This window comes from Cylas formicarius, unplaced genomic scaffold, assembly GCF_029955315.1.
Source record: "Cylas formicarius isolate icCylForm1 unplaced genomic scaffold, icCylForm1.1 PGA_scaffold_7__23_contigs__length_41026272, whole genome shotgun sequence".
NCBI classification, from domain to species: domain Eukaryota; kingdom Metazoa; phylum Arthropoda; class Insecta; order Coleoptera; family Brentidae; genus Cylas; species Cylas formicarius.
Window position 1 is genome coordinate 34863415 of NW_026844352.1, and position 72089 is coordinate 34935503.

Here is a 72089-nt window from a genome sequence, read left to right on the forward strand (position 1 = left end):
CAAATATATTAGAAATATTTATATTATGTGATGGCAAGTTACACTAGAGTGTAACAATAGGCCATATTTTATTTTCCAATTATTTGAAAAAATTCCAGCTTATACAGGGTGGCCAAAAATGTTTTCTAATCTAATAACAACTTTGAGTGTCTATAACAAAGAATTTAACCCCATATTTTTTTAGCTTACAAGGGAGTATGCTGAATATCTATTGGGCTAAGTGTGTTAATTACTATTTAGTGTTTTCTAAAGTGCAAAAAATGTCAAATAATTCTACAGACTGTCAGTTCTATTATTATTTTATTGTTTGTTATTATTTATCATTTGTCAAGTTTCATAATATATTTTTAAATTTCTCCATGCTGTTCATAGTACCTATTTGGTTGTTGCACTCGTTAGTGTGCTCTAAATACCATATGCAACGATATGTAATGTTAGTACATTATGCAATAAGTGTAGTAAACGACCAATAAGGTTACTAAATGTGTTGCATACTATACTTTTTCTACGATCATTAGTTTTTGGAAAACAACAAGAATACATTCATTGATGTCACGGTCAGGCCGAGGATAATATTTCCGAAAATATCCTATTGCTGCCAAACCCGGTAATATTCCGGAAATGTCCGTAGGAAATCCAAAACGACGTCGCAACTAGATGGGTGTGCAATTGGGTATTTTACAGAAGGGAGTAAAATAAATAATTATTTAGATAACACAAAAAACATAATTAATAATTAATTCTGGGAAAACTCGAAGATTCAGCTAGCAGACACCTTAAACCATTCAATTCAATTCATTATTTAAAATTGTAATTCGATTAAAATAAATTTTGCCTACCTTGTATAACGTGGAAAGCTTTTCAATTTTTTTTAATTATTCAGAAATATGTATATTTCGTTTACATACCTCAAATACTTCTACTATATTTAACAAACCAAAATTAGGTTACATTAAAAAAAAAAAATTATTTAAAAAACTTCTAGGTTTAGATACCATAAACGTTATTGAAACCTAACACTTATTTTGGTTAATAATATACAGAGAGCTCCACTTTAAAAAATACAAATTTGATACTTTTAACACAGCTGGGACAACCGGTATAGTACGAAAGTAATTTTTAAAAACCACCACAGCACTACAAACCTTACGCATCAAAAAAGTAATGCTGTATACTTCACGCACTAAACAAGGATTTGTGCCATTTTATTTATTTATTTATTTATCAACGCATGAAGTCCGATTATATATGCGTTAAACTCTTGCTTCACAACAAAAACAAAAGAGAATTATTAAGAATAATAACTGAAGTTCATAGCAATTAACAAAATAAAATAAAAAATGATGACCAGTAACAAGTAAACTCCAGTTTAAAGAGACTAAAAAGAGAATAAATACTACTAAAAATTTTTTCTCGCTGAAATTATTCCAGAAGTGATGCAAGAAAATTTGAAAAAATGTAAAAAAGTCATTCAAAGTGTTAGTGGGCTTGTACGGTGCATTATATTGTGAAAACTAGAAGATGCTCTAGTTGTTCTGGAAATTCTAGAAGCAGCAGTTTTTACATCGATAATAAATGATATAAGGTCTCTGCTCCCGGACAGATATCGATACCATAGTCATCATAGAAAGTACTTCGGCATCATATTTGTGTGAACAATGTGTGTGAACTAGCTGAAGAGTTCACATTTCAAGAGATACCCGATACAAGAGCCGTATTCGACATAAGGACGCATAACAGCTTTATTGACGGTATTATCACTACTAGAAAGTGAAGATTTGTCTTCAAACCCTAGTAACCCTAGATTTTTGATACTGATACATTCTGTAGGAGCTCTTGATCTGAAAAAGGAAATGAATTTTTTTTTCACCCAGCGTTCTTCACGCAATAGTGCGCCAAAAAATGACATACCCAAACTAAAAAGAAATTTGAAATAGCTAGTATACTAGTCGACAGCGGGGCAAATAAATGTGTCAGCGCCATCTGTTGAGCTTTATAGAAAATAGTTTTTACCATCTTTTAGCGGACACAGCAGGAGTTCGCTTATAAGGCGCTGTATGATTATTTATTTTCCTTGTCAATTTTCCAATTCAATTTTCCAAAAAACTTTTTTTTTAATTGCTTTAATATAATGATATAGTATGCAATAATTTTGATCCACACGCCATATTAATCACGAATTTTTCAATAAGGAAACGGGAGTTCTCTTTTTTCGCGCTACAATGAGTGAAACTTGCAAAGCATCGTTATGGTACAAATCGTAATCTTACCACCGATAAGTGATTCACCCCAATTCAAACAGCTAAGATGCTCCATGATGACATTTCACAACTTTATTAGGACGATGAAAAAATAAAGCTTAAATTTCAGAATCCAAGTAAAAGGTAAGAACAAAAATGTGTCCATTTTTGTTTACAGTGATTATTTCACACTGTTTTCATATTAAACCCCAAATTTAAAACACAAGAAATTGTTCTTCTAGTATTCACGATGCATCCCAAAAGAGATAAATCTAATTCTACACGATACGTTCCACTAGCTGGCGCATATATTTACTCTTAGAAAATCAAGACTTTTAGACATTGCTGGAATTAATTCCAATATTCTACGTAAAGGTTCCAATGCCCCAGAAAAGGAAACTGAAACGGATCATTTCTAAAAGAATTAAGTATATAGCTTATTGTTCCTTTAATGAAAGAATGCCTCAAAATACGAAATTTATAAAACTGAACTGCGACTTGTCATTGAGGCAATTCTAAATATAAAGCTAGAACACCGAAATATAGAGCAAATATTGGCAGGCGCACATCTTGCGAAAGTAAAGAACAAAGGAAATCAAGCGTCAAGGACAGACAGTGCAACAAATAAGTTAAGATGGTCGTTATAGTGTTCAAATACCTGTGCTTAAAATTGTGTTTTATGTTAAACTTGTTTTTACTTTTAATATATTTCTTGTTTAGAGAAACGTACTGTTTCTTTTGGGGTACACCAGTACCTCGGGTAAGAAACGAAATTATTTTTGATGAGAAGTAATCTAGCGCTAATAAACGAGTCACTGAGGAAGTGTATCAATGTGTTGTATGCTATAGGTTTTCAACGAATATTAGTTTTCAGGTACATTTTTGCAAAACAAGATAAATACATTCACTGACACATGGGATGTGACTGTCAGAATTGAGAAATGTGAAAATAACATCAGTGTTTGAGCCACATTCTCGGTAACACCCCGTATATCTTACCGACGCCCCTGGAATATCTCCTTGCCGAAATACACACACACACACACACACACACACACACACACACACACACACACACACACACACACAAACAATGCATACATGGCACATAAATATATACGATCCGCGGTCTCGCAACCGCCACCGCCGCCGCCGCCGGCGGCAACCCGGGGGCCGATCATAAATATGAAGCGACATATCGGGCCACAGTTTTCCCGTCGGCGGCTCGCTCAGGAAACGCGCTAACAAATGGCTTTGTGACATCATATTTACACCCTCCGCTACAAAAATAATATATGTCCGTTCGAATCATTGAACACGGGATTCGAAGGCGTCCTGTCCCTGGGTCGTGCTATGAGAAGCGGGATATCACCACAAAAACACATTAATACACGGTCTATACGAGGAGTTTTTTTTTTGTTACGGAAAACTCATAACGAAAATACGATTAAAATCTAGAAACGGGGCAAATGAAAATATCAATTTATTCGGCCAATGAATATTAATCCACGTGCGTCGAAGCGATAATATATAATAATATTTGTCGATAACACAATTGATGTCGTGCAAAATTGAATTTTCATCGCCGTCGAAAATAAAATGTTTAAATATCTACAACTATGATATTTGACGCATTTTGCGTTTTTATCAGTTCATGATAAAATGGTGGAAGCACACCAAGTTATAATCCAACCGAAAATGGTTAATATTTTATAAGTTTGGAATAAATAGAAAACTGTTTAGGCTCGATTCGAAATCGATATTGCGTTCAAAAATTCAGTTATATCTATTTTATAATCCATACAGTAACAAACAATTCCGCTAACGTTAAACCGAGTCTTAGTAATTTTATAAAGTATACGTTTTACACGAAGCGCACTTTTTTGTATTTTTGTGGATTTTTATAAATTGCCTTTTTTTCTAATGAAATGTATTTTTATTAACTGTTTTAACCATTAAATATTTATATCAGAGATCTGTTTTTGATTACTGTTCCATATTTCCTTATCATGACTTATAATAATCAAATATAACTATTTTGTCAGCTGGCGGTTTTGGGTGATTGGTGGTAGCAATTTTGCCTGGTTGCGTACTGGAAAAATGGACCCTTGTTCTGCGGGTTTGTTAACAATCCGTGGTTATGTTTGTATTGGCGAAAACTTTCTGAATAGTTTATGTTTCTAACATTAGTTTGCCCTTTAGGCTAAACTTGTAATGGTTTAATGGTAATTTTATTAACCTACAATATATTGTAAAATTTTTATTTCCAGCAATTTTAACCTCTTCTTTTTTAGGTATGACTACCATCGGGAATATCGGAATAGGTCTTTTCATTTTAATTGTCGTTTGGATTATCGCCATTATAATTTTCGTCGTCGGGATCAAAATTCAAAGCAATATCGCCTGGATAGCATTAGGAACCGCAACCTCGTTAACAGTTATCTTGCTGATAATACCCACAGCAAAACATAATATTGAAGATACTGATCTAATAGTGGGTACATTTATTGACTCCGTTATTCATGGTTAAGAATATTCACAATTGTTGTTTTTTCTTTTAGGGAAAGGATTACGACATCATTTACAAGAATATAGTCCTATCATTACTTGGGATAAGTTGTTTTGCAGCATTTTGTCTAGTTTTTCTGTATCACTGCATTGCACCAGTACACCCAAAACCTATCCAATCGTTTATTGATAGATAAATATGGCCGTAGCTCCACTTCTAAGAAGCAGCCGCCCTTTATCAATAAAGTCAAGAAATTTGTTTACTAGTGGACTGTTAAAAAGACTAATCGACATAAAAGGTAATGACGAATTTCTATCGAAAGTCATGAACTCCCACAACCCAGTGATAGTAAATTTTCACGCTGAGTGGTGTGAACCATGCCACATTTTGACCCCTAAAATGAAGGAGCTTATCGAGCCAATGACCAACATAGATCTAGCGATAGTAGATGTAGAAAATCATGCCGAACTAGTGCATACTTTTGAAGTAAAAGCAGTTCCTGCAGTAATTGCAGTCAGGGATGGTTTAGTAGTTGATAAATTCATTGGTTTGGTAGACGCCACCATGATAGAAAATTTGATAAGTAAATTAGGTAAAAAGTTGTGAGGCTAAAATTTGTTAATTGTTTATTCCATGCCTGTTAGAGCCAAAGGATTTTATTTATCTTTTGTTAAAAGTTTTTGCTATAGTTTATTCCAGAATTCGCTTTGGTCTGGCAAAAATAGGGACCAAAATCGGAAGTTTGTTTAGTTTCAATTTCCCTTATGGCAATAGCAATTTCCAGCAATATTAGTCTCGCGTAAATGTATCCTTACCATGCCAGATCTGTTTGGTCTATGGTTTGCAATATGATAAAATACAATATTCTTTCAATTTTTATAAATTAATTGATTCCACTGGGCTTGATTTTGCGGCAGTCCTTCGTTTTCCAATCACTTTACCACTATAGGCGCCAACTTTTAATGGGATTGAAGCGAAATTAATAATAATTGATACAAATAATTTTCATTTAAATCATATCAGTTCACTAAATTCATTCAAAAGGAAATAACGGCAATATTGAAATTGTCAATTTATAAATTTGACTGAGCGAAAAGTCACAGACCTTTAAACGAAAACACCAACTTATGTAGAACAGTGTAGGCTTCACTGTGGGTAATAGCTGTTAATTGTTTTAAAAATATACATGTGAACTTCTATTTGGTGTACATAAAAGTGTATATAATAAAACGAAACTTTATTTGTCTTTATTCCTTAATGTAACACTATCTGTTGAGCAGGGAACTATTCAAAAGTCAACGTCAACAAATTTAGTTTCAGGTATGTGTAAAATTTCTTCTGTGGGGTTTAACTTTGGGTCTTCAGCTGAAACATTAATTTAACTATGAGTGAGTTAATGCGGTTGGGTTGCGCATAAGGTGACGACTGTCGAAGCACAAACGCAACTAGAACAATATTTTATGTACGAAAAACTGCTTTTAAACTTACATTGCCCGATGCCCAATACTCTTTGTGTTTCCTTAAATTGTGCATAAATGTCGACGTATTTCTCAGTAAGTTCATAATTGTTGAACGCCATTAAGTTCAGCATTTTCTCTATCAATCCGTGTTTAAGAAGTTTATCATACTCTCCTAGAACACAGAAGTCTGTAATTGTTCGATAGCATCATGAGTCCCAAAATACCGTTTACCCTTTGCTTCTCTTTAAGACCTTTAACATACTTGTCTATGATGATGTAAATAACCTCAATTTGAATTTTGTAATGTTGAGAAAGACAAGCACACCTAAAAATTGAAAGTAAATCATTTACAGGATTTGAACTAGGAGTGTTAAACTAACCAAATTCCAATTACATATGGATTTGGCTTATTGTCAAATAAAAAAGAGAAGAAAATTATCTAGGGACTTCACCAGGGAAAGCAGAATGGAAATTTAATCCTGATATAAAGAATTACTTACACATTTACGCTTTGATCAGTCCAAAGCCCCGTATAATTTAATATATTGTATGTAAATGTCATTATGTTAGAACAGACATTCACAGGAATGTTTTCTAACTGAAGTATAGTGTTTTGGAAGAGAATATTGAAGACGCAAAATGGGCAAGCACCTGCAAACGCCTAGGATTATGGTTCTTTTTGTTTTGTTATTTTCTGTACCACTACCGCCCTACCTTCAGTAAAATCCAAAACCCCTTTGGTATCCCTTCTGAGTGGCGTTTTATCATTTTTCAAAAACAGAAATTTTATAAAATGAGGAAACTTTGACGACATTTTAATCCAAAACGTCAGGCTGTAAACCACTTCGACCCCGGGCCTTGAAAACACGATCTCAGCAAATATCTGACAACACAGGTCCTGTCTAAAACATGACATTGAATGGAAAGCTTTGAGAAGCTGTAGATTGACTTACACAACCTCAAAATTGCCAGATTTGCATATGCTCCTTAGGAGATTTGTTACAGAACACAAAAAACCCTTCATTACATCTGCCTTTCTCTAAAAGCCACTAAATAATTTAAAAGACTTTTCCTGCTGGCATGACTTACATATTTTCCGATTATTTTAATTATGTTCAGGATCACATTGAGAAGAGGAAAACTATCTCGCTTGTACTTATTTGAAATAGGGGCTGAATATTCTGTACTGTCTTGGCATTTCAATCGTTTTTGTTGACTTACACAATTGGCCAAGTGATTGTTGAATGGTAAAATTTCTGAGAGAAAAAAAAGCATTTTTCCACACTTTATGCCTGCTTGGTCCTTATGGTAACTAAAAGACATTAATAATATACATCAATAATATATCCAGAAATGTACTATATTTTTTGGACATTTACTAACATATTTATACTTACTCCTGGGTAGAAAACTGGCCTACTGTACTGCTAGTTTTATCTTTAAGATAATTGGTATCAATTTGATGTATATCTTCACCCTTTAATGTTAATCCCAACTGGATCAAATAATCTTCTAAGTCCTGCAGCAGTATCAAAGTAATACACAGCACTTTATCTACAGCTTCATCACTTTCATTATTATTCAACTGGTCTGAACTTGTGTTGGTCAGTTTTACCAGATCACTATAAAAGTGATTTAACTCCAGTGCTTTGGTCTTGAAACTCACACACTTGTGTTCAAAATTCCATTCCTTATAAAGCAGTTGGTTTTGTGAGTACCACAATGTGTTTTGGCTCAACTTAGCCATGTCAGATGTTCTAATATGTTTTTCCTTTGAAAAGTCTTGGAAAATTTGCTCCAAATGCTCTACTTTTATAGGATACACTACAAAAATGATTAATAATGAATACTCACTTTACAAATGCACAAACTGTACTTGCTTCTAGAATAACTTCATTTTTAACAGTATCCTCTTGGCCTTTATTCTTGCTTAAATATCTGAAAACAAATGCTTTATCCACAAACATGCAAATTGAGCAAAACATACTTTTCTGAGCACTGAGGCTTCTCTCTTGGAACTGCTACTGACTGTGTAAAAGTCTGAGTCATTTCTAAATTACAGTGCCTTTTTAAATTTGATAATTGCTCTTTAAGATTGGCAATAGTTAAATTCTGAAATACAACAGAAAAATTTCCTATTTACAATAAATGAAATCATTAATTACCTTGAATTCTAAATCGCTCTTCAAAATGTTCACTTCCTTTTGCTTGACAACTACCTTTTCACGCCACTCTTTCATAGATTTCTGATGTTCAGTATCGAGTGATGTTTTCATTTCTTTGATTTTGTCACGAAGGATTGAAATTTCGCCATCTTTTTCTTTAGTTTCTAGGGTAAGTCGGTCCAATTCTTCTTTTAATTCAGAATATTCTGCTGTGTTGCTTCTGGGATTATGAAAGTTATTTAACTGAGTAGATGTTGCAAACGAACTTGGTTTTTGGAAAAAACTGTACCCGGGTAAATCATCGATGTGGACACCTGCAACCTCACTCTAAAACAAATATTCGCAAGGACTGACGTACAAAAAAGATTAGTATAAAGTTGAACCTTTTCCACACAAATTTGGGAAGCCAATTCAAAACATTTCTCTATTGCATCTTCGTCCAAGTCATCGTCAAATTCATCTTCGTCTAATTTAGGTTTTTTGCCGCGGCTTATGTTAAAATCTCCTAATCTTTTGGACATCTTAGGAATGCAAAAACGATTTATAACCTAAAGCTTAACCTTCTTCTTGGCAAAACTAACAAATCTTAAATTTTGTATTATTTTTAATTTCGCTTTATTTGACGAATGCTTCACAAAGCAATTCGGTCAGCTGAAAACCAGGTTTTAAACTTTTTAAATAAGTTTATAAAGAGCACAGACCCGGTGGGAATCGAACCCACATTCTCCGACAAATTTATGTTGTGGTTATCGTCTCTTCATCTTTTGACAGCGAATCGTCTTCCTTTTGTTCCTTGTGGGCAACGTGACAATGGTCGCATACAGCGGACGTAGCAAAGCGCTCCTGATAAGTAACGTTTGTGAGTGGGAACGTGTATGTAGAGGTTATGGTGTCTTATTTTTGTTTAGGTGTTGATTTTAAGATTCAGATTTGTTGGAAGGTATATCTTATTCAGTGTTTGTGTGTAGTGCTGCTGATTTAACATGTGTTAATAAAGTGGAAACATCTTTGTACTCTAGAAACGGACGTTATGGACACGTTATTTCAAAGCGAAATGAGGGAGGTCAAATGGCTTTGGAATTACCAGAACCAATTTGAATATTTTAGGGTGATGAAGATGATGATGTCCAATATCAAAAAATCGGAAGTATTATGAAGACTGTAAGGAGTTATGAAGGGAACTTATTCTTAGAATATTTTCAAGGCCTACATTTGTAAACTTTTTGAAAGAGGTCTATTTTAGAATTTACCACATCCAGCACTGTTTCGGAGCAGCGAGACATTTGATATGTTTAGAAGAGGTAATAGAAGAGGAGCTACCACACTTTTGACGCTATTGCAGATCATTGTGGCATAAGGGAGAACCAAATAGGAAATACGCTTTTATAACAATTAAAAATATCTTTTCGAATTGTTGCTCATTTTTTTTTGTAATTGACATAATAAATGCATAATTTTATTTCTTTCATCCTGAATTTTCTTGCTTCTTTTAATGGCGCTTCGTAGGAAGTTAATTTCTTGTACTCTAGCTTCTTCGTAGATAAAACATTGAGGGGTTTTTTCCTTATAACAGGAACGGCTGTCGAGGTTATCAGGTTAGGGAGATTATATTATATAATATATGTAATTAATTTTTTTAATAAACCATTTTATAGAATTTTCTTGATTGGCTTTTTGGTTTTTTATAAACATGACCCAAAAACCACATCCGAATCGATTTGCTGATCCCACAATTAGTTGCTTTTTGAACACTTAGATTTTTCCTGCACGATGTTTAATATCCCATAGTTATGGAAAGTGAAATTAAATTGTTTTAGTTGCAGAAGTATTTAATACTAAATGAATATATTTGCACTTTGACAGAGCTTAGACCTATGCGCAAATATGGAAAAAAAGTTTGTAATTTTATCTGAAAAATTTCTTGCAGTGTGGTAATATATAAGTTGTAATATTTATAAGAAAAAATACGTGTAGAAATTGCATGGTGTTTAATGGGCTTTAGGTGTAAAAAAATACAATTTAAAAAACGAAGCGGCAAACGATATATTTAGAAATGTAATATTTACCCTTTAGCAGTATGGGGAATTTGAAATGTTTGTTGGATAAAAAATAAAAAAGATTTTGACGCAAAACGTTGCAAGGGAAACAAAACAGCATGTTTGCGTAAAGAATACCAATTGTAATAAAAATATTTGTTTATTTTCCAAGGGAAAAAAATCAACAATTCTTCATAAATACATAACACATATCACACGTGGAAATCACAAACTAACCAATTTCAAGATCGTCGATATTACCCGTTCGCCTTTGTCGTTGTGCGTAATGTTCAGCAGAGGATCCTTAATTTTTTCCTCCAGCAAGTTATACAACTCGATCCTGATCATTTTCAACATTTCCGCCACCTGGAACAGCTATGATCAGCGAACCTCGCAGGCCTCAAATTGTGTTTGCCCACCTTGTGCTCCTCGACCTGAAACAAAATCCAACCCTCCTCGAGGGTCAAAAACGTATCGCCTTTTTGCACTGCGATGTCCAAGTCGCCAGAAAATAACACCAACGGTACGATCGGAACCATGGTACAGTCTCTGAAGAAAATTTTGCTAGTTTTCACTTTTTCTTGATACACCAGATAGGGACTAGGAAAACTCTTCACGACGTAATTCACAGAACTCGGATGCATGAACACCTACAACATAATTTCCAATACCCAATCCATGCCTCAACAATGGAGACCATAAACATTGTATCCAAAGAGGACCAGATAAATCAATAAATTCATAAAGAGGTGTAGCAAAAATAAACAACCTTTTCCGCGATATCATGTGCTTTGCAATGTGGAGTGGCTGAACACTAGACAACTGCCCGGAAAACGTGATTTACGTAACCAAAGTTCAAAAATAAAAAAAAACTTTTCTTGCTTAAACTTTAACTGTTGTCTTTTTTTTTTATATTTTATAGTTTTATCATATGCATCTAATATTTGTTATTAGTTTATTTGTTTCTAAAAAATGCCCAGTGGGTTAATAACTTATTATTATTATAAAAGTGGTTTCAGTCAGTGTATTGGGTTATTATTTGACGTTCCATATTATCGTCGGTCTCCGTTGCGTGAGGTGCCTAAAAATGTCTGCCAATGACATAGAATTTATTATTATTCACGATATTTTTGAATTTTAAAATGAATGATGAATGTTGGAAAGTTTACGCTTTATAACCCAAATTGTTTTTCTTTAAATTCAAGTTCTAATTGTGAAACTCTAGCACTGAAAATCTTGGAACATTGTGACATAGGTTACGCTTAATGTACAACAAAATATGTCATCTGTATTGAGATATCAAGGGTTTAGATTTTTTTTCGCGATTCTCGCGCCCAAGAGACGGAGGACATTAGGATTAGGAGAAAATATTAAATCAATATTGTCAAACTACATCAGTGGTTTCCAACCTTTTTGTACCTGGGCTACAAAATAATATACAATATCATGTAAAAATGAAAATACTTATTTATTAAAAGAAATAATAATTTTAAATGTAATAAAAAAAAAATCTTGCAAAAATTCAAAAACAAAACGATATTTTGAAGACAGATGCATACCCCCTTGCAACAGTCTCCCTAGGGGGGCGCGTCCGACAGGTTGGAAACCAATGAACTACATGGTCTGGCGATGTTGAGGTAAAGGAAATAGCACCCCATTTTATCGCTTATAGTAATGTAAGTAGACGGTTACCGTTTCCTGCGCCGTCGCGTACTTTAAATCCTTCGCGTTGTTTTCTTTCACAACGGCGCCGACTGCACTTTGGATAAAGGTTTTCGACGGCGTTAGCACCTTGACTATATTCGGATACAAAGCGGCGCACAAGATCGAAGACAACAACCTAATATTGTCCCCGTTGTTGTTGAACTAGAATCAAACGGATGGTAACGACTATCGGGGTTAGCTCCGCCCCTTACTTCCGCGGACGTAAGCTCGTAAACGTTGTCCTGCCCCGTCCTTCGTCGCGACTCTTTTAAATTGACAGAAACGAACCCAATGTCGATCAGCAACTCCAAAAACTGATACTTTATGTCGGCGATCGTCGTCAACGTTCTGTACGACAGGAAATTTTCGTTGGCGAAGTTCCTCGCGCCCGCCGAACTCTTTCTATTGACCGTTAAAAATTTCTAAAATTTCAAGTGGTTTAAACTGGATGACGATTGGCTTTGTCCTTACTCTGTATGCCATTAGGACTGTGATTTGGTCGCTGTATCCAGCGGAAAATTGCATTTTCTTTTTGTTTGCCTCCTCTTTTTTACCGAACGGCGTCACGAACGGGTTCTTGTAACTCAGGCAAGCGGCCATTGTTAGGGCAGCGTCCACGCAACCGAATATGGCGCCATAAAGCATCAGCTTACCTAAAGTAAACGTTGGTGACGAGGTGTAGTCCTGTCCACCCATATGGGTGATTTAGAATGCACGGAAGGTTAGACGTTTATGGACAAAGATTTACGACCGTTCTGAAAATTTGGTGTCATGTGACATCATCGAGGCCGAATTAGAGGAAAAGACGAATGAGTTTGCACAGAAGTGTTTTGAACTACAGTTGAGGTGTACTATCTTGGAGAACAAACTTCGAGAGAATAACATAATTATATTGGCTTAGAGGCCCCGAAGGAAAATCTGCAACTAATTGCCATTAATATCTTAAACAAATAACTAGAAGTTAAGATATTAATAACGTCTATACTATTGGATTTAGGGTGCATGGCTTTATGGAAAAAGACTTTCGGCCCTTCTGAAAATTTGGTAGTTTTTTTTCGGCTAAATGCGAGATCTCATGTGACATAATAAGACAGTAAATAAATATCAAAGCTTTCGCTGGCATGAAAAAACTACGTTTTGCCGATTTCACCCCGATTTCCTGTAAAACATAACCAGCTGTTTGGAAGAAATCAACCCTCCTTGGTCCGCTTCTTCAATTGCGAAATTGATCCACTCGATACCCAAAACCGCGTACCTATTCTCACATCGACGGGCAGCGCTGCCAAATGGTGCCCCAATGGAGTTAGGTTCTCCTGCTTGTCAAACGCCCCGACGCTCTGTAGGCGTTTGATCGCTGACGTCACGTTCTCCATAGACGGAGGCTCGATCAAAGAGTCTGTAAACAAGAATAGGTTCCCAACGTCGATCTTCCGCCGCGCCAACAAAATACCTATGACGTCAGTTACATCTCGTTCATAGAAGTTTGGCAACACCCTGATGTTCAAAATCAGCTGCTCCAACGGGATTCTCTGAATTTCCGGGACGGGTTGCGGCAAGAAATGGTACTTGAATCTGTGCCTCGTGTACAAGTGGAAGCAGACGCCTGACATGACGCGCCCCGCCCTACCTTTCCTTTGAGTGGCGTTAGCTTGCGTCACCCACACCGTCTCCAGGCTTTCCATGTTGCGGTTCGGGTCGAAGTGCTTCTCTTTCATCTTGCCCGCGTCCACCACGAACACGCAATCGTCTATCGTTACCGACGTTTCGGCCAAGTTCGTCGATATTACAATTTTTCTCTGACCTTCTTTCGGTTTCCTACGGTAAATCCGGGGAATTTTTGCTTCAAGCCGTATTATATTCATTCACATATTAAACCTTGGAGCGCATCAATTGCTTGCAGGTGTAATGCTCGGAGTAGGTCTATATAATTAATGTTTTTTATAAGAAAGTTATAAAAGTTTAGACGATGATACGGAGTTACTTGCCTTCAAAAGCGCATCCAGTCGGTAACCTTACGAGGATCATTTTGAAGAACAAGTGGTTGTAATAATTTTAAAAAATTGATTATAAATATTGGCGGAAAATTAATCACATTTCTTTTCCTCGTCAGAAAACGTGGATTTGAAATTGTTAAATATAATTCCTTTACATAGATATATTATGGGAAAAGTGTAGGTAAAAATATAAACGATATACCAGATTTGTTGTTTTTTTTTTTTGCGCTATACAGCAAACCTTCAAGATAAAATTGTGTTGAAGTTTGGGGAAAGCATGTTGATAGAGTGCATTTTTAAATATATTATTGTATTAAATATCCGACAGATCAATGTGTAACTTCGGACAACTTACGGTATGGCACATAGCAATACCTAGTGATTTTTGTGTTATATTATGGACCACCAAAGATTGTATTAACCCAAGCTGAGGCTCTGGCACTGAGAGCATTCTCACCTGAATATAGCCGCCTGTTCTTCGCTAGTCAGCGAAGAGTGCAACGGTAAAATAACGTATTTGCCCGAACGTTTGCCGAATTCTGGATGAACAACGAGCTGATCGTACAACGAAGTGATTTCGCCGATTCCGGGTAAGAAAATCAAAATAGTACCCTTCCGAGGGTAGTCGTGTTTGCCCACTACGATCCACATTAAAATAGTTTCAATGAGATCATTGTTTATCTTATCCGGGTCCATTAAAAACAGGGTCTTGCATGTTTTCGCACTGTAACCTATCGAACAACGATTATTCGCAGGGGACCCTCCCCAAATTTTCAAATGTCCGAAAAAACTGACCTTCGTAGCGCGCTAGAGTTTGCTGAACGGTCAAGTTTTCATCCCTGATGTTCTCCCGAGGTCTGTTCGCACCCAATTCGGTTGAGGCCATTATGGCTTCAATGTACTCGGAATCGTTTTTTATTTTCCTGCAATATTCCGAACCGTCCTCCAAAACGTAGCCGATCGTCTCCAAAATATCTTCCAGAAAGTACTGTTCCACCGGGAACGTCCTACCCGGGATATTGACTATCGGTATTTCCCCAAAATAATCGGAAAATACGGTGGCGTTGAGCGTCGCGCTCATAAGGACGATCTTCAGATCCGGTCGGACTGGCAGCAATTCTTTGAGAACGAGGAGCAGAAAATCGCTGTAAAAAAGTTGAAAGTGTGCCCATAAAGCCGTGCGTCTTAAAATTTGCTTCACTTTCTCATCTGGTATTAGGTTAAGTTTCTGTATTCAATAAGCAAATGCCCTTTAAATGACGGATTACAAGATTATCTGATTTTGGTTACTTTTGGTCAGTCGCTCTTTTTTTTTTTTGAACCGCATGGTATAGGAAACCAAAATTTGCTGCTGTACATCCAACAAGTTTTTTTTTGTACTCAAGCAATATTTGTTTAAAAAATTAATTTAAAAATTGTGCATTGACTTTTGATACTCATTTCTTTTCATAGCATCTGTAATCCAGATAATCTTACGACAGATCGCCAAAAAGTAATTAAAACATCACATTATGATTGGAAAATAAATAATTTCGTTAAGCAATAGTTCAAACGTACCACTGGTTCGACTCGCGTGGTTTCCCAAAAAAGTTCATTACACGGTGGATCCAACGTAACGCAATATTATAAAAATTATTGCACTTAATCAATGAATATTTTGTAATTGCTAATATACAGACCGTTTCAAAACAATATATAGCATATAAAACTTATGAAATGACATAACTAACCAGTACTTTTGCCTCCTGCAATTTTTCACAATATTTCCTATTTTCAAATAAAAAAAAAATAAAGCAATGCTAAAAGAAAAATCTAGCGAACTGGCACTTCTTAAGTTGTCCTGCTTATTTGTTGTGTTTTTCTTTGAGTTCCATTCTTTAAATAAAATGTGTTTGAGGAAGGTATATTCATAGTTTACACATGAATAGATTAATTAGTTTTAGAAATACTTATTAATAAATTATTTTTAAAATGCAATTGTTTAGAAGATAACTGACAAATGTTGTTACAAAATGCAACTGTGTGACAGTACCCATTTTACATTTAATTTTTTTATTCGGAAAATATACGTTTCATGAAAAAATTGTAGGTGAGAGAAAAGTTTCTAATAAACCAGTGTCAAAATTTATTTTTTCCATGTCATTGCGCAAGTTTTTAGTAAAATTTTGTTAAGACAAATGTTAGAGATAGTCTAATTCATTCTCCTCTACATAATTTAAGAAAATATATTTTTTCAATATTTGTAGCGCGATATTTAATGGTTGGCTTTTGACGTAAAGTTTATATAACAAACTATCCTTTGTTTTAAACAAGGAATCACCTCCATAAGTTTTTCGCATTTATTTTGAAATATTCTGTAGAGCGTGCTCTTGGATTATAATAACTTTTTAACGGCTGTAATAGCTTTAAGGCGTATCTTGGGAAGTATTAATCGTATGAGCTGCAAAAAAAATTATTCCTTATTATTGATATAAAAAAAAATTGCTTTCTTCTCATATTTTCAAAATCAAGAGCACTACTGACACCCTGTTTTAAAAATAAGGTAGTTGAGAGATTATTGTTTTGGTTACAATTACATATATTGACAGTTCTAAATTACCAATAAATAATAAGTCAATCCTTATACAAAACATCTTATTGCTTTCTACCATTTTTTTTTTAAATTTACAAAGAAAAAAAATTTTAGATACATGTTTTACTTAGTCAACAGTACCGATTTTTCGAATTAAAATCTATAAAACATCACTTTTGTGCCACATTTTAAATAATTTTGAGATTTAGAAAATAACAAAGCAAGGCAAATCAATTTTATTTATACACAAATCAACGCCCACTTCAGTTCCTACAGTGCGGTAGTTTAAATGTACCACTTACCTTTCCTCGCTTCTTTCGTGTACTTCATCAACAATGACGTGCGTAATATTCGATAGCGCGGGCTCACTTTCCAACCGTCTCAACAGGATGCCGGTCGTACAAAACGTTAACCGGGTACTGGCCGAGATCCTGCTTTCTAACCTTATCTGGTACCCAACGGTCCTTCCAATCTTTTCTGCGCGTTCGTCAGCCACCCTCTCCGCTACCCCAATAGCGGATATTCTTCTTGGTTGGGTGCAAACTATTTCTATGTGACCACTGTCGACAGTGTAATTTTGCAGCCAGTCATCTAATATAAATTGGGGCACTTGGGTGCTCTTTCCACAACCAGTCTCACCACTAACAACCACCACTTGCGATTTATGAATCATATTTAACACATCATGACGCAAAGACCAAGCAGGCAACGATTTCCTGGCCGTCATCATCCTCAAAAACTTAGGATCAGTCAGTCGGCTTTTAAAAGATTCCGCAATTTGGCGGTCCTCTCTTAAAATCTCCTCCAAAGCATATTGTCGCTTTTTTTCTCTGTTGGTTTTGCCTTTTTGATAGTGAGTAGGTCCATGTTTTCTAAGATCCACTATTTTTTCAACTGCAAACAGTTTTTGTTTAGGATGGATAAAATCTATGTCTGCTTTGAGGTGGTCCTTAATTACTTCCTCATTCTGCAACAGCTCAGTTACACTGTAGACGCAAGGGATGCCGTCCTTTGACAATAACTCCGCCTCCTGGTACAATCTCTTGCAGATGTGTAAATTCATCAGGGGGGGTAGACACACATTGGTTTTCATGGATATTAGAGGCGCTTCATAAGGGTATTTGGAATTTTTGGGAAAGCGAAACTCTAACTCAAAATAGTGTGTGTCAAGGTGGAAATTTTGATTTTTTTGAACTGTTTTCACCTCATGAGAGAACCTACACTTGTTTCCAAATTTACAGGGGACTCCTCGCAGAAAGTTCTTGCACATTTCTTTGCCTTTCGCGCCCGCGCTTTTAACCACCTTTTCTGGCTTATTGTGAAATAAATTAAACAAATAATCTACCTTTACTGTCACTAGCCACACATCCTCAACTTTTTCTTTAAAACAATTTTCGTAGATTGACTCCAGGGAACTTTTTTCGTCTGCACGAATTTCACAGAGGTCTGCTGCAGTCAAATCGCAGAGTATTTCCCTTTCTTTGACTTGAAAATACTTATGATAAAGAAGCATAAGAGAGTCTTCTACATTATTCTCACAATACTGAAATGCTTCAAGGCAATGGTTTTCGTGAAAGCCGTAACTAAAATTCAGCAACAATTAAACAAGATCAGCTTATACCATAAAAATTTACCTGTGCAAACGCAACAAGGCGAATTGCTTCAGTCTCTCAACCTCCTCAGATGGTTTATCTTTGCTCTGTGAAAAATCAAATCCTCCTTTCACTACAAGGCTTCCCCGCCCAACCCAATACTTCTTCAATATATTTGTGTTAGTATCGACGTATGATGACGCGTCTTTTAATCTAAAGTCCTAGAAAAAACCTGTATGGCCTAAGTGTTCAGCTCCAATAGGTTAACATTATTACAGAACCATGAATATATCTCAATGTGTCCAAGATTTGCTCCTGGACCGAATCCGGAATACGCAGGAATTGTAGCTCCTCTTTGACGACATTATGTTTCTTTAGGACTGGGTCGTTACTAAGAGATTTTGGTTTAAAAACGTCGTTAAAATTAATTTTTAAAACATACCCTATTTTTACGCGAGGTACGTCTCTCAATAAAATGTCCGCTTTGTTGATCGCATCCTCGCTATCCATGATTACGACTTTCACAAAAACAGTGCCTAAAAATTGCACAATATTAAAAAATAATTTAATCCTTTAAAATAAACGAGGTTAGAAAGCCTCTTCTTAAAAACCGTAGTTCGTCCCATCTCTTCTTTTTTGGAATCGTGGCTTACTGTTCGCATAGCCCACCCGCTGATTTTGTATTTTCCTGCATTATACAGGAAATTCGAACTGAAACACGGAACATTAAATTTCCTAGTTTGTATTTCTTTTTTCAAGTCTTTGAGTAAATTAACGATTTGTTAATGTTTACTCACGCGTATACCCTTACCAAACCTTTTAGCTTTTCTAAAGCCTAAACGTTTCGCAATTTCCGATTCCAATGCAAGCCCTTTGAAAACCAGCTTTATTAAAGCCAGCGAGTTCGGTATGCAGTTTAAATAATGGATCACTGCTCGCAGGATGTTTAATGCTGCGTAGCCCTAGTGGGAAATCATTCCTCATGATTCCACCAGAGGCGGAAGTAAACATTGCCGAAATGAATTTGACGGGTAATCTTCGTGTTTCAATTTTTTTCTTTACGCCCGACTAAACATAATAATTGCCGAATGAAATAATTGCAGGTGTTGGATTTTACGTTCCCTTTTATATCGATATCGCAATATCCGGATTTTATTGTTGAATTTCAGTTTCAATTGAAATCACACTGTGTCGTAACATGACGCGTTTAACGGTTTTGTATTTAATATCCTCTTTTGCGATAAGCGTGTTGGATGGTAAGTCATGAATATATATAATGTTCCTCAAATTACCGCCCCCGCGTTCCAGATTCGGATAATGCGGAACCGACAACCGACATTTTGGAAGAAAGCATTTTTTCCTGTAAGTTATTAATACAATGCGTTTGTATAGGCATCCTTTTATACACGCCCCTTTCCTCTCGCGTTTTTGCCCCACACCACGAAACGATGGGGTTTGAAGTTTTTAATCAAGGCGGCGAGGCTTTATGAAAATTCCGAACGTTGTAAAAAAACCGACGAGCGTGGGCGACGGGAAAATAAAAAATAAAAAATTCGTTTTGCCGATTGCGAAATTAGAATTTCATATATATATGTGATGTGTGCCGTGTAGTCCCGTCTCAAAAAATCGACGCTTTTATTAATTTTTCAACTGGTTTCTTCGCCGTTTCAAATCGAAAATTCAAAATGCAGTGCGTAGCAAGCAGCTTTGAACATAAATGCTATTTTTAAATAAAAATATTTCTTCTAAATAATCATATTAAAAAAATGTCTTATCAATATAAATACTGAGCGGTTGAGCCAGAGTTATTATTGTTTATTAAAATCGCCCGAGAAAGGACATTTCCCGATCTAATATTAGGTCAGAAATTTGTTTATATTAAAATGACGTCAGTTCGGTAAAAACATATAGCTACTAGAGATCTAGATCTAGGCACTGCTTACGTCAATCATATAAAGAAACTATGAAAAAAAAGAAGATCCATTCGATATGCGCACGCCCAAGATTTAAAATTTCGTTTTTAAGCAATGACCTTGCGGCCTTCATCAACCAACATGATCGCTGACAGATCGCCAATAAGTTTAGACGCGGCATTTTTACAATAGTATTTTCCTAAAATATGCCTAGATCGCGATAAATATTCTGAGAAAACCAGTTAAGTGTGTGGAAATCGTGCGCAGAAAATCATAACCTTCGCTACGACAATACTACTGCCGTCCACGGCAGTAATATTGTCGCAATTTTTATGGTAGTAGCACCACTATAGCTCCATGGGCTAGACCAATACAGAATATTTTGGCATTTTATTAATTTTTAATAATGCTTTTTGATAGTATTTATACAACGTATTGCAGTGTGATTGTGATATGTTAATATTTATTTACAATTTGTCATTCCGCCATTATCTTTGTGTGATGCAGTTGAGCATAAAATCGTTAAAACAAGGACAATAAATGTTGACAACAATATGACGATATCCCGCAAAACGTGAAAAAATATTTGATGGATATAAATGTCTGTTTTTTTTTTTAAATACCAAATTCTCAACCCTTCGGCGAAACGATCGAAACTTTGACGAAGTTTGCATTATTCGAAAAACTTTTTTTGTAAATTATCTACATTTCTTTTCAGCTGCGTTCAACGTTGTCCAAAAATTAGCGTGTTATGCACGAGAATCTGCCACTGTAGATGTCCGATGTACCTTGCGATGTCTTCGGTACCTATTCAAATGTGGATGAATAAAAATGTTTCTATTATAAACAGTATTTATTATTTAATCATTAAATATGACTATTTACATGTATTTCACATTATTTTAGTTCCCTAGAAATCAACACTAACGTCTTGTCAGCAGGTGAACTTTGCTCTCGAAGTGAAATCATTAACCAAGCACATCAAAAAAATTCGGGAGCCAAGTTCACCGACAGGCCAATACTTTACTTTGGTGTTATATACTGCATCATTTCCTTCATTCTCCTTGCTTCCATGCTGTCTTTTTTCACTCGAAGCAAAGCAAGGATGTTGTTCTTAACAAAGTTGTGGAAGCACAGATAGCACCGGCATCCGGTCAATGTTCCATTTAAGTCGCATGTCCCGGGACATGTGGAGGATATATTAGGATATATTGTAAAATACATCTCAGGAATATCCTCTGAATGGATAGCTTACGGATTTACTGTACACGATATACCACAGATATCCTCTAAGTAGATGGCCTGAGGATATCCCCTGCGCCATAGTGGAAACATTAGAATAGAAACCTAAAAAGTTAAATTTTGAACAACTGAGTAGGAAAATACTTAGTTTTTTTAGATTTGCGATGTTTTGTGTTGGCAAGTCCTAAAAAAAACGGCATCAAACAGTTAAATTCAACTTGTTTTTATTATTTTTGGACGCGAACAAGACAAGAAACGCTATTTTAATAAAAATACCGCAGAAAATACGGTTTTATCTAAGTGAAAAAATTAAAAGATCCCATTTGACAACACTGTTCGGCTGCAACCAATGACGCAACTACTCGCGGTCGTGCCGTGCCGGACTCGCTCGAGTCTCGTCGGCTTCTCCTCCGTCTCGTCGTATGCCATCTTTTCAGCCTTGTTTTTGTTGGCGGTATAAATTATACGGCGACTTGGCATCTATTTTGAGAATTTCCAAATAGCATAAGGACGTCCGTAAAACATCCACGGGATATAAAACGGGGCATAGTGTATATCCTAGCTAAGGGACATCCTTATGACGTCTCAAAGATATACAATGTTACTAATTAGAACGTCCACAGTATATCAGGTACATATGTCAGTAGGATGTTTGTTAGGACATACTAAGGATATCCAGTTATACTAGTTGAGACGTCGTTAGTATATTAGGACTGTGAGGATATAGAATCTTATATAGATTTACCAGTAGACCTTACTTAATCATTAGGTTATTTCCAACAGCCTATGAGAAATAATGGAAAGGTAATGTCCAGTAGTCCAATTGGTTGTACGACTACAAAAATTTTATCCCAGTATTTGGTACTCGCGTATGATGGAATTAACCTATTGGGTATGTATGGTTGGTGAAGTCGTCACTGGAATAGTAAGCGATATTTTGAATGCACAAGTTTTTTTTTAAATTAATATTTAACCTTTAATTTTGCTTTTGATGGGTAAAGTGAAGGACTGCCGATTGATACCATTAATAAAACACATTTTATACACATCTAATTTTTTCTCTTTTAGATATGAAAAAATTGTAGTTATATAATAGAGCAAAAAGATAGAACAACCTAGTCTAAAATATCTTAAAAATAAAGTAAGATACTATATCTTGAACTAAACTGTAAAAAAATAACTAATGTTTGACAGATTTGCCGTCATTCTTTGATGAAATTAGCCTTGTTGACGTTTGATGTTTGAGACTGCTATCTTATATGTGTAAAAACATATTTAAAAAATCCCTACATCCGCCTTTTACGTAAACGCTTGATTTGACGCTGATAGTACTCTCATGAAAGTGATCTTAGATGCTAATCTCCACAATGATGTAGGTATGCATTTATGTATTTCATTTCATTAGATACAAACCTCATTAAACTCTCATCGGTAAGATCTCTTTCATGAGAGAATCGCGCTCAAAAAAACCAGAACAAATCTGACTTTTCAGTTTGGCAATTAAAAATTTTCCTAGTTTTTTTTTGCTCGTGATGGGACCAACTATCACCAAGCCTTCAAGAAATAGGAAAAAACGTTTCCATGAGCCATTTTAATGTGAAAATTGTACTTTATGAATGGTGATTCCTGACATTAATACTATTTTTTGGCGGGGTAATTATTGCATCAATTTAAAAAAAAAACAATACTAACTATACTATATAACTAAAAATATAACTTTGTTCCTGTGATTTTCTCTAACATTGCTTACTTAAATAAGAAATTATTTTAGTTTTGTATGCCTAAATTTAACTGTTCAAAAAACATGAAGTGAAAGTGGATTTTGTTTTCAAAAACTAAGCAATAAGATACAAAAAGAAGTCTAGAATCAAAAAAGATATGTAAACTAAAACGTACATAGGTTACAAAAAAGTCAGCTTTATCTAACTCGGTCCAGCAATCAAATATTGTTAATATATCTTTCCTAACAAAACCTCAAATAATAAAATTCTAAGCAAAGTACGGACCAGTTCGGCCATATTTCATTCTTACAGCTTGCCCGGGTCTTTCCTTAATTCGTATCAGTTAGTCACTTTCTTATATCTATGAACAGACTTTGCCAGAAAAAATCAGACCTATCACAAAATGCCATAAATAAAATCCCTCTTAAAGGAGTAGATTTTTGAGAGTCACAGGGCTGTGATTAGTGATCTTGTGGACTTATGCCAAGAAATAGATTTGCGTTAAGAAATTGTAATAACTGACATGGCATGGATTCTTTGTTTTTCCTGGACAGATCTGCGAATGATTTTTTGTGATTTTTTATGTGAATTAATGGTTGCAATGTATATTACGTATTTTAATTAAAAAAAATATATTTTGTTAAATTGAATTTATTAAATTTGTTAGCATTATAAGAAAGTATTTAAATATATTTGGAATAAACTTATTTTGATAGCAAATAAAAATTATACCGAATCCCGAACCACCTTCATAAATATAATTTGTAATTTTATTTTAGACTTAAACATAAATACATACATACATAAACAAATATTGTTTAGTATTTTTCCTAACAAAACCCCAAATAATTAAATTCTAAGCAAAGTACGGACCTTTTCGGACATTCTTACATTTTGCCAGGGTCTTTTCTTAATTCGTATCAGTTAGTCACTTTCTTATATCTATGAACAGACTTTACCTACTCTCATGAAAGAGATCTTACCGATGAGGTTTGTATTTAATGAAATGAAATTCATAAATATATACCTAGATAATCATGGAGATTAGCATCTAAGATAACTTTCATGAGAGTACTATTAGCTTCGAATCCAGCCTTTACTTAAAAGGTGGATGTAGGGATTTTTTAAATCTGTTTTTAAACATATAAGATAGCAGTCTCGTTCTTTTTCAAAACTAAAATATTTTCAGATGCGGATAAGAAGGCAAACACAACACAAACATCAAAAGAATGTGAGAATTCAATAGCTGCTTGGCTGAAAAAAGCTACTTTCATCAAAGAATGACAGAAAACCTGTAAAATATTAGTCATTCTTTTAGAGTTTATTTACTCGATTTTTAAGATACTTTAGGTTAGGTTGTTCTATATTTTTGCTATATTATATTCATATTTCATATGTACATTAGAAAAAAATGAAATGTGTATTAAATGGGTTTTATTAATAGTATCAATCGGCACTTTTACCATTAAAAGCAAAATTAAAGATTAAATATTAATTGAAAAAAACTTGTGCATTTCAAATATCGCCTTCTATTCCAGTGATGACTTGACCAACCATACCCATTAGGTTAATTCCATCATACGCAAGTACCAAATACTAGGATAAAATTTTTGTAGTCGTACAACCAATTAGACTACTGGATTTTTCCAAGATTTCTCATAGGCTGTTGGAAATAACCTAATAATTAAGTAAGGTCCACTGGTATATCTATATAAGATCCTATCCTACAGTCCTAATATACTAACGACGTCATACATACAAAACTAAAATAATTTCTAATTTAAGTAAGCAATGTTAGAGAAAATCACAGGAACAAAGTTATATTTTTAGTTATATAGTATAGTTAGTATTGTTTTTTTTTTTAAATTGATGCAATAATCACCCCGCCAAAAAATAGTATTAATGTCAGGAATCACCATTCATAAAGTACAATTTTCACATTAAAATGGCTCATGGAATCGTTTTTTCCTATTTCTTGAAGGCTTGGTGATAGTTGGTCCCATCACGAGCAAAAAAAAACTAGGAAAATTTTTAATTGCCAAACTGAAAAGTCAGATTTATTCTGGTTTTTTTGAGCACGATACTCCATGAAAGAGATCTTACCGATGAGTGTTTAATGAGGTTTGTATTTAATGAAATGAAATAAATAAATGCATACCTACATCATTGTGGAGATTAGCATCTAAGATCACTTTCATGAGAGTACTATCAGCGTCAAATCAAGAGTTTACGTAAAAGGCGGATGTAGGGATTTTTTAAATATGTTTTTACACATATAAGATAGCAGTCTCAAACATCAAACGTCAAAAGAATGTGAGAAATCACTAGCTACTTGACTGGACAAGGCTAATTTCATCAAAGAATGACGGCAAATCTGTCAAACATTAGTTATTTTTTTAGAGTTTAGTTCAAGATATAGTATCTTACTTTATTTTTAAGATAATTTAGACTAGGTTGTTCTATCTTTTTGCTCTATTATATAACTACAATTTTTTCATATCTAAAAGAGAAATAAATTAGATGTGTATAAAATGTGTTTTATTAATGGTATCAATCGGCAGTCCTTCACTTTAACCATCAAAAGCAAAATTAAAGGTTAAATATTAATTTAAAAAAAAACTTGTGCATTCAAAATATCGCTTACTATTCCAGTGACGACTTCACCAACCATACATACCCAATAGGTTAATTCCATCATACGCGAGTACCAAATACTGGGATAAAATTTTTGTAGTCGTACAACCAATTGGACTACTGGACATTACCTTTCCATTATTTCTCATAGGCTGTTGGAAATAACCTAATAATTAAGTAAGGTCCACTGGTATATCTATATAAGATCCTATCCTACAGTCCTAATATACTAACGACGTCTCAACTAGTATAACTGGATATCTTTAGTATATCTTAACAAACATACGGACATACTTATCATATATCCTTGAGACGTCTTAATTATGTCCCTTAGCTGAAACAGTGTATCCCTAGGATGTACGCTGTCCCGTCAGATATCCCCAGGACGTTTTACGGACGTCCTTCTGCTATTTGGGAAGGCGACAAAACGTTTTGTATTCTGTGACTTGGCTACTTGACTGCAATTTTCTATCCTCTTCTCGCAATTCTTTTTGGGATTGAATTTTTAGAGCTGCAATTTGATGTTTTAATTTTATGATAATATTGTTCCATTGCATCAAGGAAAAAAATTTGCCGCTACTAATATCCATGCTTGCACGTAGTTTGACTAAAATATACATTGCGTTGATATGCCCTCAAAAGAGGCACACGTTGTTCCTGTAATTTGACATGCAAATTTAATACGGGCGGGGCCTCCATTTTAAAGATAATTGCAGGCGAGGAACGTCGCAAGGTTTCTTTAAGTCTTACTCTATAAACTGGCACTCATCCTCGGCGAAAAAGCATTTTTCTTGGGTACTATTGCCGCTCGTCTGTCATAGGGGTTTCACATTTCATCAACATAATTTCTACAATTCAGTTTACTGAAAGGCAAAACAAATTGTATAGTACTCATTAACTTTGAAATGCCTAATGTACTTTTAAACCCACTCGTTTATACAAAAGTTTTTCTACTTCATACTCTAAAACACTCAATTATTCGCAATTCGGAAAGTGTCGCTTAAGACGTCATGGTCGCGAGCCACATCGCGCATTTTCGGTATTTTGGTTAGCAAAGATCATCAACTGAAAATGTTGATAGTTTGGATCAAATTACTCAACCTGCACAAATAGATTTGATGCAAAGTGTATCATATAAACAATGCATTACATGTCCACTGTTTTATTTCTTGCATTACATGCTTTGTATACAAAGTGTCCCGAAATTAGATGTCAGTATTTTAACCACGTATTCTGTGACCCAAAATAAAGATAAAAAACTCATCCAAAACGTCTTAGTTTTTGACATGCGGGGTGTTAAATTTGAAGAGGTCGTGGCGATTTTTTGTAAATATTTTCGAAAAACGTCTAAATATTTTTAAATTAAATTTGGTACAGTTACTAAACTTTTCAGGCTCTATTTAACGAACTGAAACTTAGTATTGGATTGTCTTTAGGGGTGAGTAACACAGGGGAGGCGTGGGAAAAATTTGCAGAATTTGAAAATCTGAGGTTTTCTACATAAATAAGGTAGCCTTGTCCCACTTTTTTTTATGTTTAGAATCGAAGTGCCGATAATCATTAGTAATCCTTAAATGTCAATTATTCGACAGCTTTCAATTTTGTTCATTGTTGGTAAAAAATAGTTTTTACTTGGATTGGATCCTTTTATTAAGGAAAGACAAATCAAACTATGGACTGTAAAGCTAATTATTCTAATAAAAATTATAAACTTTAAATTTTAAAGAAGGTTGATTGTTGATGAAAAATAAGCTATTTAAATCTCATGGAGTTGTTTTCAAATAGAGAATTAGTAGTTATTCATTTCCTTTAAGGCCTTTGCAATGGCGGAGCCGGGCAGGCGGTACAAGAGTATCGTGGAAAGCTGTCGAATAATTGACATTTAATTCTTATATACCCAGAAACGCAAACAAATGAAACTGGTCATTAACTTCCAAGGCTTACTAATAATTAATAAAAATTAAAAAAAATGTAATTACATTTTCAATAGCATTTTTCTCGAAAAAGTGTGTTCTATCGAGCCTCCTCTGTGTTACCACCTCTAAATCAATTAAATCCAATACTAAGTTTTAGTTCGTTAAATAGAGCCTAAAAAGTCTATTAACTGTACCAAATTTTATTTAAAAATATTTACGTGTTACGAAAATATATACAAAAATCGCCATCACCTCTTCAAATTTAACACCCTGTATGTTAAAAACTAAGACGTATTGGACACTAAATTATATGAACTTTCATCCTTAATTTGGATCACAGAATACGTGGTTAAAATATTGACGTATAATTTCCAGACACCGTGTACAATAGATTATACGCAGGTATTCCAATAGTATTTTTTAAAGGGCACCATAAATAAACTTCTGTTACACTAAAAAAAGAAAGAAACATATAATACTTCATAATTCAGGCACATCTGGGTTAATTCCTTTTCAGAAAAAACTACTTCGATACTGTACGGCGGTATCATCATCTCTTCACCGTTTTTTAATTTTCTCCAAGGTGAGGTAGGCGCGCGCTTTTATTTTCTATTAGCGCGTTGTGAATATCGAGGAAATCGTACAAATACGCGCGACGAAATCATTTAATCATCGCCAGCGGGGTGCCCGACTTAGGGCTAACCCAGGTTTAGTGCCGTCAATGCCGCGACTTTGGCGGAAAATTTGCCGCAATTGGGTTCGCCGATTAAATGAGACGATGTTTTGTACATCGTAGGGAAGTCAGGATTTGACGAAAATTTATTGATGAAATATTCGAAAGGAAATGCTTCTAGAATGCCATCAAGATAAATAGTTCCTCTTTATCAACTGTAGGTCGGACCACTCATTTAGGCCCATTGTCATCCAAATTAAAATTATTTTAACAACTGAAATGTATCAGATTAAATCTAATATTTATAATTTTAGTAATTCTTGAGAGGTTATTTTCTCTGACTATATTGGTAGTAGTAAAAATTGCTACTGTCTCTGCATGCAAACAAGACGTAATATTCCATGCACTAATAACCAAATTACTAATCTGACAATCATTGGTTTAAAGTTAAAACTGTGTACATAGTTTTGAATTTTGAATCAGACTCTAGAATAGTCGCAAGAAATATAATATATTTTGGAAAAGATAATTTCAAGTTCTTTACAATGATAAGTAAGTTTTTTTTTGTATTATTAAAGGGTCTCTCATTTGGTCAGTCAGATTTTTTCTTCTTCTTTAGTGACATGATGGGCCGCGTTTCACCAGTTTTGTGAGTTCACTTTCATAATGATTTAATCGAAAAGGAACTTTACATTTTTAATCTAGATTGACAGTACATACTAAAATAGGGAATTTCAACAAAATTGTAATTTGAAAAATACTACTTATAAAAGCAAGTTTATACTATTAAACGAATCACAGTTCACAAAATCATAATTGCGTAGTTCTACGTAACAAATATAAGCCACTAAAATTTGTAAAATTTAGATCCTCTTTGAAACGCGCTGCCATTGGCTGTGACTGGTTGTGACGTAGCCGGACGATAGCATAGAGGAGCCATTAGAGAACGACAACGCGTTCATCTTTGTGGTTTTAATTTTAATTTTAGTCTTGATCCTGTCGCTTGCTTTTGCTATCTTGTGTTTAGTATCAAAAAGAAAGTTTTGGAAGTGACCCAAGCCGATTTATTAAAAGGTCAATCTGATAATTTACTTTTAGTGGATATGTTTATGATGACATCTTACATACAAAACAGCGAAAGTTTTTTCTGTTGCTGAGGTTCGCGGTGTTAAAGCTAAAAGGTATATTCTTAGAAAATTTGGCCACTAGTTTTAAACCAATATAATATTGTAATCAGCTTAAAGTATTCTAGTTTTTAAAATTCAAATGGGATATCATATAAAATGTAAATTTTCCAACAACAATTGAAAGTGTTGTTTATTTTATATAGATCAGGAAGACATTCCTATGAAGACTGCAATAGGATAGGTGCAGGTTCGAAGAGTTAAAAAAGATTGCACGGTTAAGGCTAAAGTGATCCCATAATCATAATGTTAACAAAAAACGACGGCTTTTATTTTCTGGTAGACGAATAAAAAAATTATCTGGCGTTTTACGGGTTGTACTCAAAAACACTATCGCAAGATATTGTTTTTGTGTTGCTTCCATTATTATCATGTAAAGCACACTAAGCACAGAAACAAACTGGCGTGGATTAAATACAAACACACTTTACACGAGCCAAAAATAAACGTAAATAATACAATTCTTGGCCTATAACCTGAGAATAACACTATAATATGTCGCCGTATTGAACCAAAAGCAGCGATATGACGTCACGATCAGTCCCGAGCGTTTCGCGTGATTTAAAAAGAATAGCCGGGTGTCACAAATATTAGGTTTTGAGTTTTGATATTTGGTATGCGTTATTTTTATACATAAACAAATGTATTAAAGAAATAAAAAAAAAAGGTTCAAGCTCCCTATTATATACGCTATTAATTAACAGATTACATCACTATGTCAAAACCAACCACACCTTTATCTCTGATCGTTTCCTTATATCGGCCCTTATTCCCTCCTTATCAACCTATTAACAAAATTGTTGCAATTTATCCCATCAAGGTAGCGAATAGCGTAGCCCTACGATTAAAAAGAGCTCTCCCACCAGCCCGATCCCCCACCCAATCAATATACTCCGTCACGGCGATTAAAAAGCTTTTAAGCGACGCGTGTTTGGGTCGCGGGGAAGACAAAACATTCGCGACTATGCAATAAAAACGCAATTTCCTCGTAAAACCGTTCGGAATCAATAGTCCGCAGGTGTTCGGGATATCGACGATTGAATTAGTATGGGCGAATTTCGGAAATTTTAACTTCGGCGACCGTGCGGATATACAATAGTACAAATGTTTAACTCGCCGATTTTTATATTGTTAATATTTTATGCTCTTCTTATGATTCCGTAGTCGGGATAATTGGACTTAGCAGATCGGCCTTCGCTTTCTCGGTCAATGTAATTTTGGAACAATTAATTTTTTTTTAGTTCATGACGGTCGGTGGGGAGGGGGGGTGAAAGGATTCAAGGTTAATGTTCGCCCCCGTAAATAAAACGAACGTGCCGTTTAATAAGATATTATCGCCGACTAAACCGTTTACACAACCTCGAGAATGGTTGATGTTTAAAAAGATATTAGGTACAAAATAGCGGTACGAAATCGAGATGTTTGCTTAGCTGCGTGTTGCGGGAACCAATAACAATACGTCGTGTTTGAAAAAAAGTTCCCCTAATTATATAGTGTTACTTATTAAACGTGTCCAGACATGTGGCGATGTAGAAGAAGTTATAATGCGACCAAAAATATAGTGCGTTTATTGTTTTGACGTTTTAAGTATTTCACAGTACCTTAACCGCGTATATTCGCAGGACCGTGATAAACCTTTCCCAACAGACGTTTATTCTGCATTAATTAGGTAGATCTTGCCTGAGATGGACCGTAACGCATATTGGTAGAAACTTTCAATTTCTGTTTGAAACGTAAATGCGCCATTTTAAATTTGATTAAGTATGGATGCTGCGGGGTATTTTCGAATAAGTAGGAGCGTTTATTTTAACATCAGTTGATATGTATCGTTCTTATCTAAATTGCAATATGTTTGTAGATAGTAGTTTCTCGAGCTGTGATCCTGCGACACTGTTTTCACTGGATAGTTCAACGGGTAATGGTAAGTACCTGTACTCTATCTTACAGGTAAGTTTGAAAATAATCATTTTTGTCTTGTGTGCCTGTCGACTAACAATATTCTTCTTCTTGTATTTTTGTGTCTTCTACATAGCTGTTCGATTTGTAAACAACAACAGTCTTTTTTAAGACTATGAATTATATTCGCTGTAAATAAAGGTACGTCATAAGAAAGCAGACAAATATTTATTACAATCTTACAATCGAACATTTTCTGAAGGTTCCTGTTCTTTAAAATATGGAGACCGTGGAATGAAGCAGATGTTCCCCTTTTAGAAGAAGACGTGGAAAACAACGCAGAATTTGAAGATAAAGTGAAGATGGTAGTCGAACCTATTGACAATTTAGAAGACGAACTAACTCAGCAAATAAAAAAACGGATCTGTTTGTCTTCGTATGCTAAACAGATTGTTTTGAATGTATAAAATTTTATAAAAAATTCAGAAGGAGAAGTAGGAGCAGCAATAAAAACAAATGACATGAACAAAGTTCCGAAGTCAACTGTAAGAAAAATTGTTGCAATTGGGATAGTCAAGGGGAAAGTGAGAGAAGATGCTGGTACTAACGAGCCACCCGCAGATCTAATTAGGCCTACAATTTACGAAGCTTATGAAGTAAATAGTGTTTTAACCCTAGACAGACTAAACTTTTTTGAAGGAAGTGGAGTTTCAGTTCCAAACAATTAATAAACGTCAAGTGGTAATGGGATCTCAAAGAATTTCGCAATGGAGGGTGGAATATTTAAATGCATTAAAAAATTTTGAGAGCAAAATAGGCTAATAGAGTATTTAGCCTAAAAACGATTGTGTGTTGATGCTGGGTTCACAAATGGTTCGGTGGAAGATGCCTTATTTTTGTCTGCCAAAAACGTTAAACATGACCGCGGAAATATTTGAGTACTGGTTAGTCAGTCCAAATAAAAAAAAATCCAAATACTTCTTCAAACATAGAAGAAATTAAAGAATTTCTGTACTAAAATGATTTATATTTTGAAGAGAGGTACACGAAAAAACAACTACTGTAGCTATTAAAAATAAAAGATTTTAATAAAGACTACAAAATCAATTCGATAGCACAATAAAACGGACATCTTGAGATTACCCCCGTATCATTGTATATTTAATCCGATTGAGATGATTTGGTCTCAGTTGAAAGCGCATATAAGAAGCACACTGCAGCAAAATTTCGTAATGCGGCAAGAGGTAGCTAAAATACCAGTACAAAGCTGGTCTAACTGTGAAAAATGAGTAATAAAAGAAGAAAATATTTATTGAGAACGACTAGTGGCAGGGTTGATAATGATACAATGTAGAAATGTACTAATTTTTTATGTACATGTTTCAAGAAATGCTTGGCGGAAAAGATTGAGAACATACTTATATACCGCTTGTTAGTGTAGGTAGATAAATTCCTAGGACGGTCCTGGAATCAGTGTTCTATAAGGGGCTGCGGTTTTGGAATAATAAAAGTTAATCACGGAGTCGGTTGTAAAAACACTATATTTCTGGTTGAAGTATATAAGAATACCTTTTTTTTTTAAATTCCTGTAAAGGCTGACGAAAGGTACCTAAATGAAATTTAGGCCGTATGTACCTTTTTAAGTTCAAATTAACTTATTTTAACAATATTTTTGTTTCATAGTTGTTTTTCATTTTCCATAAGACAGTTCGTTAATCAGCATTACTTCCTAAAATTTGAAATAACTCCAAATCTAGTAATCCTTTTGACTAGAAATTAGAAGATTATTTTAAATATATGATTTTTGGAAAGAAAATATCTCCACAAAAAAAAGTTTGGGACAATGCTGTCATTTCATTTATGTAACCCAAACTGTTTCAGGAATAATAAACCAAAGAACTTTGTGCAGCTTCTTTTAAAGGAGGTATTTTTATTAATTCGTTGAAAAAATGCATAAAATTTGCCAACAATCTTTCCGCATATAAGAATGTCTCACAGATCGTAAAATTCGACTTATCAAATGTTATTGTCAGCGACATCAACGTTGTCCTTTTTGCGAACTTTCATAAGGAAATTTTGCGCCATTAAGAAATTAATTAAAATTTTCACTACAGACCTTCTTTAAAAAATGGTATCACAAATAAATGTTTTTTTATCTTTCTAAGTTTCCTCCTCATCTCTGGGAGTTCCAATTCAATTATTAATTTTAAAATTAATTTCAAATGAGTCGCAACAATTTAATTCAATTAAGAGCGCCCTGTATACGGTTGCATTAACCTAGGAGTTGTAGCTGTATAGGTATAGGTAGTCGATAATGTTAGAATGTTTCTATCTAAAAAAGGGAAAAAGTGCATCTGGAAAAATTACCCCTTGGGTTTTGCCGAGCAGGTTCTTCTTATCAGCGGTAGTTTTCCGTCGGATCACGGAGACTTATCTATTTAAGGATTAATACGACTTTGGAATTTTCGGCTTCCTTTCTTGGCATACGGATTAGATTGGCGCACTCGTCGACAATTTTAGGAAACCATTTGCACGAGCTACAGTTATCGGTGCTACCAACTGGGGATCAGGTGAACACGTTTGCAGGCAATACTTTATCGTGGATTAACGGTCAAGTTTGAACTGGTCGCTAAAAGTAGAGAATAAATATTGCTCCGACGCTACATAGAACGTCAACAAGAATGGTTTAGACCAGGGGTCTCCAAACTTTTCAGCCTTAGGGCCATATTGATCACGCCAAGAAATTCTAAGGGCCAAAACAATATTATCATTAATTGTCGCCGGTGATAAAAAGTTGAATCAGTCCGCTGATGATGTAAAAGGAAGTTAATTTTTTGTCAGATGCCTCTAGCGATGGGGAAGTCTGATATATTATCTGTATCGTATGGGTTACCGTTATAATGGGGTACCCATATCGTATCGGCATAGTAATCATTGATTCCAAAAATAATAAAATACACAAGTAATCATTGATTAATTTATTCTTTAGTAATTGTTACTTCGGTTCCTAAAGAGTACTCAAGTAACGAATGTGTAAAGTTTTACTTGCAAAAAAAAGTCCGAAAAAGTACGTCACGTTTAAAAAAGGCTGCAAATAGGACTAAAGTCCGTAGTAGATTTTTCTTTCAAGTATACAAGCTCTCCGCGGGCCGGACAAAATCTGTTCGCGGGCCGGATGTGGCCCGCGGGCCGTAGTTTGGAGACCCCTGGTTTAGACTGAGATTAATTTAATAATACTTAACTAACGTAGACTACTTCCAACAGAATAAAAACATAGTATTATATCGGGTGAGTCGCGATTTCTATAATACAGTTTTGTTTCCTTTTTTTTGAAAGTAGGTATACATGGTGTTTCAAAACAAATGCTAAGGATATAAGGGGTGATTCCTTTGTTAAAATAAACATTGGGTCAAAGACTATTATTATTATAAAAACATCCTTTCTGCATATTTTTAAAAACAAGTCGCGGACACTGAATTAAACTACCCCTATCATTCTTAATTAAATTTAAGTAAAAACTTACGCAATGACATGGAAAAAATAAATTTCAATAGACGGATTTACTTGAAACCTTTTTTTTCCGAATTTTTGTCATAAAACTTTCAGTTTTCAAATTAATAAAAGTAAAATGTAAAGTATTGCGTGTGGAAAAAAAAGGAAAAATGATTTAGTTGTATTTTGCACCAACAGTTATCAGTTTAGAGTTTAAGTTAATGTTAGTAAGTGTTAAGTTTTTCATAATAATTGTAGTTTTTAAGATATTTTTCATGATAAATAGGAAATTATAAAGACACAATAAAATATGTGTTATCTACTAATGGTCATTTTTATCTTTTAACCGAGTAATTAACGTAAAAGATAATGCAAAGTAAAGGGTTTATCAAGCATTGGTGTAAGTGGGGCGCGGGGGGATAGGGCATAGGTAACAAAAAGTCCTATTTTCACGAAGAATCTGGAATTTGTGGTGCGACCCATTTACTAAAATCACGAAAATGACAATGTTTAATATCTGGTTAAGTTTTCAAACGTATAAATATTTATCAACTCACGTCCGACACCTGAACATCGTAGAGCTATTTTGAATTGGCGCCATATAACAAGTCAATTTTGCTTTATCGCATACATTTCGGTGCGAACATGGAATACCGTTTAGGCTTTTGGTATAAGCTAAACGTATGGCAATAGCTTGGCAGCTTATAGATCGCGTTATACTTATCCGCAATGCGCATAAGGAATGAATAGGGTGCATCGACTTTTTGTGGTATATTAGACAACAAGTTTTGTAAATCTCACTTTAGATACGGGTGTTTGTAGGCATGAAGAGAGTGTTTAATGAACGAGTGTCTTAAGAAGCGTTTAACGAAGCTGGCGATTTAAAATGAACTGTGCACACGTCTGATCAGTGCATAATTGGACATTTCAGAGTGCACGGGAAGTAGAGAAAATCGATTTCTTGACAAAATGGTAGTCGCGACCCATAATATCGACGGTTAGGCAACATCGTTTTAAAAAAAACCTTTTTTTCGGTAATCCAATAACCTGAAATAATATTTTTTTTTCGCTAAGCAAGCGTATTTAGATAGGTGTGAGTTTTGACTTGAATAACTTGTATCAATAAGTTATATCTACTATTTTTTTAAGGTAATTATAGATATAGTGTTTCCAAAGTTGATAGATGTTCGATAGGCGACAAATATTATCTTTTTTCGACGTAATTCACTTTTATGTTAAAAGGGTCTAACGTTCTCGGCTTGTGGGCGGGTGAGCGACAAACGTGGGAGAAGGAGAAATTGGAATAAGTGCCATTTGCTCAATATTTATCAGTATAACAGTGTAATTTATACAGGGTGACCGCCTATTAGAAGCTTAGGGAGAAACAAAAAAGACATTGTTGAGAAACTTGGTATATGGCCATTATTGACCCCGAGGTACAATGATACCTTTTCTAAGTTTCTGCGCGTCCATACAGTACTCGGTATTGATATTTTCCTAGATAAGGTACACTAACCACTAACTAACCTGCACGTTGTACTGTTTTCTTTGTAAACAGCTAATTCCACACACTTAACTCATTTTCCCAGAACATGTAAACAGATCTAGGTCTATATTTTGAGACAATACTGCCGTGAAAATGCCGCATACAAACTCATTGACGATCTTTCAGCGGCCATGTTGTGTATTGACTGGCGCAAAGTCATTGGTTAAAAACGAAATTTAAAATCTGGTGCATGCGCATGTTGAATGGACATTCTCAAAGAAAAATTCACATAAGCACATATGAAATATGTTTCATTTCTTAAAAAACAGTAAGAGGTAGATATAGGAATAATCATTTTGTAGACAATTTGTTGTCCTAGTCAATGGAATTGATAAACCTTTTTCAAAAATGCACTTTTTCGGCATCCCTTATATAAAGTATTGTCAATATCACAAGTACAGTTTTTAGCTATTATTGGGGCATTTTTGAAAGTGTTAATTGAATAATTCATTTCTATACATAAAATGATCAGAGTTTAACGAAGGGGGGTTAAAAAAATCTATTCCACAATTAGTGGCAGTTGTTTAAATTTTTACGTCGAATTCGGAAATGCATTTTTTAATTCCTTTATTTATAAGTAAACTTCTGTATTTTTTTCGATAAATGAAAAATTTTAATTTAAATTTAATGAACAAATGAATTGTTTTAAAATAACGAATTAGTCAATTTTTACACGTGATTAAGTATTATCTAAATAATTTTAAAATATAATTTTTATTTTTGAAACTTTCTTCGAGTATAGTTTTTGTAATAGTTTCAACTATTACTTAAGTGTAAAAAAAAATATGCATCATTTTTTACTATAACACCTATGATCAAAGTTAATGATCTTAACGCAATCTAAATAATGGGTGTTGATGATATGTTATTTAGAGCGCTATTGCCACAGTGAGTTTGATACCAAATAAGTGAAGAGACTACGACATCTCCAAGAAAACTCCAATAAAATTAGCAACATTTTTGAAAGAGCTGTCATAATTAAACAATGCGTCCACATTGAATTCGATAACAAATGTCATTTCGTGATCAATTTAAATAAGTTAAATGTTTTAAAGTTTTCTGCACTTTCGCTACGGTGCTACGAATTCTCCATATTACGATTAAACATCGGAGCGAATAATTAAATTTTGTTTCACCCTATAACTCAAATCCCGGTTTTATCGCGTTATCTCTTTTTTGTTCCTTCCTTATAAAAAAAGTTTAGTTAGGCAGCATTTACTTGCGGTTGAGAGAGTGAATTTAGGTAGCACGGTGGAAACTTTGACGCGGTATTTGCAATTTGCCGATTGAAAATTTGATTTGTCATTGGATTCTCACCCAAGCCGAAGTTCTTATTACTGATTCTATTTTGTCAGTTTGGTGCTCCGAATTTTGGTCAGAAAACGGCTCCGTGTCTTAAGTGATATATACAACATAGGTGAGTTCTACCTTAAATATATTCCTGCCCATCCTACCTATATAGTAACCTTTCAATCTTTTGGCGTTTTTTTTGTCTCTCTCTTTACGACAGTACTCCGACTGAGATTGTTGAAGACCAAGAAGCCATCTTGCTTTACTCGCTGTCATCCCCAGTGTTGTACGGTACCCGGTTAGCGGCGGTTCGGCACAGATTCCCACAGCGATCCTGTAGATTCAGATGGTAAAGATGGAATTTAATTTGAATTTCAACAGTTAAAACATGATCTAGGTTTAGGTGAATATTATCGGCGAATCCTGGCTCGCGAGAGTACACCAGGTTTATTTTATTGCCCGATTTTTCGGAAATGTTATATCATTGTATTAAATGTTAACTGAACCTGATCAACTGTTTTATTTCCCACTGCATAGTGTAATTTCCAGATCCGACAGACTCCACTGGCCAAGTCGGCGCATACTTCTGTTAGTAGCAACTCAAAAGTTACGTAACAACGGCTACGATTTCTCTGCGCGTAGTTAGGCAACCAACAGTGCTGGTACGCGCGTGGCTTGTTATATTTAGTGGTTCGAAAAGAACATGTAGGCACAGGTAATTTTTCAGGCATGTTTAATGTGACTTTTTATACGGGCGCTTCGACGTCCCGTTTCTTCAAAATGGAACAGACTATCCCTTCGTCGCGGCAGAAAAAGAAAACCGATCGGAAAGTCGAAACGCGTCGAAACCTGTTGACCTTGAATCTGCTAACCTCCAGCATCATCCTCCATCGAAGGACGGACGCGAGGGAATAAGCAGCGATCGAGGACGCCTCTGTCGGACGTTTTGGCAGACTGGGCGGCGCCTGGCATGTCCGACGACGACGGCGCCCCTTAACCAAATCGTCTCCGACACCCGTAGCATCCGCACGCGTTTCCAGTTTCCAAAGATCGCGTTACGCGACCATCTAGCTACCAAAACGCTTCATTTATACGCGATGTAGATCGCCCAACGGTTTCGTGTGTGCATAGAAATCTGCAAAAACGAGAAAATGAAAACTTAAAAACGTAAAAAAAGTGCGCGGAGGAGAAAAAATATCGGAAAAACAAGCGGCACCATGAGCGGAGGAAATGTTGACGACCCCAGGTTTTGGTATAACTCTTCCGCTCGTAATTCGACAGGCGAGGAGCAAAACTACACCGCTAGATACGAGTCTTACATGCTCGTGTTCGACGACATCGATCAGTATTTCAACAAGATAAACTTGTCGAACGCGTCGGACGCGACCCTCTACGAGCAACAACATTTCAATTGCACTTTTTCTACTGGCAACAACGCAACGAACTCGACTTGCGGCGTTTACCAAGCAGACGAGTTGGACAGAAACTATTGGGCTTTGTTACTCGTTCTTTTTCCCATTATCACGCTGTTCGGCAACGTTCTGGTTATTTTGAGTGTGTATAAAGAGAGAACTTTGCAGACGGCTACGAATTATTTCATCGTCAGTTTGGCACTGGCGGATCTTCTGGTCGCCGTCGTGGTGATGCCGTTCGCTGTTTACGTATTGGTAAGTTGTTTTACTTCTCTATTTCCCAAACGACCTCGATGGAGTTTACAATAAAATAAAAAAATTATCAGGAAAATGCTCAAATTTATAAGAAAACCATTTGTTATACTAGTTTAAACTCGTCGAAACGTTTCACGAGATTTTTTTGTAATGTTATATTTTACATGACGCTTACACCTAGGTTCCATACTTGAATAAATAAATTTAAAACAAATGGCAGGGTCTCCCCGTCACACTCAAATTGCCGTTTTCTAAGCTTGGAATCGTAGAAATAGTTGAGAACCCCCCCACGTCTGCATAGCATACCTATAACCGATTTTAAGTTTCAAGCTCAGTTTAAGGATAAATTTTGACGATAAATATCAAACGACTGTAATTTTTGAGTTTCAGAAAAGACGGCGTTCTAAAAGGTTGATTTGAATCCTGTAAGCGATTAAAAGGAGCACTCAATTTAAAAAGTAGTCTGTATTTTTACCATGAAACTAATGTTATTTTAATTTACTAATCTAATTGGAATTCGTATTTCCTTCCTGTTTACCAACTTATTAGTGGGTGGTATACAGGAACATAACTTTCGCGTACAAAGTAAAGCAAATAGAAAACGAATAACCTCACCAAATAATAAATTTATTTTCCGTTTAATCTCAACGTACACATTCAATCTAATTCCGAATTTTATGGTACATGTACGCGTATATATGTGCATACAATATATTATAAGTTATTTTATGTTTATTTATTTATGTTTTCGAGTAAACACGTTTTTATTAATTAATTAATTACTAGGTTGAAATGTTTTGCTTTCGTTAAAATTGCAATTTTCGTAGTTATTATATCGGAAAACATAAACCTATTTTTAAACTACAAAGAAAATATTAGTGAGGCGGCATAAGGAAATTTGTCACTGGCTCTTTCTTCGTCGGGTGCAAGTTTAATTTTATCTTGTCATTCCGGATATTCACATTGCTTCTTTAAGAGCATATTTGTGAATGAAAATCATAAAAAATCGCGATAAACGGCCGCGTTTACGCGGTTTTCCGTATTTTCCTGGGTTAATACATCTGGTTACGCAAATTAATGGATTTAATTTCGGTTAACAGCGTTTTAACACAGTCGTTACAGTCGCCAACTGTCTGTCACGTTGATTCCGGATTGTTTAATAAATGGAATTAATAAAACTGCGCCCGAGCGTATCGGGAATTGAGACAATCATTCATTAAACCTTTTCACGTGACATATTCGATTTGGTTTTTTTTTTGAGAGGGAGCAGAGCTATCCGGATTGGAAAATTGTTCGGACGTATTTCGGGGATATAATTTAGGAAAATTGGATTAGCGTAGGATTTCGGTGGCTATAGTGACTTTCAATTTATTTGGCGGCGATCAGAAGTGGCAGAAATTTTTCGATAAGCTCCGGTTAAGTCTGCCGCTTTGATTAGAATTTTTCGAAAAATATTTTATGAAAATTTGGCCATTGATATTGTTTCAAGATGCGGACTAATTCGAATGAGTTTAATACGAGTTCTTCTTGACTGAAATTCTAGATTGGTGCTTAAAACCGGTAAAGGTAAACACGTCGATTTTAACGAATTAAACACGAAGAGTCCTACATTGGCACCCTCGGCCTGAAAGGAAGGGGTGAATGTTTTTTCAACGTCTAAACAAATTTGACGGCGTCCACATATGGCGGAAAAGCCGAGGACTTTGTGCTGTTTGTTTTTTGACGGCCGTTATTTTTGAAGTGTTTTTTTAATAATCGGTCCTGCGAGCCGGATGAAAATATTCACAATATGTGTGTACAATGTGTATGTATGACTAGAAAAATCCTTTAATCGAGAGAGTAAATATTAGATTGTTTTTCCCAACCAGAATCCAACTAATTTATTTAAGCTAATCATTTATTATTCATTTATTCGCTATATATTTACAATATCTTGACTGAAAATATACTTTTTTAACTATTTAACGCCTAGTTAATATAAAAAACTTATCCAGCTACCGTCCAGCATGTCTGTCTATGTATTTTTAGAACCGAAGCTGTGGGTATATGTTTTTGGTCTGTTGCGGCCTCCCAAATTGCCGGAGCCTCTCCGATCGTCGTCGAGATTGATCAAATCAGTCATTTTGAGTGACGTGACCCTTGCGGAACGGAAATATCTCAAGACCGAATTTCCCGTCGACCTCATCAATGTAATTGAACCCTTAATGCAAAAGGAGGACTTTATCGGAATGTCATGCTTTAAATAACCGTATCGCTTTTGGGCCTACATGCGTAATATACGATATATTCGAGTTAAGGGTCAATTCTCGATGGAGACCTTTTGATCACAATAGGTGAGTTTGGAGTACATAGGCTTATTGTGTAGGCAATTTCGTTGGTATTTATGGAAGTCCACAAGTTATGAAAAGGGTCATAAAACAATAAAAACTAACGTCATATTAGTAAAAATGTTACAAAACAAACTATGCTTATACCGTATATTCTTTGATAAATAAAACAGTTCTTATACATCCAACTTTTGTTTTGCTTACCTTTGCACTTGCAAATTACGAAATAATTGTCACATATGAAATTCGATGTACTATAGGAATGTTGCTTCCAGTGGGCTATACCAATCTCGACATGTTACCTTATCCTCCACACTTGGCGCGGTTACCATAACAACCATTCGCATATAAACACCCCTCACCGCACTCGTCTCTAGGTATTATTTCTATGCCGGCGTCAAAACACAGGCAATTTTTTGAACGATTTGTGCTCTTTCTCCTTTGAGTTTGACGTATGTCGTGGGGTATTTCCACGCGAAATGCGTCGTACATCAAATTTGTCAATTAATCCCGGCAGACCAAGCGAAGGGACATCTCATCGAATTATCGAGTATTACGTTATTCGCAAATACATGAATTATAGCTGACATTGCTAGAAGGAACATCATTGTCTATATTGCTGGAGTAATCTCCTTGTCCCCAGGCAATTATATAGCTGCCTTCTTGATGGTAAACCGTTGAAAAAAATGTTAATCGTTAATTTAGAGAATATTCTAATTAGGTGGAAAGCGAGCAATTTTGTAAGGTTGTTCTTGCGAAATTTTGAATGTGCAATAGAAGGTCGTCATAATGACGTTATGGACTAGTCACCAAAAGACGAAAATAACGTTATATATGACGTCAGGAGGACGAGAATTTGACCTACTAATGTCTCACACGAATGGTGGTCATTTAAGTTGTCTTTCAAGTGAAATCTGTTTTACTTCAACTTGAAGCCAGATTTTGGTCTTTACTGTCCAAAATATGTCCATTTTTAATTTGTTTTTTTTTTTCATTTTGCAGTGGGGAAAATCAAAAGTACAAAACTGCCGCTTTAAATTATATAGAATGTCTTTTGCGGAAAATGGAAAATTATAGGTAATGAATAAAGAAGAGCCTTTATTTAAAAAAAAAAATTAAAAATGGAAGTACAATTTCATTTTTTCACGAAAATTAATATTTCTCATTTTGACTCACCCTATATAAACGATTCGAACTAACTTCAAAACAAGTATAGGATAAATGACTGTGCCACTTTATAAATTTGTTGGCAGCTGTCTGATAGGGTATTAAACACAGGGCATTTTAGACGAAAAAATTACCATAAATCCGAAGACACTCAGTATAGACCATAACAACCTTACATTGGGTCATTGAGTATAAAATATAATATCTATTAATGTCATAATGTACAGGGTATTCCATTTAAAAAATAATCTTGATTTTCCACATATTTATGTATCACCCTGTATATTTAAAAATATTTTTAAATTGTTTTGGTCTCGTCTATAATTTTTGTAATTAACATTTTCCTCTAAAACAAATAATAAACGAAATATATTACTTTGACTCACTATTTGGAGACCCTCTAGATAAATTCTCCTACTTCATAAATAAATAAATTACTGAATAAATTCAGTAAATCATAGAAACTTTTTTTTCGTAAATATGTTCGAACGCATTGATCGGTATTTCAATTTTGACTTTGAACAATACGCACAGATTTCACAACCATGTCATAAAAATGATAAATTATTATTATTATTATGTGAAAATAGTTTTCTTATATAATCAAATTAATCATATTACTCCCAGAAAAACTCAAACGGGTTGAAAAATTAAGAAATGATATAATACAGTTACGCTTATCTGCCATCAGTATCTATATGGCAGAAAATAAAATTTACCTTATTAGGGGTCCGGCTAAAAGGTCGGTAGCCTTATTCTCAATAAAACAGGCTCATTAAAGTTTGTAGAGAGGTCTAAAACACCCTTTAAAGTATTAAGAGTATCATTGAGCTGAATAAGTAATTGCGGATGTCGGATGTCAGAATATTTGTTAATAGTAAAATGTACCATTTTATAAATGTTGTAATGTTTTAAGTACAAACAATTTAGTACAATACAATAATACAACAAGTACAATTTAACATAATCAGAAAACTATATAAATTATAAATGAAAAACTTCATTTTTTTGTTATCTATAAAACACATAAACAATTTAATTTTTTTTAATTTTTAACTAATATGCTAGTTTTTTTATGCCCTTTGACAGTCGACGAATTCAATTGAATTAGATTTCTTCATTCTTCTGATTAATTAATGTTTGTTAATGATTGCGATTTCTGCATAAAAAAATATTCGATGATATCTCAAAATTTGGAACTCATTCTATAAAATTTGTTAATATTGTTGTGTTAAATATTAATTGAGGTGTGCGCGTGAATTTCCAAAAAAAATTTTCCTTCCTTCCTTTTCTGAGTATTAGAGACTGGCAATGTGTTTCCCAGCTCATTGCAGAATGCGCTGCCAGTTTTTCAAGTTAAATAACTACAGCATGTAACATTACGAACCTATGAAAAAAAGTTTTAATTTATACTAGAATTTAAGATACATCCGGCAACCGTAAACGTTGAAATTTTTGTGGCCGATGAGTAGCATTGCCAGAAATGCAATTTCAAATATTTGCTTAAAATGTTAAATAAAAAATTTTCAACTATCCCGTATTTAGTCTGTATTTTACCACAACTTGCGGTTGTCGAATCCGAAACGGTTATAAAATGGAGACATTTTTGACTAGTAATTAATGGTTACCGGATATCATTGTTGGGATATTTCATTAGTGTACTTTGATGACCGGCGTAGTCGATATCTAATCAACAATATTTAATATCCGCTAACGCATATGCGGCAAACCTCTAATTTAAACCGACAATAATCGAATAGTTGGGAGATCTCCATTTTACGAATTCTAATTCTATATATAAACCACAATTTAAATCCGAAGCGGCGATAAAGCGATGATGATTTTCGGCGATAATTAAAGCGCGTAGTTTTTGTAAAAAAATATGTATTTTTCGGATACCATGTTGCTGAAGTTAGCTTTGTTGTTGAAAATGTTATAGTGAACCAGTTCGTTATTTATCTTGATAAAAAAAATTCTTGGGAATATGGTGGGTAAGTAAGCACGGAAATATTATCAGGGAACTGCGAAAAACCGTATCCAATGTTGCTATACAGAAAATAACCCCTTTGTCCATCGCATCACCTCAGAATATAAATTAATTTAATTACTATTCAAAGATTCAATCACGTAGGAGAGCCAACCATCTTGAAACCGTCAGGAAGGTATAAAACTACCCCCAAAAAAGAGATTTATTATCTCAAAAAAATCGGACGTCCCACATAGTGAATTTGACCATTGAAGAGCCCCTAAAGAGAACTTCAAAATGATGCATTGCTCAACCACCTTAAAACCGTCGGGATGATATAATACTACCCCCAATCATGAAATGCCTCAAAATTCGTTTTATTTATTTCAGAATCTCAAAAAAATCTGACGTTGTCCCAGATTTTCAGTTAGACCATTGGAAACCCACTTAGAAGACCTTCAAAATGACGTATTGCTCAACCACCTTAAAACCGTCGGGATGATATAAAATTACCCCCAATCATGAAATTCCTAAAATTCGTTTTATTTATTTCGGAATCTCAAAAAAAGCAGATATTGAATTAGACTATTGAAGAGCCACTAAGGAGAGCTTCAAAATGATGTATTGCTCAACCACCTTAAAATCGTCGGGATGATATGAAACTACCTCCCAAAAAATATTCTTATCGCACAATTTCATATAACGCTTTTATGACGTCGCCAGTGGATATAAACACGGTTCCGATTATTCAGACTGTCTTTAGATCTATAATTCATCCCAAAATAATCAAAACAGAGTTGATTTCTTTCAGAAAATCCGATAATAGTTGTAATTTTCAATAACGTGCAATTGTTCTTGCGCATTTTTGCGCATCCCAACAAATCTAGAACTATTTTGACTAAGCACTTTCATTTTTATATTTATTTATCCTTTCAATAAAAGTTTACAGGGATGACATTTGCGCCCAATTCGAGGTTTTGGGATTAATAACCCCGTTTAAAGAAAAAAATTTAATCGTTTCCAAATTCAAAAACCAAAAAAGATAGGTTTATCCACATCTTTTGAAAATTAACTTAAAAATAACCACAGAAATAAAGTGGCTCTTCAATGATCCAATTCAATATCTGGGGCGACAGGATTTTTTTGAAATTCCGAAATAAATATAACGAACTTTTGGGTATTTCATTATTGGGGGTAGTTTATAGATAACGTCAAATTTTTTCGAAATTGCGAAGTAGTAATTAATTTGTGATAAATTGGTTAAGGCTTTTCGCGGTCCGTTGATAAGCTATTATCTTCATTCGGGTTTAAAGGCCGTCGTCGATTGGAATTACTTCCTAACGTTTCGCTAGCACGAGTGGCCAGCTTCTTCAGAGGTCCTTCCATCTCCGATGTTGGACGTAGACTGACGATTTCTCCTGCGCAGGTTGTATTTATGCCGATTGGCCACGCATATCTGCCGTATATTCCGAGTGTCACCGACAGGATTGGCAGAGTATTGAAAAGACACGACATCAAAACAATCTTTAAGCCTACAAAGAAGATCCAGCAGACCATCAGGTCAGCAAAGGACAAGAGGGGCTCACTTTCAGCTGCGGGAGTCTACCGCATTCCGTGTTCATGCGGAAAGGTCTACATCGGAACTACCAAGAGATCAATGGGAACGAGACTTAAGGAGCATAAAGCAAGCTGCAGGCTAGGACATACAGAGAAGTCTGCAGTGGCTGAACACGCACTGGGCAGCGGGGAACACAGGATACACTTTGAGAGCTGTAAGTTACTAGCATCGGTCAACGGTTATCACAACAGACTAGTCAGGGAAGCCATTGAGATTCAAAAACACCCACACAATTTCAACCGAAAGGAGGAGACCCTTAGATTCAACCAAATCTGGAACCCGATCCTTAGGAACGCCCGAAAAGTACCGATCGATATCCCGAGACCAACCGAAGCGGAACAAGCCCCGCCCTCTACCAATCGGCATAAATACAACCTGCGCAGGAGAAATGGTCAGTCTACGTCCAACATCGGAGATGGAAGGACCTCTGAAGAAGCTCGCCACTCTTGCAGGCGAAACGTTAGGAAGTAATTCCAATCGACGACGGCCTTTAAACCCGAATGAAGATAATAGCTTAATTAATTTGTGTATACCAACATTGAATATGGTTTTTGGTTAGTTAGTTTTGAGTTCCCTGTTAATAGTTCGGTGCTTAATTACCCATGATATCCATAGGAATTCGAATCCAAATCCAAAATTCGGATCCCAAGCGTTTAAAACGCACTACATACTTGCGTCATCGGGACCTGGTGGCATGTGTGGGGTTCGAAATTTTCTTTTCTTCTCAAATTAAGTTAGATGAAATGCATAAATTAAAAAAGGTAATTAGAGACGAGTGTGATGGCACCTTATGCATAAACGTGTATTTTATTTTAGGTTTTAATTTATTGTGTGTTAAGCGATTCCAGTGTGGCATGCGGAGTTGTATATGGGAATTAGTGTTTCAAAATAATGCATAGCTAGTAATCTTTTGTATTAGCGTGGATCTTGAGTAGGATAATTCGATTAACGGTATACGTAACGAAAGGGTGCGCACTTAGTTGTTATAAATAAATATGACAAATGCTTCAGTTTCCTTCTTGAATCAATGCGCCCGAATAACTAAAGTCATCGAGACAACTTTCCATGGCGATCCTACTAGTTTAGGCGTTGAATTAAACAGAAGGTTATAATGTGTGCAGGGAAACTGCGAAACGTGGCTCAGCTAAAGGCAAAAGTGGAATAATTGGTGAACCTTTCTTATTGGAAGTTCTTGTTGTCATTGGGCAAGGAAAATAAGAGAGAAATTACAAGAAATTAAGATTTGGTATAAGAAAAAATATACAATTACACTTCGAACGGCCACTAGTACCCAAACGTAAACTGACACCGTTGGAAGGGAGCTAGAACTAAACGCAATGCCGCTAGCACGCACAGCAAGTAGTAGATATTGTATTGTATGACTACTGAAAATACGCTTTAAGATCTCAACAGTCTAGGAACCCCATGGACAGTTTAACTCGGATAGAGCAGTGATATATTTTAATTTATTTTAGTTATTATTGTATTTATTTAAAATTTTCATAGTTGCCTCTCAAAAGTCCAGATTAAGAATCTGGAATTAGCTACCAGTATTAATACCAGATTAGCTACCCAACGTTAACCAATTCTGTAAATAATACAATAATAATAAATCAAAAAGTTATAATAATAATTAGAAAATAAATTTCATTATTGGTAGCAGAAGGGTTTGTTTGATACCGAGACTTTTGTTATTCCAACAAATGGACCTAATTTGTTTTCTAAATCCTAGAACTGCAATCTTGAACGTCTTTCGTCCTTAGCACCGACTCGTCAATCCTTTAAGTACGTTGGTAAGGAATATTTCATAACCTTAAATATACGAATTACGAGTAAAAATTTAAAGAGGTATGATTCGGCCACAGCTGTTGGAAGACAGAAGAGTTTTTTTTTCATACTTTTGATGCTAAAGTGATAATGAAAATTTCTTGCAACTGTCATTTTTGTTCCGGTAATTGGTCGATTAGCGAAGCATCCGCAAAACATTCCCGTCGGTTCCATTCGTAGCCACAGGTGCAGAAAGTGGCGTCTCGTGGCCCCCATAGAACGTGACAATGGCGGATAAGTCGAAGTTTATATTGTTCGAGAGATATTTCCCCGCCGGCGTCGAAGTAATTAAAACTTTATCTTGTTAGTATTTTCTCGTTAAAAGGAACCTCTAACTTCTTAAACGGCAACATTTCGCAGCTCCAGCAATTAATCTATATTCTTACGCTTCGGGGGCGGGGTACGTTGAAGTTAAACACCACAGTATCACTTTTAGTTTGAAGAACGTGTCTGTAACTTGTATGTCTACAAATGGGACGCGGTCGCGGATTCGATAAATTATCACTTATCGGCTTCGACAATCATTCAGTAAAGTAGGAGAATAAATTAGTGAATAATGGAGACAACGTAAGGGATTAAAGTAGTGGCTGTGTATATAAACTACCGCTTTTATCAAAACTTACCCCAAATTGCCTTAAGATTTATCATCAAAAATTGTCCACTAATTAAGATAGCCATAAGCATTGTAATGATCTTGTTTCTATTTCGAGAACAATAACAAAAATAACAACAATCATATCAAAGCTCAAATACATTAAAAATAACTGCAATCGAAACAAAACTCACATTTTTCTTGCAATACGAGTTCTTAAAAAAAAATAGCGTATACATTTTGAAAGATATTTGGGATATGATACGACAGTGTATTTTCAAACACATAATGGAAAAAAAGACATAAGCAATATCAACAAACCTTTGGTAAAATTTTAGAACAAATTATGATAAAATGGTGCAAAAGGACCTCTCCTTGTATTAATGCTCCATGTGCATTAACAAGTTTTTGTATTTCTAACGTAGTTTAAATATCTCATTCACAGTATATAGTTTGTGTGAACCACTGGAGACATTGTAATCTTAGTGCTTCGTGAGTCGAGTAAAACTATCAACGTTTTTGTGTGCGCGTTAGCCGATAGAAAGAAAGGTTTTTCCACCGATGGTCAACTGTAAGAAACAATGGCGTCGAAGAATAGTTGCGAGACTGATATTAAAGTAAGAACACCGATTATCTTGTGTTCTATTTGCACGTCCTGGTTTCACAAGCGATACTCTGACTTCACCAGTAGAGAGTTCAATAAGCAAGCGGATATGTGGAAAATGTCAAATTCGCCCACTTGAATATGTATCTCTTGCTTGGGACATTCTTTGGCTCAAGAATCCGAGAAGGGCATAGATAATGAGCAGCGTTGGCCCAGCTCTGGTTGTAAGGGCAAACGGCTATCTATTGGATCCCAGAGGATTATTTAAACATGGGCGAATACCTGCAATTATCGTGCAAGGGAAGTGTCTCCTCCATAATTCTTGCAGTCAAGAATTAAATCAAAGCATTTGAATGTAAACTACACGCTAATTACACTACTTTGCATGTCCTGGCGGTCGACATCCCTCAAATACTCTTCTGTCCAAGCGGGAATCACCTTTTGAGTATTTAGAACGTCTCTACTATTTTATGATAGGAGCCTTATTTTTATTTGAGATTTTAAGATGCCAGGCACTACATACAGTAACAAGTCGCAGTGATTTTTTGTAGTATGTTCTCGCACTTCAGATATTATAAAAAATATCAAGCGTAAGCATAGAATTTTCCAAAGGAGGGAAAAGCGTGACTCACCTATACAAACTATAATGACCTGCGTGTTAAAATTAAAACTGTAGTCGCCATATCTTATAAAAATTATTAGAGTAGAGCCGAAATTCGGATTGCTGCTGACTTCAAACTATCTGGTCCTTTATCCAAACCAGGACATCCTCAACGTCCATACATTACCATTGTGGTGACATTGATATATTTAACATCTCTAGGATTCTTACGTCAAAATTTGAACCACAATTATTATGTTATTGTGAATCGTATTATGTGCGCTCCCCTTTACTTCACTTTATTACATATTGTTCATAAATGACCATTAATAAATCAATTATTGATGTTATTTGATAAAATAAGTATTTACAAAATCATTTTTTCTATTAATTTATTTTTGTATTGGGTTTTGGTGACAAAATATCATTTAATATTAGCTTTTATTTTTTGCATTTTTTTCCTTCATCATTTTACCTTTACTTACTAGTTTATAAGTACATGGAGTACAAAACTAATTGCAGGAATCCTGCGCTAACCTCACGCCGATGTAAAAAGGTGCATGAAAGACAATTCGTACCGTTTGCTTGCACGCATGGTTCCCTTTCCTGTCGAAGAGTTTAAGAATTTTTAGGCTGTTTTTCTTCCATTTTGTATGATATAGTGATACATGTGAACATTTGAAAGGGTGAATTGAGTAGGCTTCACGAGTTTAAAGAACACTCCACCGGCGAGACGCAGTGATCACATAACTTTCCAAGGTAGGATTTTCTGCACATTTATCTTTTCGTATTACAGTTTGTTTTCGAAGATTTATTATTATTTTTTACTTATTTGCATTTTTCATAGTTTCTACATAAACACATTTATGTTTTTTTTTGTTACTTTCTTAATTTCATTTTCGTCATTGGTTTGCATACTATTTGTCAAATAGTTTGCATTTGTTAGGCAATAAATGATGGTTATTATTGTTATAATATCATAGGTTTGTTTATCGTTAGTGTAAGGTTGTGAGGAAATAAATACAGTGCGACGTTGTAGCAAATCAAATAAGACTAACAACTTCTTCGACACTCGGTATGGACAATAACAATTCGTCTACCCATCTTCGGTCTTTTTAAAGAAAAAGAGTAAGCGGCACGCCTTTCTGCGTTTCGTCTAATCGTCTAATACATAATGCCCGTAGTCAAGCGTCGTGACCTACTTTTAACCTTTCGTAATGTAATAATATAAGCATAGCCTTCTATTAGCGCTGGCAAAAACTAAACTGAAGGATATATTTTATCTACAATACTGTCCTACGAAAACCTAACATATCCCGGAAAGTGATATTTAAAAAAATATGTGGCAATTCTATTGCATTTAAATATCATTTTTCAGTTTTAATGATATTAGTAGTACTAAAAAAATAAACCAATCTTATATAAATTGAACCAAGATAGTTGGAGGAAGTAGTTTAAAAAAAAAGAAAATAGGTAATACATTTGATGTTCCTATAATGATTCTTTCAGAACTTTAAAGTTCAACCCGTTTAAGTTAAATCTTCTTCTATCTTCTATCCAATTAAGAGGTCCAAATATCTCCTTATTTTTATAGTCACTTTTTTTGCTACTTAAAAGACTTAATTTCTTGATAGAATTTTCCAATATATCTTATATTTCTTGTGTTTTGAACCACTTTTTATCATAAAATTTCCTCTAATGAAAACTGTACTATAGGTACTTCCAGTAATTCCAAGTAATTTCCCTTAAAATTTCCAAGTACAACTGTGAACTGTAAACTCTCACAATGATATCCTTCGGAAAAAGATATAATTTCTTTGAGAAATTTCATGCCCAATTTTAAGGGCGATTAGAAGCAAGGATAGTGAAAAATAAACAAAAAAAGAAACAGAACTCCGACAATTAGACTGATGACTTGAAGTTACAAAGTCCGTTGGCGTTTGAGACTAAGCGAAGCCGAAAGGCAAACAGAGTACACTGACAAATTGCCCGTAGCTCGCCAAGTACAGCAAAGTTGTCCGTATAATGTTCGTAGGCAAGGCGAACTTAGATTAACTTTAGAACTTGCAGCTTTCACTTTTGTCCTGGCATCCGCTCGGGTGCTTTTCTTCTTGGACATTTTGCATCGTTTTTCTGCCGCTCTTTTGTAGTCGAAAAATGAAATACATACAACCAACCAATTTATAAAAATTGTATGAAATTCTAATTTGTGCACTTAATTTTTGCTAAAATAATTAGGATCAAATTTCGAATTTTTGATTCCTGATGACCACCTAGATGATTTTTTAAAGGTTTCTATCTACCCTCTTCCCTAGAGCTCTATTGTATGCCTGTATTACAAAACGATATAGAATTTCAAAATAATAAAACAATAATAATTCTTGTGAAAGTTTACCTGTTGACCATTTCATATCATCATAAATTGCACGACCAAAAATATTGTGCATTTATTGGTTGGACGTTTTAAGTATTTCACAAGCATTGATGCTGCGGGGTATTTTCGAATAAGTAGAAGCGTTTATTTTAACATCAGGTGCTATGTATCGTTCTTAGGAGTTTAATCTAAATTGCAATATGTAAGTAAGTACCTGATTCTCGAGCTTTGACCCTGCGAGGCAGTTTTCACTGGATAGTTCAAAGGGTAAGGATAAGTACCTGTACCCTATTTGTCTTATAGGTAAGTTTGAAAATAATCATTTTTGTCTTGTGTGCGTGTGGATTAACAACATTCTTCTTCTTGTATTTTAGTGCCTTCTACATAGTTCTTCGACTTGTAAACAACATCCGTCTTTTTTAAGACTATAGATTATATTCGCGGTTCGATGGCATAATAAAAGCGACATGAAATCTTGAGATCACCCCCGTAACATTGTATATTGAGATGCTGTGGTCTGAGTTGAAAGCGCATATAAGAAAAAATAACACTGCATCAAAATTTAGTAATAGTGTCATAAACGTAAACATAATTTGGCAGAAGATAGCTAAAATATCAATACAAAGCTGGTCTAACTGTGAAAAACGAGTAATAAAAAGAAAAAAAATTTCAATTACGATTAGGTGACGACGGTACCGATTTTTTAAGTGACTGATACTTTATTTTTATTACATTCAATATTTTGTATATAATAATGCTATTATGTAGAAATGTAATGAAATTAAACGTAATAAATTGTTACTTTGTACTAATTTTTTTATGTACATGTTTCAAGAACTGCTCGGCGAAAAAGATTGAAAACATATACCGCTTGTTAGTGTAGGCGGATAAATTCCTAGGACGGTCATGGGTCTGCTCTGCAGGGTGTTCTATGAGGGGCTGCGGTTTTGGAGTAATAAACTGTAGGAAAAGTTAATCACGGGGTCGGTTGTGGGAACACAATATTTCTGGTGATTGTATACCAGGGTTCCAATGCCAATTCCAATCCAGATTTAAAAATCCTAAATACAATACAAAGACCTGAAGCAGGATGGAAGAGTATTGAAGAGTAGTGCTGTATATTTTAACATTTTTAATTCCTGGTAACAAAACTAACGGATCGCCTCGTATATTGCGATTGCGATTGATTTTTTTTATTTCCATTTCTACTAATTTGTATCACATTCTGTGTGTTGTATTTAAAAGAAAAGGTTCTTGCGCTGACCTTTCGACACCGTTCATCAATGGAATGCTAATAATTCTTTCGGTACGCGTTGAATAAAAACGGCAGACAGCCATTTTATCATGGCGGTGAAATGTTGCGTGCTAATCGACGTAATATGTATTCAAAGCAACGCTCGCTATGTTAATTAGCAGCCATTTCAAGTTTATAACGTTCAAGAACAAGGTCAAACAATTCGCAGGGAAAAAGGGTTCCCAAGTCCCTAGACGAAAAGAGGCAAGCGGTTTGGATTGCAGTAAACTGGCAGTAAAAGTTTGTATTAAATTAAATTCTAAGTTGTAGTATAATTTCGAGGTATTCATTTGTTGCATTGTATCTCGTGCATCTTGAATAGTGAGCAGTCGAAATTGGCAAAATTTTTAAATATTCTATGACCGAACAGGTCCGTACTTTGCTTAGAATTTAATTATTTGAGAGTTTGTTAGGAAACAATATTTATTTATTTATGTATGTATTTATGTTTAAACCTAAAATAAAATTACAAATTATTTTTATTACCTACTGAAATTAATTAAAATTATTCACATAATATATCAGTATCACTATCGCTATCAGAATTTGTCCAACTTTGTGGAGGGTTGTTAAAAACTTCGGTTTTTATAAGTTTGAGGACATTGAGGTTAACAAGGGGAAAAATATTGTTACGACGAATGGCAGATTTCAGTTGGTGCCAAACATGTTCAATGGGATTAAATATACAGTGGTAAGGTGGAAGCCTTAAAACTGTATGCTCTACATTTTTTTTGCATAATTTTCACAGACGTATTCCTTTTGTACGTTCAAACTTTGTAGAACCTCAGTTCTGCCACATTTAACACCGGTTTCATCTTTTTCAAGCCTCCTAATTAAAATATCTAATGTAGGCACGCTTTGTTCCTCGTATAACTGGTAAATTTTGAAAATGTCGGCATCGCTTCTTTTTTTCCTCGCTGAAATGGGATTATTCACAATTTTCCATACAGTTGATGTTGGAATTTTCGTCAATGTGGTCGTTTCTTCTAAAGATGCTTGCTTGCTGGCACCACGTTCAATGAGAGTCAAATAAACAGTGTTTATAAGTTCGTTAGTCTCAATAGAATAGTGTTTTCTACATTTGGGCGGGCGCATCTCCTGAGATACATTAGACTCGTACATATTTTGTAATTCGCACGCGATTCAACACACGCATTACATACGAAGTAAAAATGATTACTAATAAACTTAAACTAAGTAGTATACCAATCCAAAGAATATTAAATACAGGTAGGTATAAAATTATTTTATATTAGGGACCACAATTTTACCTGAATTTAAATTCCCAAACTTTAGGTAATAATGTTGTTAACTTAATAACTTAAAAACTTGTGAACCAGAATTTCCGATAAGTTAATTAAAGCTTAAAATAATATTTCAGTTTTCCAAACAACCCAAAGCAACAATTTCCTAAATATTGGCTAAAATAAATTGAAGCAAAACTGTGAAGAGGGTCACTTTAATTGAACAGAAGGATAAGCAAGAGGTGGGAAGAGGCGCAGGGTTGCGGATCAGTTCTTCCATTTTTATCTGTTTTGAAAGCTATTTTGGCCTAGCGCTTGCCGAATACGGGGATAAAAATTCCAACGTACGAAATTCGTCCGCCGATGCGGAACTAAAAGCAAGCGACGCCATCTTGGGAATAAGCCCCGTACCGATAAATATGACTAGTGGTGTCGTAAATCGAGCCTTCCGCAATCCCAAATGAATAATGAAACTTGCTCATCTGAATCGACTTAAGAAATTCCGTATATCTATATACGTCGCAGAAATTGCCACGGACTGTGAGAAAGTTCTGCAAGTTTTCAAATAAACTATAAAATACTATCCGCGAAAATTCGAAGATGAGATTTATGCGATTAAATATTGTATCCCAAACAGCGAAGAAATAAAACGAGAAATTTATTTCATATGTTCTTTTTTCCAACCTAATAACAATTTCGATAACGATTAAGTACTAATTAACTACATTCCTGCAAAATTTTAGATAGCACCCTCGCCAAATTCCACCCACGATTTTTGAGTGGAATAAAAAGTTATATATTATTTTGTATGTATTATTATAGACTATATGTAAGAGTATATTATGCGAAAAGTTTTTTAAACACCGTTTTAGTTTGTTCTAACTAATTAGTTAATAAACGAGTTTATCAACGTGTTGCATAGTATATTTCTTCTACGACAATTGGGTGAAGTGTGACATAAACGCCAGAATTAACTAGTTTGGTTTCGAAAAATCGTCACTGTGCAGTTCAAAAAGAAACTGTGTCGGATTTCCTTGTCCTAGGAAGACGCATTGTTTTTCTATCTTGCTCCTGTAATTTTATTGTGCAAATACCCTGTATAAATCGCCTCAATGAAGTTTAAAAATGATGATATGTTTCCAAATATCGCGCGCAACCTGTGTGATGACGAAACCTGAAACTCTCGACATTTATCGCCAATAATTTACCCAAAAAAACGGACCTTTTTGGGATTTTATAGATTTCTTTGCTAATAAACGACACACCCTGTATATAATTCAACCAATGTTTGAAATAGAGGTTATAGCCCTGGATCTCCAACGTTTCCTGGTATATGAATTTTTCCAATAGAGTAAATGGTTGATAGACGAATTCAGTAAATACAAAAATTGTGGCTTCCGATGTGGCCTATGATACTATTTAAACAAACCAATTAGCCATATTTTTCCTGAATTTTGTTTTACGGCAAACAATTTACTCTGGAAAAGAACAATTTTCAGGGTCTTTTAGATTAGTGTCTATAATTGAAAAACCATAATCAAAAAAATGTTATAGTTACGGATCTCCCGTGTCTTTGGGTTTAAGAATTTATCGAGAAATATTTTTTTCTGGCGATCAAAATCACCAAAAAAATTTTCAACATTTTTAAAAAACAGTTTAAATTGTGGACTTCTACTTCTCTGGCAAATTTGAAGTCGATAGCTAAAAATTTGAGTCACTTGTTACATTTCTTAACATAACAATATCCTGAAAACATATTGGCAACTCAATCACAGCCTTTTAGGTATAGCCAATTTTTATTAACAGAGGAACCCAATTTTTAGCATTTTGTGGATACTCGGCGCACCCTATATATTTTTGAAAAATTATTAAGAGTAAGAGTTTATCGGCCAGAATCTTCTGCCTACTTTGGTTGAATATTTTTTTTGATATCATCAACGGCTTTCGAGAAATTATTTTTCCCCTGGACCCTTGCAAACGCGATTTTTAATTCTTAAAAAATACTTGCTGACCCCCCAGCCCCCTCAATTTCAATAGGCTTCGTTAGGGGATAAAACGCTTTTTACCTGCCAAATTTCATTTTAATAGGTTCAAATTTCGGAACTTATAGTGTTTCATAGATATGTTGAAATAACAGATGAAAATTAAACAAAACAAGATGGTCGCCAAAGTGGGATCGAGTCAATTTCTTAATAATTTGTGTATCCCTTGGATTGTGAAAAAGGAGCAAAATTTGAAGAAAATCTACCTAAAACATCCGATCATTCTTAAAGCGGTAACTAAAGCACCGGAATTGTCCGAAGGGGCTCACAATCGATTATATGTAAAAGAGTTACCTGGTTCATTTGCCGATTTATTTATATATCGATAAAGACGATTAGTAACTAAAAATCTAATAATTAAAAAATTTATTGAGTAATGATAATGATGAAAGAGTGGCAGAGAGGGGAGAGGAGTGGTGTTGCGACGAAGGGGCGGCGGGAGAGAGGAAAAAAGAGACAAATTGTATTGGTTAATGAAAGAAGTGAAAGAGAGTCAACCATGCAGACAAGTGTTATATAAGCATAGTTACATTCACCGCGTGCCCTGTGACATGACCGTTAGAATTGGTGAAAATCAAAATACTCTCTACCGAAAATCTTCGATCCCTCCCAAAGCTGTGACTAAAGTACCGGAAACATAAGGAAGTGGCTTGCGACCTTGGGTAATCAAAGTGACACCTTCCGCACGCTTGATCAAGGCATAATTGCTATTGATTTCCTGATTCTTCATATTAGACTCAAGGCAAAAAAACTCCCAATGGAAACAATTTCTCGTTTCGAGAATATTACCGCTTTTACATTATCCGGGTGTTTGTACAACGGTTGCAAAGAATATCGCGCTTCAAAGCGCGTTGTCGTTCCTAGCTTTCCGCGTCTATATTTGTTAGTTTCTGTCTGTTGTCCGTCGCCTTCATTTGTTATTTTCTCTGACGCGAATAGCAAACGATGTACTCTATCGACGCCGCTGCATTCGTTTCGGTCTGTCCAAGTCAATTTCAATTTTTAATATGCCCAACGGGCTCCTTTGGCGCCCGAAATATCCGGGAAACGTATCAAAAATTAAAGCCCGCCGGTTTGATATTCCGAGCCACGACCAGAAGACTCGGTTAGGTTGCCCCGGTAAATTACCATTTAAATATAAGTCTTGTTTATGGAAGCATACCAGGGGAATTAGGCGGGAACTTACGACATGTCTCCCTCCCAAGTCTATGCTAACTGGGAATTTTGTTTGCGTTTTCGCCGACGCGGCACTAACAGAGATTAATGGCGTGAAGCTCAAATGCCAATGAAAATTGTTTCGACATTAGTACAGATGCACAAATTACATAATTTTTATTATATTATATATTAGTTTGACTCTTGATTTTATACCTATTTTGAGCAACTGAAAAAAATGGGCAGATGTAACATGTAACAGGGTGGTGACAAATTTACAAGGTACATAAAACGTCATTAAAAAAACCAAAAAAAAGGAATACCTTTTCGGAACATTATTTCACGACTAGAAGTTAAGTTCGTCATAATTTAAATATATTTCAAAAATTGTTTCGTCCTAGGTTAATTGACATATTCTTTTAATCTGTGCTCCCATTTTAGGTATTAATATTTATATTTTTGTAAATAAAAATTTATCAGTCGGAATTTGTTGTGTGATTTCGGAATGATCGGAATTTCTTTAAATCGAAAATGCTGTTTATTTTATACACAATAAAAAATGTAGGATCAACTGGCGTAGAAATAAGTTGTTGTTAAGATGACGTCATTTTTTGGAGTTAATGTGTGCTTCTCCAAACGTTCTAAGTAGCTTTAATTAGATCACAAATTACTCTAAATCAAATTATATCACTCACGTTATTATCATGCGTGTGTGCGATCGACTAAAGGCATCCGATATAACAAGAGGATTTCCGATACAATTTAAAATTCCGATTGGCCTTCGAAGGGACAGAAAATAAATCGGCTTTGTTCGCGATGACTTCAGTCGAACAATGTTTACCATACGCGAAGTATCCAAGCCGAGAGCCATTTGTTTGATACACACCGGCCGTAATATACTTACACAAACAACGAAGCGTCAAATTGGACGCCTTTATTCGTCCCGGATCAGAAGTAATATAAAAACTTCCGCCTCATCTGTTTGCCATCTCTGCGGCGCTGTGTTCCCGTAGCGCGGCTAGAATTTTGATAGTTTCCAGAACAACCATGTCGGATTCGTCGGATAATTCGGTCGTAAAAGCACAGCGAACAAAATGAAGAAGATGATTTTCTAATCGTTTCAAGTTAGCCATACTGAACTGAAGTTGGTAATATATGCAATAATATGCCGGTTAAATCTGAATTTTTGACTACAAATTGAAAATAGACTTGTTTAATACTTATTTTGTACCTTGCCATTCTTATAATTCTTCAATTTAAATTGTGAATTTAATTTTATTTGTGACTATGACTCTTGTTAGCAAGTCCCGAGAAATTCAGAAGATCATGGAGGTCCCAAAGTTTCAAAGTCGATTGAAGGTCTGTTCTGTTTGAGACTCTGTTGCATAGTGTAACCTGTCTCTTAGGGAACATTGAACAACTAGAATTCAAACTAGCCTACAATTTATTTGGTCATTCACCCACAAAATAGCTCAAAACTAATCAAAACTAACAGCTTTCGATCACACCATCTTACTGAACCTCCTTCCTCCATAAAACCACAGATCCACAACATGGCATGTACAACGAAAATTCATACATCACCGAACAGGCAGGTCACAATAGGAAGAGAAATTTTCTTTTATGGATATCTTAGACACGTTAAACGGAAGTGGTGCAGGTTCGCCACCTTTATTTCTATAAAAATATGTATGTTTATGCATACTTACAACCTGTCTATCAACTGTGATCCAAAAGATGGCATCTTAGACCACTAAGACCCAGGCTTTCACATTTGTGTAGAAGTAAATTGTTATGTACCTTGTCTAAAGTTATGTTTTTTTAGCGGCTCATATCGCACTGCCTCTTAGGGAACATTGAACAACTAGAATTCAAACTAGCCTACTATTTATTTGGTCTTTCACCCACAAAATAGCTCAAAACAAATCAAAACTAACAGCTTTCGATCACACCATCTTACTGAACCTCCTTCCTCCATAAAACCACAGATCCACAACATGGCATGTACAACGAAAATTCATACATCACCGAACAGGCAGGTCACAATAGGAAGAGAAATTTTCTTTTATGGATATCTTAGACACGTTAAACGGAAGTGGTGCAGGTTCGCCACCTTTATTTCTATAAAAATATGTATGTTTATGCATACTTACAACCTGTCTATCAACTGTGATCCAAAAGATGGCATCTTAGACCACTAAGACCCAGGCTTTCACATTTGTGTAGAAGTAAATTGTTATGTACCTTGTCTAAAGTTATGTTTTTTTAGCGGCTCATATCGCACTGCCTCTTAGGGAACATTGAACAACTAGAATTCAAACTAGCCTACTATTTATTTGGTCTTTCACCCACAAAATAGCTCAAAACAAATCAAAACTAACAGCTTTCGATCACACCATCTTACTGAACCTCCTTCCTCCATAAAACCACAGATCCACAACATGGCATGTACAACGAAAATTCATACATCACCGAACAGGCAGGTCACAATAGGAAGAGAAATTTTCTTTTATGGATATCTTAGACACGTTAAACGGAAGTGGTGCAGGTTCGCCACCTTTATTTCTATAAAAATATGTATGTTTATGCATACTTACAACCTGTCTATCAACTGTGATCCAAAAGATGGCATCTTAGACCACTAAGACCCAGGCTTTCACATTTGTGTAGAAGTAAATTGTTATGTACCTTGTCTAAAGTTATGTTTTTTTAGCGGCTCATATCGCACTGCCTCTTAGGGAACATTGAACAACTAGAATTCAAACTAGCCTACTATTTATTTGGTCTTTCACCCACAAAATAGCTCAAAACAAATCAAAACTAACAGCTTTCGATCACACCATCTTACTGAACCTCCTTCCTCCATAAAACCACAGATCCACAACATGGCATGTACAACGAAAATTCATACATCACCGAACAGGCAGGTCACAATAGGAAGAGAAATTTTCTTTTATGGATATCTTAGACACGTTAAACGGAAGTGGTGCAGGTTCGCCACCTTTATTTCTATAAAAATATGTATGTTTATGCATACTTACAACCTGTCTATCAACTGTGATCCAAAAGATGACATCTTAGATCACTAACACCCAGGTTTTCACATTTGTGCAGAACTAAATTGTTATGTACCTCGTCTAAAGTTATGTTTTTTTAGCGGCTCATATCGCACTGCTTACAACATTTCTTTTTCTCTGAGCATAACAGACAAAGAAGCCCAACTAAGATTTTTTTTCTGAGCTAAAGATGAAGTCCTACTTACATATTTTCCGCGTTAAACTGAGACTTTTTTTCTACAAACATGTGTGTTTTTAACTTACGGTTTACGGCTTAGGATATGCCTATTGGTCGTCAAGGAAGTATTTTTTAAGTATCATGCCCCTTGTCCCCACCTGAACTTTTTTTGCCGTGCGTAGTAGACTCTAAAATATAGTATATTTCTCACTTTTGTAAACGACACTTTAATTGTTGCTATTATTTAACAAATTTTATTAACATGTTGCATACTCGGTTACATATCAGACTTTTTTTACGACCATTAGTTTTTGGATATATTTTTGTAAAACAACACCAATACTGTCATTCACTGAGTGAAATGTGGCGTTACCCTAAGAATTGACAACTGTCAAAATATCGCCCCTAACTAAAACGTATCGAACGTAGCCGATCCTTCCCAAACCCTTGACTAAAGTACCGGAAACGCTGAAACTGGCTCGCGATAGTGTTTAATAAAGCTGGCATTTTTTAATACTTTGATCAGTGAATAATTGGGTATTTTAGACCAGAGAATAAAAAAAAGAATATTAATTTCCCAAAACTATTTTAAAAATACAATCGTTTTGTTTTACGTCTTATAGGTTAAAGGAAATCGAAATGACGGTTAATAACCCACGAGACGACGGAGTTCTCATTTAGTAAATGGAAACTTAAGCCGAAGCGGAAGGCAAACGGCCAAAAACTAATCAATACGCTCGGTAGCAGATTCTATCGCCGGTAACAATCGTCTCACTAATTTTCCCCCTTTTTTCCGCCAGGATTCAACCGATGACGGAACGGATGAAGTATGAATGGTTGGGTTCGAGCCCAGAATAATTTTTATCTTTAAATATGCTTTCGCGATTATTACGAAACCTCGAAACGTCCAAAGTTTCTTATAAAGCGCGTTCGGGCCCAATCGGAAAAAGACCGCTTCATTTCACCGTGATATACGCTTTAAGTGAAAAAAGCGATCTATCATCCTCCGGGGCCGTTTGTTTCACGTACTTGTCAAAAGTTTGGAGTGACTAACGCTTATTAGAAAGTTTCCCCAGTCGTTTATTTTTTTTGTCGGCTTTTGCCCGACCTTTCCTCGTGTAGATAAGTTTGGGGGCCCACTTCTGACGCTTTTATCGACATGTGTGTGATTCCGGTCGTGTAGGCGTGGGCCATCGTAGTAATTAAGAAATTTTAACAACCCTCCTTTTCCACAAAACATATTTTCGCAATCGCCTTCTGAAAAATACGTTTTAATAAGTAATAATGAGTAGGTAATAAGTAGATAGAATAGTATATATCGAGGGAAAAATTAAGTTCAATTATATCAAATAATTATATAACATGCAGAGTGCCCAAAATTAATGCCAGCATATTCTACCTTTAAAACAAGTCCTACTTTTTTACATGTCGAGAAACGCCCTATAACGGTGCCATATAACCTAAATACATTGCCTCGAAAATGGTGGTTATTTATATTTCCGAAACAAATTGTGAGAAAGTTTTGAAATTTTAGCGTTTTGGCATCTGATTCTGAAACTATAAATGTCAAATTTTGGTCAGGGGCGTAACAGGTAACAAAAACTCCAATAACCTTTTCGTGGGTTGATTTTTAGATTTTATTCCTATAATAATATTTCAAAAATAGAGTGTTTAGCATGCCCATCTTATTTATTCAAGAATTTAAAAATCGGCCTTGAAACCAGATTGATAAAACTGGGGATTGCGAAAAACTTTGGGATTCTCATTACTCCAGGAATACGCGTTGTGAGTGTTAAAATATAAGGTTGTTCGGAAAGTCATTTCGTTTTTTCCCGTCAGAGGACTTAATTACGTTTTTTCGAAACCAACTTAACACTTAAGCCGCATAGCCATTATATGTCTTGAGAACTGATATTGCAAGGCTTGTGTGTGAAAAAGTTCTATTAATTCTACGCAGTAGTTTTTGGTTGGTGCCCTTTTAAATATGGAGAGCAATAAGCAGCATTTTCGTCATATTTTACTTTTTTACTTCAGAAAAGGTAAAAATGCTGTCCAAGCGAGAAAAAAATTGACGGATGTGTATGGAGAAGGCGTGTTAACAGTACGCCAGTGCCAGAACTGGTTTGCAAAATTTCGATCCGGCAATTTTGATGTCGAAGATGCACCACGGTCTGGAAGGCCGGTCGAAGCTGACAAAGATGCGATAAAGGCATTAGTTGATGCATATCGGCGAATAACCACACGAGAGATCGGTGAGAGATTAAATTTGTCGAATTCGACTGTTTATGGCCATTTGGGCTTAACCTCGAAGCTCGATGTGTGGGTGCCCCATGTCCTTACGGAGCGAAATTTGTGTCGTCGCGTTGACGTGTGTGATTCGCTCCTCAAACGTCAAGAAAATGATCCATTTTTGAAGCGGATTATTACTGGGGACGAAAAATGGGTTGTATACAACAATGTTAAACGCAAGAGGTCATGGAGCAGAAAAGATGAACCGGCTCAAAGCGTGTCAAAAGCCAACGTTCACCAAAAAAAGGTGATGCTCTCCGTTTGGTGGGATGTCAAAGGAATCGTTTTTTTTGAGCTTTTGCCGGACAATACAACGATTAATTCAGAAGTCTATTGTCATCAACTGGACAAATTGAATGATTCACTTAAAGAGAAGAGGCCCGAATTAATCAACAGGAAGGGTGTAGTGTTCCACCAGGATAATGCGAGACCTCACACAAGGTTGGTTAGTCAAAAACTTTTACAGCTTGAATGGGACGTACTGCAACATCCACCATATTCTCCAGATCTGGCGCCTTCCGACTACTATTTGTTCCGGTCCCTGCAAAATTTTTTGGATGGCAAAACCTTTACCTCAAATGAAGATGTCAAAAACTACCTGAACCAGTTTTTTGCCAGCAAGGACCAAAACTTTTATGAGAGGGGAATTATGTTACTGCCAGAAAGATGGCAAAAGGTGTTGGACCAGAATGGCCAATATATAATTTAATAAAATATTTATTCATTATACGAAAACTGTCTTTCATGTTCCCCAAAAAAAACGAAATGACTTTCCGAACAACCCAATAAAGCTTTGAATACTCACATTCTTGAAAATGTTCCGTCGTCAGACCATAAAATTTTCTCCGGAATACTTTGATAGTCGATAATCCATTGGTAAAATTCAAAACGATAATGGTAAGGATATAGTTTTTCCATATGAGATATTCTTTTCATAATAATTTATGGAATTTATTCAAACACCATATCAGTAAACTTAAAATTGTTTTATGAATATTGGTGCTCCCTCATAGTCATAACTTTCATCCTTGTCTCTTAGATCTACTAAATGATCCACGTTATGTTATCCGATGTAGATCTCGTCTTTCGTACTCCCGTACCATAAAACGCCTGTTACCATTGCAATAACCATAAAATGAATATCTGCTAATTTTCTGTTCGCAAAATGTTCCATTCGTATAAAAAAACGAATAAAAAATAAACTTCAGAGATGAAAAACACTATAAATGTAAAACTGACAACAAAACCGCAATCTGTTTTGTAGGCTACTATTCACTATTCCTTGAAGCGATATGAACAATTTTATAACGTATTGCATTGCATTAATAGATAGATAGATAGATATTTATTTCGCTTTTCGATATTACATCTAACACATATATGGGTAAATTAAGCACGTCACATCACATTAAAATACAGTGTTTAAACAATACATTTAAAAAATATGTTTAAAAAAAATCATAAACACAGATAAACTATCTGTGTCTTCGAAGAATTCATAGAAATTTAAAGCTCTGTTATATACTTTCAAGCCAAAATACCTTGAGTTTTGTTGCCCGATATGCAGTCTAGAGAATGGAACGTCCAAGTAATCTCTTTGCCGTCTGTCATGTTCGTACAAGTCACATCTCCTATTCCACTTTATCGTGTTATTTTTGACGTAAATCAAAACCGAATAAATACATAATGACGGAAGTGTCATGATCTGAAGTTCTCTAAATAAATCCCTACATGAATGTTTACTAGTTACACGCATCATGTAACGAATAGCACGTTTTTGTGCTAAGAAGACCCGGTGTGTGCCAGTGGCTAGACCCCAATAGATTATACCTTAACCTATCACTGATCGGAACAGCCCATAGTACACCAGCTTTAAAACGTATGGATATGGATACCGCATCTCTAATATTTTGCATTAAGTATAAGCTTTATTTGGGCAATATTTTGTCGACGTGATGATTCCATGTAAGTTTGTTGTCAATGTGCAGACCGAGAAACTTAGTAGCCTCCACGTTTTCTATAGAACGTCCCTCTAATTGGAGAAGAATACTGGAATCAACGCGAGTATTTTTTGTGACCATTTCCATAGCTATTGACTTTGATTTATTTAATTGTAGTCCGTTATCGCGACACCATTCATTCGCCCCCGTGACCCTTGCTTCTGCGGCCCCTTATAAATTAGCTCTCCTTTTATCTGTAACTAAAATGCTTGTGTCATCTGTGTTGCATCAGGTTTGTTCGGTGGTCTGTGGTGTTCATATTGTATGGTGAGAATGTGGGACTCGCGGCCTGGTATCTCGCGCGCTTATGGCTGAACCTCATGACGCAGAATAAATAAAGGATTTGTACTGGAGTTCTCTTTTATTATAAAAAGCCTCCAATACGACATGGTGGCAGCGGTGGGATTGCTGAAGAGGTGCGAAGTGACAATGGTCCTCAATTTTTGAACGAATTTAAAGAGTTTGCTAATAAATATAATTTTAAACATATCACTTCGAGCCGTCGGTACCCACAATCCAATGAAAAAGTCGAGTCTACTGTCAAAATTGCAAAAAATCTCATCAAGAAAAATAAAAATTCTTTTTTAGAAGCTTTGCTTTCATACAGATGTACTCCTCTTGGAAATGGTTTTACACCGGGAGAACTTTTAATGTCAAGAAAGTTGCACTCAACTTTACCGATGCTGCCAAGCAAATATGAAAAATTAATTGACACACGATTATCCATTGAATTGGGCGAGGGAACAAAGAGAAAAGGAAAGGAAAATTATGATAAGAGACATAGAGTTAAAGAATTATCTAAACTCATTCCTGGTGATGGTGTCTAGATTACGGATCTAAAAAAATATGGGAAAATAATTAAAAAATTGGATGAACCGATATCTTATTTGATCCAAAAAGATCAAGGCGAATTTAGGCGAAATCGATGACACCTTGTTTTGGCGTCATATGTACAGCTTCAACACTTTAATAAAAAACCGGTCCAGGTACCAATGCCAGAAACATCTAAAAGTGATGCGGAAGTTTGTGTTTCATCGCAGCCCGAAAATGAAGCTAGTGCGGTGTCGGAAGCTAAAACAGAACAAAGTGCGCCCATAGAACAGTCGGTATCAAATAGACGTTCATTGCGCCAACAGAAAAAGCCCGCATTGCCAAAAGAATTTGTAATGTAATGTTATTTCATTTAAAAGGGGAAAGATGTTGCATCAGGGTTGTTCGGTGGTCTGTGGTGTTCATATTCTATGGTCTTGAGAGGTTAGAATGTGGGACTCTCGGCCTGGTATCTCGCGCGCTTATGTCTGAACCTCACGACGCAGATTAAATAAAGGATTTGTAGTGGAGTTCTCTTTTATTATAAAAAGCTTCCAATACGACAATCTGCATACAGTACAAATAATGCATCTCTATTATCGTGAGGAAGATCGTTAATAAAACAATTAAAGAGGAGCGATGATAGGCAGGATCCTTGCGGGGTACCTCTTGATTTATGAACTTTTATTACTTAATACTTATACTTATTACTTTTACGACTTTGTTACTAATATCTAACTTTACAATTAATACGAATTTGTCAGTATCTTAACTCCACTATCCTGAATTCTTGTGAATGTTAATGATAAATTCTAGTCACAATTTATAATCTCGTAAACTAATAAAAAATAATTGTTTCTGAACAGACTCAGGGGAAAAACCCGCTCTCTACTCGTTGTTGCACGAAGTTTTGTTGGCGTTCATTGCTTTTAAATAGATTAGTATCGGCGCTGACACATTCAGACTTCGCTATATCATGCCCCAGCAACTATTTAGAGAAGTGCACCCATTCGCGTGGCACGTCATCGTTATCTTATAACCCACAGTTGGACCGCTAAAGTAATAAGATGTCTCTAGTTTCCGACAATGTTCATTCCCGGCGACGGATTAGAAATTAGTTCGAAAACGATACCAAAATAGGTCTCAATGAAGGATTACCCCTGATGTCTTGCCGCAAATTAACACACGTCATCATCAGTCACCGACTTCGAACGAAAAGTTCCACTTTAGCATATGACTCACGAGTTTTTAATAAACGAGTGAGTTAAAAAGTTCGCAAAACAACACGAATTCATTCACTGACATGACCGTCAGAATTGATAAACGTCAAAATTCAAAGCGTGGGAAATATCTCCGAAAAGATCCGATTGCTCCCAAATCCGTGCGGTAAAATCCCGGAAATGTCCGACGTGGCTCGGATTCGTGGGAAACGAAACTGACGTGGTAAAGTGACGCTTCCCGCACGCTAGATCGGCGTGCAATTAGGTATTTTACAGACGGGAGTAGAAAAAATATTTTACAGTTGGAGTGACATATTTTACCCACAGATTACAAAAACGTAAAAATAATTAAGACGTAGCAGTGTGTTACCAGTTGGTGTATTTATTTCATTCTTTATTAACATTTTCCTTAAATTTAAGATCTTTTAGGTTATGACTTGGTAGATGCATAAGTAGGGTTCGGTGAAATTAGATAAAAACCATTGCATTATGCATTGTAGTGTAATATGTGCCTTTTTACTTGGCAGTAACATTCTGCGATCTGGACAGCAGAGTGATAGACTGAATGGTGGTAGGGGGTGGTGCGATAGCATGCTTGTTCAAATTAAACTTTCGCACTGCGGAGCGATACTATATTACCATTTAATTTTGAATACCTTCCGAAATTTGGCGTCACGTTTCCCTTCAAATCAAACAAATTGGAAATCAGATTATCGAGAGGGCTTAACTGACGTTCGGACGATGAACAACTAAACGAGATAACGCATTCGCAATTTCTGTATCGATTATTGCGGGGACGCATCTGGAAAAGTGAAGCGGCTCGATAGTAAAACACAAATTTATACCCCGTTAAATCGAAATTTATTTTTATCCCGGTAGCGTCGTACGGGTTATTTTACAATCGGCTCGGGCGTCCAATCGAAGAAAGGGACGAAGACGAAAAACCCGCTTCGCATTTGCCCCCATGCTAAATGTAAGGGAAGAAATTATTACCCCCCGCGTGGCATGGAATGGAACTACTTAGGAAAATCATTTCTCTTTGGGGAGTCTGGAGGTCCCGCTCGGGTAAATTTACCGCACAAACCCAAATTTCACCCTCCGAAGAGCACACTTCATGTTTTTATTATGAAAGGCTGATGTACAACGCCGACCCCCTCGCAATTTGACCGATTTTGCGATTTATCTATCGGGTCTCCATCTCGACGGTAATTTTATTTGTTTCCTAACATGTCGGTCTGTCGGAAGCGCGTGACGTCACTGTGCACCGTCCCCCGGGATGTTTTATCCGTTCCCACTCGAACGTCTTCAATCCGGTTTCGAAATCCTTGAAATATTTGATGCTAATATATTCGACGTCTCGGAAGCATATTAGTTATACTTCAAATCGAATGTAGTTGAGTGTGACATATCCAATGATTAAACTGAAAAATGGCGCATTTTAATCCGCTAAACGTCCCCCCCCCCCCCCACGAATATCGACGAAGTTCAAAATTTGTCGTCCTGTTCCTCTCTCTCGGTATCGCCCTCTCCGTCAGGCCCTTCCGCAGATGAAGGTTACCGAGTATGTCCGTTCCCAAATAATTTTCCGGCCGTAAGTATTGATAACTTATAGTAATGGAGTTGGAAAAATTTTATACGCTATCTGAAAAACGATGATAATGTTTGACTAAAATGTTTTGCTTGACGCAAGAGGACGAATTTTTTTTTAACAAAAAGCAATAATTGTTGATGTACGGATCTGCTCAATTCGAAGCTTTTTTCACAACCATTGGAATCGCAATTATGTGAAACTTGTCGAATTGAAACTATAATTTATTTTGGTGCAAATTCTTTCCTTTCTAGTCTGTGCATACACGAACACGGACAATTATCTGGGGACGTATGTATATAGAGTGGCCGGCATCGATCCTGATGGTGATGACCCTTTGTCATATTTATAACCGGAGGACTCACCCCTCCGATGAATAACGTTCGCCTCGGCAATGATCCGATTGATCGGGCGCGTAAAAAGCATTCTCCCCGAGACTGGATTAAAATCGGTTTGCTTGAACAAAAAAAAAAGTTCCCCTACTGCTTTTATTTTATGCGCCGCCGCTGGAATTTCAACAGGGATTAAACAAGTGTCGACCTCAAGCAAAAGCGCGCGTCGACTTTTAAGGTTGGCGCCATTTTAATGGGATTCCTAATTTGGGAAAGATTTCGACAATTTCTTTGGTGGAGGCGTCAACAACTCGCTAATACTGACTTTTTTGAAAAATAGGCGTACCTATGTGAGAAACAAACACGCTTGGAGGTTTCGCAATACTGGTTATCGCAATTAGTAGAGAATTCATGAGTTGGAATGTGAGAACATAAAAGTGATTCCATCTTCAAATGTTTTTTCTACTCAATATAAGGAAACGTTTCCATTATCTTATTTATAAAACCATTGGTGTTGATTACTTCAGGATTTTTGAAAAGGTTTTATAGCGTTCCTAAGAACTTTGTTATAAAACTTTTACTCTTGGAGTATCATAGCTTTTTCTTAAAACCCATATAAAGCCCAAAACATCTAATAGTATTCTGCAGCTATAGCTATAGGTATATAGGTAATCGAAACGTAACCGTTAAAATTATAAAAGAAAAAATGTCAGTTGGGTATGCATTAATAATACAGTGTCATTTTAAAACACCATCTTTGCTACTTCGAGCGTTTAAGTAAATTTATCTTAATTAAAAATAGTAAGCAGAACTATTCCTAAACCAAAAAAAAAACAATAAAGAATGTAGAAATGAATTTAATTTAGTCCGAGTGAAACACTCTTATTGCTTGATTCCTAAATAAATTGAGCGACAAAGCAAAAAGTAACTGTTATAATTTCTTTGCAAAAGAGATATTCGTGAGTTGCTTCCTAATAGAATAAAGCAGTCATTATACTCTAGCATTAAAGGATAATTCTATATGATTCGAACAGATAATTTCAACACATGAAAGAAGTCAAGGCTTGCTTCATACCATACACTTATTAGATTGTGGTTATATCTAAAGTTCATGAGAAAAATAAATTCTGATTCAATGCTTCCAATTCTGTTTACTTTTTACTTACTTATGATATTGGGGACTCCATTTCACACTGTCAAACTCAAGATGGGACCGCACATAGGCTCAAGTTTCTGTAAGCCTCTTTCCACTATGTTTTCAATATTCAATTTGAAAATTCAGTTTTGTGCCTATAGTTACTCCAAGATCCCTGATATGCTTTACATCTTTAATAGTTACTCCATTGAATTTATATTGAATTTACTCGGCGACGAGTCAACAGCTGTGTTCGAAACAGCACGGTTTTTTAAGGGGTAGATCAACAACTACAAATTTATTTCTTATCACGCAGGATATAGCTAATGCCATCGATGACCATGCACAGCTGGATGTCATTTATGTAGATTTAACAAAAGCCTAGTAGATCGACAACTACAAATTTATTTCTTATCACGCAGGATATAGCTAATGCCATCGATGACCATGCACAGCTGGATGTCATTTATGTAGATTTAACAAAAGCCTTTGACAGACTTGATCACAGCATTCTGTTAAACATGATCTAGAATTGGATTTTCCTCCTCTTTACTCACGTTGACGGAATCATACTTGACTAACCGCAGGCAGTACTTTTTCGTGAATGGTTTCAATTCGAGCGAATGTAATGTAACTTCGGGTGTGCCACAGGGCTCCGTCCTAGGGCCCTTATTGTTCATTCTTTTTATGAATGACATAGGGCTGGACTTTTCCTTCAAATACCTTCTTTATGCGGATGACTTAAAACTGTACGCTGTCATAAATCATTTTCTTGATTGCATTCGACTGTAACATGATCTGAAGATTCTAAATCTGTGGTGTAACAACAACATGATGCCTCTTAACATTAACAAATGTAGTGTCATGACTTACTCTTTGAAATCGTCCCCAATTCTCTTTGACTACAGCATTGGCTCAACATCTCTTGTTAGACCGGACTTAGTGCCGAACCTAGGTGAAATATTCGATAAAAAGTTGTCATTTCAGTGTCAGATGCGGTAAGGATTTTGCTTCACTTAAGTGGATAAAGCTTTTGTTTATCGCTTTTATTCGCTCGAAGTTAGAATACGCCTCTGCCGTCTGGTCGCCTGGTTATAGCGTTCGTTCGCAGAACTTGGAGTCCATTCAAAGGCGATTTCTAAAATATATGTATTATAAAACTCATGGATCTTATTCTGAACAGGGTGTTCCTCAGACTGAGTTGCTGAATTTGTTTTCGATGGA

The 72089-nt window shown here is 35.4% G+C and overlaps 4 protein-coding genes and 1 long non-coding RNA gene across 20 annotated transcripts; 3 read left to right on the top strand and 2 right to left on the bottom strand.

Moving 5' to 3' along the window:
- Positions 1 to 4807: 4807 nt before the first annotated feature.
- Positions 4808 to 5989, top strand: LOC132705227 (thioredoxin, mitochondrial). The gene has a single exon (XM_060675698.1). It carries the CDS (start codon positions 4948 to 4950, stop codon positions 5353 to 5355), a length of 408 nt encoding a protein of 135 aa, XP_060531681.1. The 5' UTR covers positions 4808 to 4947; the 3' UTR covers positions 5356 to 5989.
- Positions 5990 to 5992: 3 nt separating this feature from the next.
- Positions 5993 to 9124, bottom strand: LOC132705226 (uncharacterized). 5 transcript variants are annotated; one of them, XM_060675696.1, is made up of 13 exons: positions 9076 to 9124; positions 8758 to 9025; positions 8375 to 8701; positions 8197 to 8321; positions 8086 to 8147; positions 7607 to 8033; positions 7299 to 7521; positions 7163 to 7248; positions 6924 to 7111; positions 6710 to 6860; positions 6434 to 6534; positions 6238 to 6381; positions 5993 to 6114 (listed from the first exon to the last, which is right to left on the bottom strand). In XM_060675696.1, the coding sequence occupies exons 2-13, from the start codon at positions 8893 to 8895 to the stop codon at positions 6038 to 6040; spliced, it is 2049 nt and encodes a 682-aa protein (XP_060531679.1). In that variant the 5' UTR covers positions 8896 to 9025; positions 9076 to 9124; the 3' UTR covers positions 5993 to 6037. The 5 variants fall into 5 exon arrangements, 3 of the variants coding, with proteins under 3 accessions (XP_060531679.1, XP_060531678.1, XP_060531680.1); XR_009619363.1 differs by having other exon boundaries at positions 6441 to 6534; positions 8758 to 9122; XM_060675695.1 differs by having other exon boundaries at positions 8758 to 9117.
- A 1435-nt stretch (positions 9125 to 10559) lies between these two features.
- On the bottom strand, positions 10560 to 18904 carry LOC132705071 (putative ATP-dependent RNA helicase DHX57). Its single transcript, XM_060675504.1, has 13 exons — positions 18715 to 18904; positions 18549 to 18663; positions 18315 to 18493; positions 16983 to 18263; positions 14904 to 15253; positions 14566 to 14839; positions 13565 to 13929; positions 13370 to 13510; positions 12586 to 12767; positions 12327 to 12536; positions 12103 to 12276; positions 10830 to 11060; positions 10560 to 10776 (listed from the first exon to the last, which is right to left on the bottom strand). Exons 1-13 carry the CDS (start codon positions 18780 to 18782, stop codon positions 10636 to 10638), a joined length of 3711 nt encoding a protein of 1236 aa, XP_060531487.1. The 5' UTR covers positions 18783 to 18904; the 3' UTR covers positions 10560 to 10635.
- An 84-nt stretch (positions 18905 to 18988) lies between these two features.
- On the top strand, positions 18989 to 21013 carry LOC132705072 (uncharacterized). Its single transcript, XR_009619345.1, has 4 exons — positions 18989 to 19303; positions 19376 to 19528; positions 19581 to 19634; positions 20904 to 21013. It is a non-coding gene; the product is annotated as an uncharacterized LOC132705072 (long non-coding RNA).
- A 14366-nt stretch (positions 21014 to 35379) lies between these two features.
- LOC132705335 (dopamine D2-like receptor) lies at positions 35380 to 41952 on the top strand. 12 transcript variants are annotated; one of them, XR_009619386.1, is made up of 6 exons: positions 35380 to 35712; positions 35766 to 37906; positions 38000 to 38128; positions 38329 to 38441; positions 38507 to 39446; positions 41475 to 41952. XR_009619386.1 is itself a non-coding variant. In XM_060675863.1 (5 exons), the coding sequence occupies exons 4-5, from the start codon at positions 38997 to 38999 to the stop codon at positions 41553 to 41555; spliced, it is 531 nt and encodes a 176-aa protein (XP_060531846.1). In that variant the 5' UTR covers positions 35380 to 35712; positions 35766 to 36092; positions 37845 to 37906; positions 38000 to 38996; the 3' UTR covers positions 41556 to 41952. The 12 variants fall into 12 exon arrangements, 5 of the variants coding, with proteins under 5 accessions (XP_060531846.1, XP_060531847.1, XP_060531848.1 ...); XR_009619387.1 differs by having other exon boundaries at positions 38000 to 38494; positions 38569 to 39446; XR_009619383.1 differs by having other exon boundaries at positions 38000 to 38441.
- Positions 41953 to 72089: the final 30137 nt, after the last annotated feature.

Coding starts and splice junctions, on each gene's coding strand:
- LOC132705335 (XM_060675862.1), top strand. CDS start 38,997: ATGAGCGGAGGAAATGTTGACGACCCCAGGTTTTGGTATAACTCTTCC. Junction 39,447..41,474: donor CGTTCGCTGTTTACGTATTG/GTAAGTTGTTTT, acceptor ATGTATTTTTAG/AACCGAAGCTGTGGGTATAT.
- LOC132705226 (XM_060675696.1), bottom strand. CDS start 8,895: ATGTCCAAAAGATTAGGAGATTTTAACATAAGCCGCGGCAAAAAACCT. Junction 8,702..8,757: donor CCCAAATTTGTGTGGAAAAG/GTTCAACTTTAT, acceptor TATTTGTTTTAG/AGTGAGGTTGCAGGTGTCCA. Junction 7,112..7,162: donor TCTGGCAATTTTGAGGTTGT/GTAAGTCAATCT, acceptor GTCATGTTTTAG/ACAGGACCTGTGTTGTCAGA.
- LOC132705227 (XM_060675698.1), top strand. CDS start 4,948: ATGGCCGTAGCTCCACTTCTAAGAAGCAGCCGCCCTTTATCAATAAAG.
- LOC132705071 (XM_060675504.1), bottom strand. CDS start 18,782: ATGGATAGCGAGGATGCGATCAACAAAGCGGACATTTTATTGAGAGAC. Junction 18,264..18,314: donor GCCTTGTTGCGTTTGCACAG/GTAAATTTTTAT, acceptor GCTGAATTTTAG/TTACGGCTTTCACGAAAACC. Junction 14,840..14,903: donor AACTCTAGCGCGCTACGAAG/GTCAGTTTTTTC, acceptor GTTGTTCGATAG/GTTACAGTGCGAAAACATGC.